General features: G+C 44.5%; 3 protein-coding genes and 2 long non-coding RNA genes across 16 annotated transcripts in view; 1 reads left to right on the top strand and 4 right to left on the bottom strand.

Annotated features, from left to right (window-relative positions):
• The window catches only part of LOC139559973 (E3 ubiquitin-protein ligase RNF152-like), a 20647-nt gene extending 1414 nt beyond the window's left edge, over positions 1 to 19233 (bottom strand). The window contains exons 1-3 of one of the 5 annotated variants that reach the window (XM_071376476.1): positions 19029 to 19233; positions 8066 to 8423; positions 1900 to 3214 (exon numbers count right to left, since the gene is read on the bottom strand). In XM_071376476.1, the coding sequence (XP_071232577.1) occupies positions 2503 to 3030 (528 nt within the window). In that variant the 5' untranslated portion in view covers positions 3031 to 3214; positions 8066 to 8423; positions 19029 to 19233 and the 3' untranslated portion in view covers positions 1900 to 2502. Of the gene's footprint in view, positions 1 to 1899; positions 3215 to 8065; positions 8424 to 16972; positions 17266 to 19028 lie in introns of those variants that run through there. The other 4 variants (XM_071376474.1, XM_071376472.1, XM_071376475.1 and 1 more) reach the window with 4 other exon arrangements.
• A 304-nt stretch (positions 19234 to 19537) lies between these two features.
• Positions 19538 to 20710, bottom strand: LOC139559974 (uncharacterized). Its single transcript, XR_011671855.1, has 3 exons — positions 20603 to 20710; positions 20305 to 20449; positions 19538 to 20186 (listed from the first exon to the last, which is right to left on the bottom strand). It is a non-coding gene; the product is annotated as an uncharacterized lncRNA (long non-coding RNA).
• Positions 20711 to 46184: 25474 nt separating this feature from the next.
• LOC139560349 (uncharacterized) lies at positions 46185 to 51311 on the bottom strand. Of its 4 annotated transcripts, none has more exons than XM_071377034.1 (5): positions 51213 to 51311; positions 48288 to 50662; positions 48048 to 48152; positions 47110 to 47220; positions 46185 to 46311 (listed from the first exon to the last, which is right to left on the bottom strand). In XM_071377034.1, the coding sequence occupies exons 2-5, from the start codon at positions 50125 to 50127 to the stop codon at positions 46283 to 46285; spliced, it is 2085 nt and encodes a 694-aa protein (XP_071233135.1). In that variant the 5' UTR covers positions 50128 to 50662; positions 51213 to 51311; the 3' UTR covers positions 46185 to 46282. The 4 variants fall into 4 exon arrangements, with proteins under 4 accessions (XP_071233135.1, XP_071233132.1, XP_071233134.1 ...); XM_071377031.1 differs by having other exon boundaries at positions 47110 to 47216; XM_071377033.1 differs by having other exon boundaries at positions 47110 to 47216; positions 48288 to 50657.
• An 836-nt stretch (positions 51312 to 52147) lies between these two features.
• LOC139559852 (uncharacterized) lies at positions 52148 to 54545 on the bottom strand. 2 transcript variants are annotated; one of them, XR_011671834.1, is made up of 3 exons: positions 54394 to 54545; positions 54029 to 54087; positions 52148 to 53668 (listed from the first exon to the last, which is right to left on the bottom strand). It is a non-coding gene; the product is annotated as an uncharacterized lncRNA (long non-coding RNA). The 2 variants fall into 2 exon arrangements; XR_011671835.1 differs by having other exon boundaries at positions 54326 to 54402.
• A 1009-nt stretch (positions 54546 to 55554) lies between these two features.
• On the top strand, positions 55555 to 69384 carry LOC139559847 (E3 ubiquitin-protein ligase RNF31-like). 4 transcript variants are annotated; one of them, XM_071376226.1, is made up of 23 exons: positions 55558 to 55853; positions 56210 to 56411; positions 56612 to 56758; positions 57511 to 57666; positions 57764 to 57820; positions 57995 to 58163; positions 58508 to 58667; positions 58817 to 58959; positions 59265 to 59437; positions 59596 to 59829; positions 60111 to 60458; positions 60699 to 60884; positions 61193 to 61399; positions 61580 to 61753; positions 61968 to 62066; positions 62435 to 62524; positions 62682 to 62796; positions 63204 to 63316; positions 63568 to 63678; positions 67986 to 68034; positions 68136 to 68232; positions 68365 to 68530; positions 68623 to 69384. In XM_071376226.1, the coding sequence occupies exons 2-23, from the start codon at positions 56211 to 56213 to the stop codon at positions 68671 to 68673; spliced, it is 3246 nt and encodes a 1081-aa protein (XP_071232327.1). In that variant the 5' UTR covers positions 55558 to 55853; position 56210; the 3' UTR covers positions 68674 to 69384. The 4 variants fall into 4 exon arrangements, 3 of the variants coding, with proteins under 3 accessions (XP_071232327.1, XP_071232326.1, XP_071232325.1); XM_071376225.1 differs by having other exon boundaries at positions 56612 to 56779; positions 58820 to 58959; XM_071376224.1 differs by having other exon boundaries at positions 56612 to 56779.
• The last annotated feature ends 1207 nt before the right edge of the window (positions 69385 to 70591 follow it).

Here is a 70591-nt window from a genome sequence, read left to right as displayed (position 1 = left end):
ACTGTGTGATCACGCTCTCTGTAGCCGATGTGAGTAATACCTGTTTTAAAGGTCAACATTCACAAGGCCGCAGGCCCTGATGGATTACCAGCAGGTGTACTCCGAGCATGCACTGACCAACTGGCAAGTGTCTTCACTGACATTTTCAACCTGTCCCTGACCGAGTCTGTAATACCAACATGTTTCAAGCAGACCACCATAGTCCCTGTGCCCAAGAACATCAAGTTAACCTGCCTAAATGACTACCGACCCGTAGCACTCACATCTGTAGCCATGAAATGCTTTGAAAGCTTGGTCATGGCTCACATCAACACCATTATCACAGAAACCCTAGACCCACTCCAATTTGTATACCACCCCAACAGATCCACATATGATGCAATCTCTATTGCACTCCACACTGCCCTTTCCACCTGGACAAAAGGAACACCTACTGTTTGTGATAATGCTGTTCATTGACTACAGCTCAGCGTTCAACACCATAGTGCCCTCAAAGGTCATCACTAAGCTAAGGACCCTGGGACTAAACAACTTCCTCTGTAACAGAATCCTGGAGTTCCTGATGTTATTTATACAATTTTAACCCTGATGTCCTTACACAGCTCTCTGGTCTTGGCCATTGTGGAGAGGTTGGAGTCTGTTTGAGTGTGTGGACAGGTGTCTTTTATACAGGTAACCAGTTCAAACAGGTGCAGTTAATACAGGTAATGAGTGGAGAACAGGAGGGCTTCTTAAAGAAAAACTAACAGGTCTGTGAGAGCCGGAATTCTTACTGGTTGGTAGGTGATCAAATACTTATGTCATGCAATAAAATGCAAATTAAATCATACAATGTGATTTTCTGGATTTTTGTTTTAGATTCCGTCTCGCACAGTTGAAGTGTACCTATGATAAAAATTACAGACCTCTACATGCTTTGTAAGTAGGAAAACCTGAAAAATCGGCAGTGTATCAAATACTTGTTCTCCCTACTGTATTACCTCAACTAACCTGTGCCCCCGCACATTGACTCTGTACCGGTAGCCCCTGCATATAGCCTCGCTACTGTTATTTTATTGTTGCTCTTTCATATATATATTTTTTACTTCAGTTTATTTTAGTAAATACTTTAACACGTATTTTTCTTAAATACTGCATTGTTGGTTAAGGGCTTGTAAGTAAGCATTTCACTGTAAGGCAACCTGTTGTATTCGGCACATGTGACAAATAAAATGATTCGATTTTTGATATGGACGTCATATTGTACAATTTGTCTCCCCTTTTCAAGGGATCCAGCTTTTGTCAAATTATCGTAATATTTGACCTATCATGGCAGATTAGCAGAATTTACACAGCAGGTTAAGAGAATTAGGTTAAGGTTCAGAAAAAGTTAAGTTGTATTTTAGCTAAACCTTCTACATTAATTTCACAAAAGCTGGGTCCCTTTTAGCCAGGACCCCTTTTCGGCCTAGATTACATGGTTGCTTTCAAGACGAGGTCATTTTTATTGATCTGTTATCAGTGTCAGTAGAGTATTATTTTTTTAAATTCTGCTAATGACTCCACTCCTATAAAGTGTAGTATAATTGCATTAAATGTTTGTCAAAAGCCACATTTTTCAGTGCAAAGGAAATATAGCCTATGTCACTACGTGCTTATTAATAGCATAAATCATCACTATCCAATCTACTCATCACATTAGGAATAGTAGGCTTACATTAGTCGGCAAATGCAATACTAGAGGCATGTTTTAAAGGGGCATTATTAATGGTAAAAAATAATTTTGCTTCCCCAAAACTTGACACTCAAGCGCCACATGCTAATGACTAGACTACAAGCTATCCAGCTTAGCTAATTTCGGCTAACACATGGTTAGCAAAACAGTGAAACTAAACTTGAAATCGATCAGACTTGACTTACCAGTGATGAAATGATTAGAGCAAACCCTGTATTGACAGCTGTCTGGATTCAGGTCTTGATGGGCAAAAAGGTTTTTGCTTTTCTGACAGTTCTTCCAGCTTAAAAATATTAATTTAGAGCCTTGATTGTGTGGGACCTAAAGATTAAAATGTCACATAGCATCATCTGTAGGTGAAAAGGAAGACTTGAACAAATACAAATCACAGACCTCTAAAAATGGGTCCGTTTTATGTTTTTCATATGAATTAACACAAGTAAGCCTTTCGCTACACATATAACATCTGCTCAATGTGTATGTGACAATAACATCTGATTTGTGCTTTTCTGGGTGAATCACAACAGAGAAGCATAATGGTGATTGGTTTAATTTTTTAACTGTCTATTGCACAAAGACATGAGAAATAATTTGAAAAAATTAAAATAAAAATCTTCAATATATCTGAACACATTCGAAATACAAAGTATGACAACCATTTCCTTACTCAGTATGGCAGTACTATTCCTGGTTAAGAAATAGCCTGAATGCTGGCATTGTGACAATGTCCTGTCATTTTGGGGAGTGAGAGAAAGATCCCAAATAGCTTATTATTATCATCAAGTCTTTCAGCCACAGGATATCATGGTGAACTGTTCTGAGTTGCAGGTCATGCTGTGCAGTATAATGTACACAAGTAAGAGTAGGACAAATCCCACAATAACCACTAAGCAGAACCTGGTCCCAAATGCGCTCTTACAACTACCTTCCTCCCCTTCCCTCATCCCATGTTCCTCCTCCATCCCTGTAGCCCTCTCATGGTGTTCTACTGGAAGGTAGGCGTTACACGGCAGCCGTATGAAGACAGGTGTGTATGGGACAGAGATGATGGCCATAGTGTCTGGGTCATCTAGGAGTTGGGAGACAGAGACCCCTGGGGGCAGAGTGGTGACACAGCGACACCAGGGGCAGCGCAGCTCACTCTGGCTCATCCTCATCTGGGTCAAGCACACTGAGCAGCAGGTGTGCTGGCAGTCCAGGAGCTTGGGCCTACGCCACGAACTGTAATAGTTGAAACAGATCTGACATTCTAACATGGAGTCTTGTTGTAAGATCTGACAATCTAGAATGGACTCTTGTTGTGAGAGAGATTCCATTATGATGAGTTTGGTCTGTTATGTCAAACCACAAACAGTCTGTGGTTCCCGCGGTATGAATATGCAGATTATGGAACCATAGATAGATTTACAGATGTTTCTGCTCTTGACGTCTCTCCTCCTCTCTTCTTTACAGATGTTGTGTCACAGTACTTAGTTTAATCCATGTCTGGCTCCATCAACCCTATTAGAGAGAAGACATTCGTCAAGTCAGTGTGTGATTCCGTAATCCTCATTAAATAACTCATACTGAAAAAGCAAAAACACTACTTGGTCATGTCCTGCCCACTGAGCTCTCTGTGTGTGTGTGTGTCCGCTTCAAGACCCTGTGACTATAAGAATAAAGCACAATAAGCCTATTTTGTCATTAACCAAAACAGGAAAATAACCTTAGCAAATGAGCAAACCTGTTTCTGATCTGGACTGGCAAGAATGTTGATCACTCAGCAGCCTAAGGCAAAGTTCCTGCATGACATTGCTGCACATTTCTTAAAGCAGCATTTTGTAACTTTTTTCTGCTCCAGTAAGTCACTAGTGGTCATCCAATGTGAAGCAAAAGTAATAATATTGAGCCTCTAGCCTGCCTGACAACAATTTTCCCTGTCGAGTCAGATTATCCCAACATATTCTGTGCTGTGGATAATGAGTGACGTGTTTCCGTAGTTTAGGGATATTCTAACTGGTAGGGGTATGATACCTAGCTAGCAGAGCCCATGTCCACACTTGGTGAGCAGAGATAGCTAGCTTACAGACATGGCAGATGCGAGGGGCCAACGACCTAACCCAGCAGCAGCTACTACTCCATTTACGCCAAAGACACAGAGAACTTTGGAGAGCAGACAGGCGAAAACGGAAAGCAATAAAGCACAGGCCAAGACGAGAGTAAACCTCGGATCTGCATTCACACTTTCTCTCTAACTGAATGCTCGGCTATGAAAAGCAAACTGACATTTACTCCTATGGTGCTGACCTGTTGCACCCTCTACAACCACTGTGATTATTATTATTAGACCCTCCTGGTCATCTATGAACGTTTGAACATCTTGGCCATGTACTGTTATATTCTCCACCCGGCACAGCCAGAAGAGAACTGGCCACCCCTCAGAGCGTGGTTCCTCTCTAGGTTTCTTCCTAGGTTCCTGCCTTTCTAGGGAGTTTTTCCTAGCCACCGTGCTTTCTACATCGCTTGCTGTTTGGGGTTTTAGGCTGGGTTTCTGTATAGCACTTTGTGACATCGGCTGAAGTAAAAACGGCTTTATAAATACATTTGATTGAAGGCATTCAAAAACGACCGAGTTTGCATATTTTCTGCTGAAAAGGTACGATATTGCTAACTAGATATAATATATTTCTAGATATAAAATTAAATGTCGGTTTTGATATTTAGATGTAAATATTCATGTGAGGGCTCTATTTTGGATTACTTGTTTTTATTGTTGTTTTCAAGACACGCATCCAATAGTTCGTATTAGCTAGCTTGATGTTGTTAGCTGACTGACATTGGTTTGTTTAATTTGATTATAAAATGTGGCTTCACAAGATAGTCGTTACTAGCCAACTTGTGTATAACGTTACTTGACCTTGTGTTATATTTCTGAAGTATGTGATCTGAAAGTCATGTTGATATTGGTTAGCTCTAGCTAGCTAGCTACTTTTCTTCACACTAGTCAACTGGCACGGAAATGCCTAGCCATGATTATAAAGCCCAGTTCAGATATGTAAATTGAGACACGACGCAAGTTTGTTTAATCTGAGCAGTCTAGTTTTAGGACGTGTGATTTCTTTGGTTGGAGTTTCCAAGATTCAAATCTTTAGCCGAAGTCTTGCGACGAGACGGATCCATTTAGCCAATCAAAGAACAGTGCACTAACATTCTGTGTTCAGTCAAGCAGCTAGCCAAGCAGAGCGCTAGCTAGCTTTTTTGCTGCACATATCTAGTCTAGCTTGCTGATATTTACAATAGTATCCAGCTGCAGCCCCGCAGCAGCCTGTGACTAAAACCAGTTTGACGCTAAAACCAATTCTATCACCATCTACTGGCAGTGGTTAATCCCTACCACATACATGTGAACTCCTCTTATTTCCTAGATTACATTCCTTGCTCCCTTTCCTTCTTTCTTTTCCTCCTTCCACTTCATCTCCTCCTTTACTAGCTTAATTTCCTATCTCCTTACCTTTCCTATTTTTCCTTTCTTAGCCTCTTCTCCATCCCATAAATCCCTTTACATCATCTCCTTTCCACCTTCCTGGCGCCTAACCAAAATAATGGTCAACGGGGCATTTTTATGCATGACCATTAGCATGATGGGATGTTAATTGCTTAATTAACTCTAGAACCATACCTGTGTGGAAGCACCTGCTTTCAATATACTTTTTATCCCTTTATTTTGGCAGTTACCTGTATGTGGTAGTGATTAACCACAGCCAGTAGAGAGGAAAGGAAGTTAGGAAAGGAGGAAAGGAGGAAAGGGAGTGAGGAAAGGAATCTAGGAAAGAAAACGATTTCACATGTATGTGGTAGGGATTAACCAAAGCCAGTAGATGGCGATAGTATTGGTTTTAATGACAGGCTAGTTTTAGTCGCAGGCTGCTGTGGGGCTGCATCTCAATATTTATCTAATGCATGTATTTCATGACACTCCTTTGCTACAAACTGTCTCAACTGCAAGTCTTGTCTTCAGTTTTGCCAATTTAGCGACAAGAGAAGGGATTGTGCGGCGGGAGAGGGGGCGAAAATGCTACATTGTGCCACAAAAATAGTTGGCAACACTGCTCGTCGTCTTCCTGTCGCCTTTCATCCTTACCTAGCTCCCTTTACCAACTTATTTTCCTCCATTCCTAGGATTAACCACGGCCAGTAGAGGAAAGGAAGAAGGAAAGGATAAGTTCACATGTAACAGGTAAAATAAAACAATTAATGAAACACCAACAAAGTGTCTTAAAAGGGCGTTGGGCCAACACGAGCCGCCATAACAGCTCCAATGCGCCTTGGCATAGAGTAGAATCTATTGGAGGGATCCAACACCAACCTTCCACAAGAAATTCCATAATTTGGTGTTTTGTTGATGGTGGTGGCACTGCTCCAGCATCTCCCATAAGTAGTCAATTGGGTTGAAATCTGATGACTGAGACACATACCCTTTAAATCCCCTATGCTCCTTTGAGAACCCTCGTTTAATAGTCACATGTACAGGATTGCAGGTGTGATTGCAAGGTACAGTAAAAATCGTAGTATTCGAGCTCCAACATTCAGGACTAACTGAAATAAAACAATGTCCATTGGGGAAGTAGCAGAAGGGGGAGCTGGTAGCTGACTAGTGGGGGCTATTCAGCAGCCTGATGGTCTGAGGATAAAAACTATTGGCCACTCTTTCAGTTTTTGCCATGATGCTCCTGTACTGCCTGCGTCTAAGTGATTGAAGCAGGGAGAACAGGGCATGGTTTGGGTGGCTGGGGTCCCTGATGATCTTCTTGACCGTTAGACCATTTCAGCTTCTCTGAGATGTGTACGCCAAGGAATTTGAAGTTATTGACCTTCTCCACAGTGGCCCTGTTGATGAGGATAGGGGCGTGTACAGCCTGGTTCCTCTTGTAGTTTACAATCAGCTCCTGAGATCTCTTCTTCTAGTCTTGGTAACCAAAATAATGGTCAACGGGGCATTTTTATGCATGACCATTAGCATGATGGGATGTTAATTGCTTAATTAACTCTAGAACCATACCTGTGTGGAAGCACCTGCTTTCAATATACTTTTTATCCCTTTATTTTGGCAGTTACCTGTATGTGGTAGTGATTAACCACAGCCAGTAGAGAGGAAAGGAAGTTAGGAAAGGAGGAAAGGGAGTGAGGAAAGGAATCTAGGAAAGAAAACGATTTCACATGTATGTGGTAGGGATTAACCAAAGCCAGTAGATGGCGATAGTATTGGTTTTAATGACAGGCTAGTTTTAGTCGCAGGCTGCTGTGGGGCTGCATCTCAATATTTATCTAATGCATGTATTTCATGACACTCCTTTGCTACAAACTGTCTCAACTGCAAGTCTTGTCTTCAGTTTTGCCAATTTAGCGACAAGAGAAGGGATTGTGCGGCGGGAGAGGGGGCGAAAATGCTACATTGTGCCACAAAAATAGTTGGCAACACTGCTCGTCGTCTTGAGCTGTTGTAGCCTACAACACATAATTCTAAAACTAACTATGGTAGTTTGATCTCGTCTGGTCTCATGCCGGCTGTTGAATCTGAACTGGGCTTCATTACTTGATGTTCAAGCTCTAGAAAATATATTTTCAGATATAATTTCAGTCATAAAATAAATAAATCTACATCAATGCCTGGCATGCCTGTATTTCCAGCCCCACCATTGTCGAGTATAGGAGCAGAATCAGATTGGTAAGCACAGACTTTAACGATGGATTTTTTACCTTGTCTGTTCCATAATTTTGTTTCACCTAGCTGGCCAAGAAGAGGAATAATTTACCGAATAACAAAGTAGACTTCTTATAATGATAGGCATCTATGTAGCTCAGCTGTTTAGGAAAATTAACTATCCAGGATTTACTTTGAGTATTGAGGACATACCATCCCAATTTTAGCCTAATGCACAGAGTATGTTATTCCCTATTTTAGCAAGCTCAAAAGGTATGCTACACATGTATTGAGTATAAAAGTAACATTCCATAATAACAATATTAGGTAGGTGCTTACATTTATCCTATTTCACACATGTACAAGTAGAAACAGTCATCAACATTTTAAAATGGTTAAAACAATTCTAATAAAAGCAACAATTGTACAATGGATGAAAATACTCCAAACTTTTAGAATTCTTAAAATCCATCAGATATTGACTGAATGATAGCACATAATGGTCGCCTCGCTTCACGTTCGCGATGGTTGCCTTGCTTCACATTCTTAGGAAACTACGCAGTATTTTGTTTTTTTAATGTATTTTTCTTACATTAATACCCCAGGAAATATTAAGTCTTATTACATACAGCCGGGAAGAACTATTGGATATAAGAGCAACGTCAACTCACCAACATTACGACCAGGAATACGACTTTTCCGAAGCGGTTCCTCGGTTTGGACCACCACCCAGGACAATGGATCGGCTCCCAGTAGGCGACCCAAAACAACGACGCCGCAGAAGGGGCAGACGGCGCGGTCTTCTGGTTAGGCTCCGTAGACGGGCTCGTCGCTCACGAGTATACTACTTGCCAATGTCCAGTCTCTTGACAACAAGGTAGACGAAATTCGAGCAAGGGTTACCTTCCAGAGAGACATCAGAGATTGTAACATTCTCTGCTTCATGGAAACATGGCTCACTCCGGATATGTTAGTCGGTAGAGCCACCCGGTTTCTTCATGCATCGCGCCGACAGAAACAAACATCTCTCTGGTAAGAAGAAGGGTGGGGGTGTATGCCTTATGATTAACGAGTTGTGGTGTGTTCATAACAACTTACAGGAACGCAAGTCCTTTTGTTCACCTGACCTAGAATTCCTTACAATCAAATGCTGACCGCATTATCTACCAAGGGAATCCTCTTCGATTAAAAATAACTTAATTGGACTCTATGTAAACTGGAAACCATATATCCTGAGGCTGCATTTATTGTAGCTGGGGATTTTAACAAAGCTATTCTGAAATCAAGGCTCCCTAAATTTTATCAGTATATCGAATGCACGACACGGGCTGGCAACATTCTGGATCATTGCTACTCTAACTTCCACGACGCATACAAAGCCCTGTAATAAAGTGTATCTCTAATTGAGAACCAATCTAGGCAGCCATAGACATACAAACACCTAGACAAGACACTGACCCATTAAACATACAAAACCCCTAGACAATCCAAAAACACATAAATTCCCCATGTCACACCCTGACCTAACTAAAATAATAAGGAAAACAAAGATAACTAAGGCCAGGGCGTGACAGTACCCCCCCCCCCAAAGGTGCGGACTCCGGCCGCAAAACCTGACACAGAAAGGGAGGGTCCGGGGTGGGCCTTCTCATGGCGGTGGCTCGGGTGCGGGACGTGGCCCCCACTCCACCATTGTCAATACCCGCTTTGGTGTCTCTGGTAGATCCTGGCTGACTGGCGGCTCTGGCTGCTCATGGCTGGCGGGCGGGCGACTCTGGCTGCTCATGGCTGGCGGGCGGGCGACTCTGGCTGCTCATGGCTGGCGGGCGGGCGACTCTGGCTGCTCATGGCTGGCGGGCGGGCGACTCTGGCTGCTCATGGCTGGCGGGCGGGCGACTCTGGCTGCTCATGGCTGGCGGGCGGGCGACTCTGGCTGCTCATGGCTGGCGGGCGGGCGACTCTGGCTGCTCATGGCTGGCGGGCGGGCGACTCTGGCTGCTCATGGCTGGCGGGCGGGCGACTCTGGCTGCTCATGGCTGGCGGGCGGGCGACTCTGGCTGCTCATGGCTGGCGGGCGGGCGACTCTGGCTGCTCATGGCTGGCGGGCGGGCGACTCTGGCTGCTCATGGCTGGCGGGCGGGCGACTCTGGCTGCTCATGGCTGGCGGGCGGGCGACTCTGGCTGCTCATGGCTGGCGGGCGGGCGACTCTGGCTGCTCATGGCTGGCGGGCGGGCGACTCTGGCTGCTCATGGCTGGCGGGCGGGCGACTCTGGCTGCTCATGGCTGGCGGGCGGGCGACTCTGGCTGCTCATGGCTGGCGGGCGGGCGACTCTGGCTGCTCATGGCTGGCGGGCGGGCGACTCTGGCTGCTCATGGCTGGCGGGCGGGCGACTCTGGCTGCTCATGGCTGGCGGGCGGGCGACTCTGGCTGCTCATGGCTGGCGGGCGGGCGACTCTGGCTGCTCATGGCTGGCGGGCGGGCGACTCTGGCTGCTCATGGCTGGCGGGCGGGCGACTCTGGCTGCTCATGGCTGGCGGGCGGGCGACTCTGGCTGCTCATGCCTGGCGGGCGGGCGACTCTGGCTGCTCATGCCTGGCGGGCGACTCTGGCTGCTCATGGCTGGCGGGCGACTCTGGCTGCTCATGGCTGGCGGGCGACTCTGGCTGCTCATGGCTGGCGGGCGACTCTGGCTGCTCATGGCTGGCGGGCGACTCTGGCTGCTCATGGCTGGCGGGCGACTCTGGCTGCTCATGGCTGGCGGGCGACTCTGGCTGCTCATGGCTGGCGGGCGACTCTGGCTGCTCATGGCTGGCGGGCGACTCTGGCTGCTCATGGCTGGCGGGCGACTCTGGCTGCTCATGGCTGGCGGGCGACTCTGGCTGCTCATGGCTGGCGGGCGACTCTGGCTGCTCATGGCTGGCGGGCGACTCTGGCTGCTCAGGACAGACGGATGGCTCAGATGGCGCTGGGCAGACGGATGGCTCAGATGGAGCTGGGCAGACGGATGGCTCAGATGGAGCTGGGCATACGGATGGCTCAGATGGAGCTGGGCATACGGATGGCTCAGATGGGGCTGGGCAGACGGGCAGTTCAGGCGCCGCTGGGCAGACGGCAGACTCTGGCCGGCTGAGGCGCACTGTAGGCCTGTAGGCCTACCTGAAGGCTAGTGCGGGGAGAAGGAACAGGGCATACTGGACCCTGGAGACGCACATTAGGCCTAGGGCGTGGTGCCGGAACTGGTGGTACCGGGCTGGGGACTCGCATCTCAGTGCTAGTGCGGGGAGAAGGAACAGGGCATACTGGACCCTGGAGACGCACATTAGGCCTAGTGCGTGGTGCCGGAACTGGTGGTACCGGGCTGGGGACACGCATCTCAGGGCTAGTGCGGGGAGCAGCAACAGGATGCACAGGACTCTGGAGACGCACAGGAGGCTTGGTGCGTGGTGCCGGAACTGGTGGTACCGGGCTGGAGACACGCACCATAGGGCGAGTGCGTGGAGGAGGAACAGGGCTCTGGAGACACACTGGAAGCCTGGTGCGTGGTGTAGGCACTGGTGGTACTGGGCTGGGGCGGGGAGGTGGCGCCGGAAATACCGGACCGTGCAGGCGTACTGGCTCCCTTGAGCACTGAGCCTGCCCAACCTTACCTGGTTGTATGCTCCCCGTCGCCCGACCAGTGCGGGGAGGTGGAATAACCCGCACCGGGCTATGTAGGCGAACCGGGGACACCATGCGTAAGGCTGGTGCCATGTAAGCCGGCCCGAGGAGACGCACTGGTGGCCAGATGCGTTGGGCCGGCTTCATGACATCCGGCTCAATACTCAATCTAGCCCGGCCGATACGAGGAGCTGGTATGTACCGCACCGGGCTATGCACACGTATAGGAGACACCATGCGCTCTACTGCGTAACACGGTGTCTGCCCGTACTCTCGCTCTCCACGGTAAGTACAGGGAGTATGTGCAGGTCTCCTACCTGACTTCGCCACACTCCCTTTTAGCCCCCCCCCCCCCCCCCCCCTCCCCCCAAGATTTTTTTGGGGCTGACTCACAGGCTTCCTACCGCGTCGTCGTGCTGCCTCCATTCGCCGGTATCCCTCCTCGCACTGCGCCAGAGAATCCCAGGCGGGCTCCGGCATTCGCCCTGGGTCGATCGCCCACCTGTCGATCTCCTCCCACGTAGTGTAGCCCAGATCCTGCTCCCATGTCCATGAATCCTTTGTGTATTGCTCCTGTTGCTGCTTGACACGCTGCTTGGTCCCGGTATGGTGGGTAATTCTGTCACGATCGTTATATGACAAATGAGTGGACCAAGGCGCAGCGTGAAAGAAAGCCATCTTCTTTTAATGAAGAAAAAAACAAAACTTACTAAACGAACAAAAACAAACGATTGTGAAGCTAAAACGAACTAAGTGCACACATGCAACATAGAACATAGACAATTACCCACAAAACCCAAATGCCTATGGCTGCCTTAAATATGGCTCTCAATCAGAGACAATAAACCACAGCTGCCTCTAATTGAGAACCAATCTAGGCAGCCATAGACATACAAACACCTAGACAAGACACTGACCCATTAAACATACAAAACCCCTAGACAATCCAAAAACACATAAATTCCCCATGTCACACACTGACCTAACTAAAATAATAAGGAAAACAAAGATAACTAAGGCCAGGGCGTGACAGTATCACTAGTCACTTTAAACAATGCCACTTTATATAATGTTTACATAGCCTACATTACTCATCTCATATGTATATACTGTACTCAATACCATCTACTGCATCTTGCCTATGCCCCTCGGCCATCGCTCATCCATATTCTTATTCATTCCTATACACCTGTGTGTATAAGGTAGTTGTTTTGAAATTGTTAGATTACTTTTTAGATATTAATGCACGGTCGGAACTAGAAGCATTTCGCTACACTCGCATTAACATCTGCTAACCATGTGTATGTGACCAATACAATTTGATTTTAAAACATTTTACTGCACAGGCAAATAATATATGAAAGACTTGTGGGAATTCAAAATATTTTGTGTTAAAATAAAGGGTGTATTTGCATATATTAACAAATGGGCGGAGAAGGTTTGCAACCACCAAAAACGTGCTGTCTAGGCCTACCTGCACTCACCTGCCCGGTCTACACTGCCTCATTAATTACTGTTGTTGTCACATTCTGTGTCAATAGCAGGATGGCCTTGGATTAAAAATTAACACGCTTGGCTTTAGATTACACACATCTATACATACTTTAAGTTTTTTGCGAAATCAGACAATGTCACTATAACTCATTTTTCGGAAGATGCTTTCATTTCAGCGCATATAATTTGTAAACATTTAAACGATTCCCTGATGAAAGACATTGACCCCATTTCAGCCATTACCGGGATGTGTTTGACAGAACATTAAACATTTACATGGTCGCAACATTAAAGGGAAAAAACGACAGGCACAAGCACATGTATGAAAGAGTCGCAAGCGTAAAATTTAAGCAAGGAACTAGAGATGGCTGAAAAATACAGATCTAAGGTGGGTGGGGCATGCACGTTGCTAGTACAAGTGTACATACAGTATATTATACGCATGTATGAATTGAAAATTCATTTTTTTTGCATAGCCCACTCTCCTGAGAGTGGGGTCACGGCCAGGGATCAGCCATTGACGACGACCCTATAGCAATTAAGGTTTTAAGTGCCTTGCTCAAGGGCTCCTTAACAGCTTCTACCCCAAGCCATAAGACTGCTGAACAATTAATCGAATGGCCACCCAGACTATTTACATTGACCCCTCCCCCCATTTGTTTTTAAACTGAAGCTACTCGCTGTTTATTATCAATGTAGTCCCTTTACCCCTACCTACATTTTTTATTTATTAAATATTTTCTTCACTATATTTTTTGAACTGCATTGTTGGTTAAGGGCTTGTAAGTAAGCCTTGTATTTGGCGCATGTGACAAATAAAATTAGATCAACAGATTTTTCACCTAGCCCGAACCAGCAACCTCTAAGTTACTGCTCTTAACCACTAGACTACCTGTCGCTCATTATATTGAATGACTGTAAACATTAATTCTTCATTCTGCCTAACAGCCTCCTTTTCCAATAAAAAATAAAATACTAACTCCTTTCATCCTAAACTGAATATTTACCCTGAAAATCTAAGACTGATGGTAATCAAACGAAATTCTGTCAAACGCTGCATATTACACAGGCATCCCAATTCTGATATTTATTCCACTAATTGGCTTTTTGACCAATCACATCAGCTCTTTTCAAGTCAGCTCTTTTTCAGAGCTGATCTGATTGGCTGACATTGAGAAAAAAAAATCTTAATTTTTACTTTACTTTTTTCCCCCTGCTCTGGCCTCCATTGATTTAGTCACCTTAATTCTGGCCATCCTACAACGGTAAACACCATAATAACTCAACTAATTATGATAGAGACATGAGTTTTGGATCATTGGCTTTCATAGAGGATTATCTACACAGTTAACATATTTTACCCATTGGTCAAAAGATGTGTGTTTGATTGGACACCCTATAAATTATGATGAACTTCACAGGGTGGTGAAAGTGCACGGTGATGAGCTTGATGCTCCTTTGCAATAAATATTGAGGGTTTTGGTGACATGTTGATCTTTACTTGTATCTGTGAGCTGTTGGCTAGAGCGCACATGCCAAGACCAGAGTAGGCACATTTGCTATTTAACCCATCAGTCTTTGTACCAAAACTATCGATAGTTGAAAATGCGATGGAAACGCATTGAACTTTAGATTTGTATTCAGGAAGATGACAACTTGTGTGCCCTATGTCATCATGCACTTTTTTTATGGCAACAAGTCAGTTTGGTGGAAACACTGGTGGGAAAATGCACATATTTTCTTCATGCGGAATTTTGAATAATCGCATGACAATATGTCGCAAAATGGATGACAACCTAGCTGCTGATAGTAATGAAATCCTATGGACAAAATACAAATATGATTCTCTTTCATCTACAGGAGACTGTGTCTACACATTGAAAACCGGAAAGGACTATCCCATAACTTCAGAGAGGAATCTCAATTGGGGCTTCCAAGGAGAATGACCTGAGATCAGATGAACCAAGACTCCCTGAAGAGCCACCACAAACATCGGCTCAGGAAGCAACCAGCTCTTCTCCCCTTTCTTTAAAAGGACAGCTCTTGCAATTTAGCCTGCAATGATAATTAGAACACCCTAGAAATAACCCCCTTGATAGACACCCTTCTTCGAAAATCAAAACAGAAAACATTCCATACTGATATCTTTGAGGCATAAAACATACTCATTCTGCTCCACGGACTCACGAAAAATAGGACCACTTCTTGTGACTCTGACCGTTGCCACATTATCCTCCAACGCTTCCCAGTTTTTCCTCAAGACGACAAAGGAGGAAACGAGAAGTAAATTACCTGAGCTTTCGCCATTGTCAGACTTCCCGGGAAGTGTGAATATATATATACATATATAAAATGAGTGATGCACCGAAATTACATTTTTGGCCGATACCGATACCCAATACTTTTGCTTGTCAAAAAATAAACTATTTAACGTGTCAAATAATCTCGTTGACCAATCAGGACCTGAATATGACTGCACGCCACAAACTTAATGAACGCCTCAAATTATTATGTAGTTATTCACATTGATTACACCATCACTCGTATTTCATGTCACAACGATTCATCGATACGTATGCTATGATGCTGGTAAAGTTGTCTCGCGCACCTACAGTGCTGGTCATAAAAAAAACAGTTAAACTAGCTCATGGATGTGTAGCAGTGTGATGTTGTTCCCCTAGATTATGCACCAAGTTGCACACAAGAATCAGTTCAAATAGGCCAGGTAGCAGCTCAGCTATCTTCTGGCGCCAGTACCCGTTGCAAGTCTTCCAATGTAATCTACTGAAGTCCCAAAAACGTTTCTGACGCAGTCAAAGTAATATCCAGTTTCTTTGACACCGGCAATGAGCACCACAGAAATCCACCTTTTTAAACACAGTGTACCTTTTGACTGGCAGCAAACATTTACTACAGGCTGTGGTGCATCCACTACCATATCTTCACGAGTGTCATTTGTTTTCTCAACTCTTTCTCCAACAGACTTTCTTCTTTTTCTCCATTCACCCAGCGAGTCAGACGCCAGGCACAAACCATACCAGGATTTCTCTTCAGGTATTCAACCTGAACATAAATCGTCACCCCTGAGATGACTCCTTCGATGAGCGCTCTGCGCCGAAGTTCAAAGCACGATACTTCTGTTGTCCGGATTCTTTTGAGGCCCACTGCAATCCTTCCTCTGTTCTTCAGAAATACAATTAATCAGAATAAGACCACACTCCTGGTCACTCTGACAGACTCCAATTTTCCCAGCGCATACTTCATCATTCAACACCTCAAACCAGTCTCCCACATATGCATTCTTACTCAACAAAACAGATCCCAACAAGAAACGATTAATTATCCAACATAAACATATACTCCACTCCAACTTTAGGCAATTTTCTTTTTGTTCCATTTTTGGACTATTGTCCATTCAGAACATTCATCTTCACCAACACCTGTACACACATTGTTACACATGCAACTTTTGATTCGAACTCGGCATACACTTTCGCCATCTCTCCCTGCCAAACGAGCGCTGTCGTTTCTGGAAAACGGTGTTCAAATAGGCAAAAATAATAATAATCTGCATTATTGCCACAGGGGTCTCCAAAAACACCTGTACACACATTGTTACACATGCAGTGCAGCTTCAACAAGGCAATCTTATGGGCTTAGTTCAGGTTGAAGTTAAACTGAAGAAGCAGTCGTGAGATCCAGAATGCATGTCTACCCCACCCCACCAAAAAAAGCACATGAAAATAGTTAGTACTGACATACCAACCAAACCAGTTCACCAGCTTCTCTAAATAAGACACATACGCATAGTACAATTATCGCTCTAGCAGCAGTAGGGATACCGTGCTGTAACCTGGTTACCACAGTTACTACAGTGGCCTATCCCAAGTGCTAAGGTTTGTGCAAAGAACATTAACTTTAATTAGCCAACTTAGCCTTCTAGGACAAAGTCCCTGGACTTTCCATACGCAAGATAATGCTTTGCCACTAACTTCAAAATGGTAAATATGAAGTCTAAATTGAAATTCATCTGAAAATGGCTCTGTGAATACCTGGATGGAGCTGTAATTTGACAGCAAAATATTACATGAAGCCACACATTAGGCTTTATAATAGTAAAGTTAAAAGGCATGTCTCTAATTTAAAGGTTATGTAAACACTGAATGCCATAAACAGTAGGCTTCTTTTTCCATTGATACAAGCAGTATCAATGTATTATCTGCAATTGCTGTATTGGATTTTGGCATTCGAGCATGTAGACATAATCGGCTTTGAACTTGAACTGAGGCGAGCATACACAACAGGCAACTTTTCAAGGTAGACAGCCTACTGAACAAGGTTCGGAATTGCACATGCAAACTGAAACTACACCGCAAACCCACATATCAGTCAGCAACTAAAGAACCGACATGCAGACCATCTTACCGTACCTTGTGATGCCAGTCCTACGGAACATCTGTTCCTTGTTTTGTTGCAGTGATTCTTGTAGTAGCCTGTTTGTTTTGACCAAGTTAAACACACACCCTCGATCTCCTGTTCAGTCAAAACAATGAGAGGATTCTATTATCTGGCCCGGGTTACCCCGGTGGGAGGAGTTTGCTAGTGGTGAAAAGTGATTGCATTAGTTTTGGAACCGGGCTGCCTTCCGGGGTGAGCCTCGGTGCTTTTGCCAGTTCACGTCAATGGGCAATAGACCGGTGCACCGCGGCTCAGGTTAATAGAACTCCCTCATTGTTCTGTCTGAAGTTAGCCGCGCCTACCTACCACATGGTGAGTAAACTACTTCACAACCTTATTTATCAGGATGAGTATTGGATACTTTTTAGATGACAATTTTTATGTAAATATTTAAATTCCTCACTTGGGACTACTAGACAAGGAATCTGCAGTGCCTTTTGCAACCGATAGTGAATAAATCTTGCTTCTGTGAAGTGTTGTGTCTATAGAATTCAGCTGTCATCAGTAGGAGTCCAAAATACCTCACTGATCATAATCCCCATTTCCATCCACATTTCAAATGTTTCATTTCAAATGCCTCCACCACACCACATTCTGCCAAGTAGCGTCCTTCTCCAAAGATGGGGGAAAAAAAGACTAACTCCCTTCACCTTAAACTGAATGTACCCTGGAAATCTAAGACTACCCACTGGGCACACACTGGTTGAATCAACGTTGTTTCTGAACCAATATGGAAAATACATTACATTGATTACATCTGTGCCGAGTGGGTAGCTAGGTTTGTTATCCTATTGGTGACAGATTTAAAGCGAATATTCTAAAATCCACATAAAAACAAATTGCACTTTTTCCCACCAGAGATGTGTTTCCATAAAATTGACTTGTTGCAGATAAAAGTATTTGCATGATCCCGTAGTGCACATAAAAAAATACTTTTGCGGTTAAATTCCCCATGTACCGAATAAAACATACAAGTTAAATGGGTTTCCATCGCATGTTCAACTCTACTGATGGTTTTGTCACAAAAAAATATTGTGTTATGAGCCAGTCTCTGGTCTTGGCACATGCGCTCTAGCCAACATCTCGCAGATAAATTGAGATTATTATGGACAAAATAGCGAGATTATTCTTATTTGTCAAACCGCAGCCAAGCATCGATATTTGTCGCCAGAATAAGACCCTCAATATTTATTGGAAAGGAGCATCAAGCTCATCACGTGCACTTTCACCACCCTGTGAAATTCATCATAATTGATTTCATCTGTAGCCTAATAAAGTGCATGCTTTCTTGAGTTGTAGTGGGAGGACCACACAACATCCCACTGAGCACACACTGGTTAAATCAGCGTTGTTTCCACGTCATTTCAATGACGTTACACTGAACCAATGTGTAGTAAATGTTGAATTGACACCCAGTGGAATATCATCACGTGACTCCAAATTTACTTCTATATGATGGTTATTATATTAATATTTGTGCATAAAAGTGTTTCCACCTGCATTTCTCGCATAGTGAATTAAACCGACACAAAAAGATCCCACCATGTCTAGGTATTTTCTTTTGTCGACATTTGGAAAGTTTACAGACACATTACCTGTTTCTCTTAGATCTGTCATTATATTTTTTTATCCGTCATGTACTTTACTCGCATAAAAAGGTTGGATCTTCAAAGGCAATTCTGTAATAGGCTGCATTTTACGCAGCCATAGTTGTCAAATGCTAAAAGCGTATACCAGAGTACGATTGGGATTTATAGAGTTTTCTGATTTGTTGTCTATCTAGGTCTACATCGGAGCTGGAGTCCTTCCTGATCTACATACACATGTATGCAGTTTGCTTTCCCTTCTTCAGTCTCTGGAGATTTGCTTTTCTTCCTCCACTCTCTGGAGAAAAATGTGTATGATGTAAAACCCCCAAATATCAATTAGTAGAACTCATTACAATATAATACATGTTATCGCTGTTATATTTTCAACAGATATCAACACTACAGTTCTATAACTGTATAGACAAAATACTCACCAAATATTCTCTTTCAGCTACATGAGACTGTGTCTACGCATTGAAAACTGCATAGGACTACACATCCATCCCAGAACAAGAGCACTGTTGAGAAGAACGGCTCTCACTTGGGACTTCCAAGGAGATTGATCCTGAGATAAGATGAACCAAGACTCCCGAAGTGCCACCACCAACAATGGCTGAGCTGCTACAACTTTGAGGAGAAGTTGCCACGCAACACAAGATGCAGCTAGCACACCTGAGCATTCCCTATTGTCAGACTTCCCGGGAAGTGTGAAAACCTACAGAGTACTCAGAAATGTTGTTGAAAGTGGTGGGCCTACAACCAAACATATAAATCATATGTAAATAAGGGAAGTTTGTGTGGGCAACAAACTTGTGTGAGAAACAATATTTGTGCATTCTTTATCTAGCATATAGGCATCATTATTTTAATTTTGGAAAGGTTTTCGAATTATTTACTAAGCTGTTATCTTTTTCTTGAAATCTATACTATTGACAGTTTTCACATCAAATTAGCAGACCTACAGTTGGGTATATATCCAGAAAAATGGATGAACTACTCTGGTGTAAATACAGTACAAAACAAGTCGGTCTGATTACACAGATAAGGTCAAATAAAGTTTTATTAGAGAGATAAACAAAAATACAAGGTAATTTCTGTAACCTTCTCCAAATAAAAAAAGCACAGTAAGGCACGTGTCAAACTCATTCCATGGAGGGCTGAGTGTGTGGGATTTCACTCCTCCCTTGTACTTGATTGATTAATTAAGGTCACCAATTAGTAAAGAACTTCCCTCAACTGGTTGTCTTAAATTAAAGGAAAAACCCAATACCTGCAGACATTAAACCCTCCATGGATTGTGTTTGACACATGAAGAATAAAGTACAGTGTAGTGGTGGAAAGTTCAACTGTTATGTAAACATACTTGGTAATAAATAAATGGAATAGTGCAGCGGTGAAATGGCCGCAGTTGTGTGTCGTAAGGTGTAGAAGTCTCGCTGCAATTCAGGCAGGTGCACCAGCGAGGTTGTCTGTGGTCTGGGATGTCTGGAGACCCTGGGATACCTCTCCGGTATTCAAAAATCAGGTAGACTGGAAGCGACCAGCTCAAGCACCTCTCCCCTTTCTTCCAAGGACAGTCGTTGTAATTTAGCCTGTAATTGTATAAAAAAAAGCAACATAACATTACAGAATGCAACCAAATGCTGTGTGATGTGATTTGAATGTTGTGAAACGGGTAAACAGTACCACAGGTGAAAGATTTTTACTAACCTTCATCTCGGTCAGCCTCTCCTTGCAGTCGGTCTTCCTGTCCAATCATTTCTGCAATCCTGCCTGTGCCCCTGGACAGTCAGTGGCTCTTCTAAACTGTAATCCTACAGAAAAAAACATGTACACAACCCAAGTTGATAATCACCTGAAAAGAAAAGTGGACATTAGCTCTGTGAATACCTGGATGGAGCTTTAATTTGAAAGCAAAATATTACATGAAGCCAAACATTACTACAATATAGCTTAATTCATGAAGTTAAAACTTTTTTAGAACTGAAAGACGATGGCCAGAGCTTACCCATGATGTTGCACAATGATTTAAGTCAATAAGTCATCGTTTTAGTCAAAGTGTACAAAACATTAGGAACACCTGATCCTTCCATGACAGATTGACCAGGTGAATCCAGGTGAATGCTATGATCCCTTATTGATGTCACCTATTAAATCCACTTCAATCAGTGTAGATGGGGAGGAGACAGGTTAAAGAAGGATTTTTAAGCCTCAAAATATTTGGGACATGGATTGTGTATGTGTGCCATTCAGAGGGTAAATGGGCAAGACAAAGTATTTAAGTGCCTTTGAACAGGGTATGGTAGTAGGTGCCAGACACACTGGTTTGAGTGCGTCAAGAACTGCAACGCTGCTGGGTTTTTATGCTCAACAGTTTACAGTGTGTATCAAGAATGGTCCACCACCCAAAGGACATCCAGCAACTTGACACAACTGTGGGAAGCATTGGAGTCAACATGGGTCAGCACCCCTGTGGAACGCTTTCGACACCTTGTAGAGTTCATGCCCCAACGTATTGATGCTGTTCTGAGGGCAAAAGGAGGTGCAACTCAATATTAGGATGGTGTTCCTAATGTTTTGTAAACTCAGTGTGTTTGGCTTGAAGAGCCAAATCTGAATGGCCCACTCCATGCAAATCTGTGTGAATGTCTTGTCTTTTTCTATGATAAGACATACAACTTCTTTTTAGTTTATGTTTCATTTCAGGGTTTTATTTCATTGTTACCACCCACCAGCATGGCTCTGTTTATTAATCAGAAACAGCTGCAAAGTTCTTCCTCTTCGCAACTGAGATGAGCCAAACAACCTTGTGTCCACTTGGCCGATTGAGTCATGGAGTAGATTGACATAGGGGAGAAAATCTTAGGGTTTTGCACCTCCACCTTTTTTTTACCAGAAAGTCATAATCCATTGGATAAAAAAAATATATATATTATAAATATTTTTTTATATATCTGACCATTTTATAAATGGAATAATTGCTTGATATGATAGTATTTTGCAAACCCGCTCCCCTCGACGCCCCAAAATGAATGTTTTTGACCACTATAGTTCTGCTTCACTACACGCTCCACTGCTTTGACTGGTGTGACGTTAGCTAAACAGCACAAGTATCTATCCAGATAATGAAGAGGCACCAGCAATAGAAAATGCAAGGAAATTATAGTAACATGTCATTTGTGGCGTGCATGATCATGACCTTACAACCCACAACTGCTGCCATTTCACTGCTACACTATTCAATTTATGTATTACCATGTACTGTATGTTCACATAAAAGTTTAACACATTCCACGACTACACTGTACTTTATTCTTCATTTGGATCCCAATTATGAAAAATATTCCATTTGGTAATACTGTATCTAAGAGTAGTTATTTTTTTTTTTTTTCTCAGTCTGGGTGATATCAGTTCAGTACTTTATCAGAATATTTCCCTTACACTGTGCTTTTGTTATTCGGAGGAGGTTACAGAGACTACCTTGTATTCTTGTTTTTCTCCATAATAAGACTTGATCTGACCTGATCAGTGTAATCGGACCGAGTTGTTTTGTACTGTTAAGTAAATAATTCTGAAACCATTCCAAAAGTAAAATAATGATGCCTATATGCTTGATAGAGAATGCACAAATATTGTTTCTCACACAAGTTTGTTGCCCACACAAACTTCCCTTATTTACATATGATTTATATGTTTGGTTGTAGGCCCACCTCTTTCAACAACATTTCTGAGTACTCTGTAGGTATTTAGACTTCCCGGGAAGTCTGACAACAGAGAAAGTGCAGGTCCTTCCCCATTCAAAGGTGTGCTAATTGCATCCTGTGTTGCGTGGCGACTCCTCATCAAAGTTGTAGCAGCTCAGCCAATGTTGGTGGTGGCACTTCAGGGAGTCTTGGGTCATCTGATCTAAAGATCATTCTCCTTGGTAGCCCCAGTTGAGAGCCCATTCTTCTCAACACTGCTCTTTAACGATCAAGGATGTATGCTATGTGACCAAAAGTATGTGGACACCTGCTCGTCGAACATGTCATTCCAAAATCATGGGCATTAATATGGAGTTGGCCCCCGCTTTGCTGCTATTACAGCCTCCACTCTTCTGGGAAGACTATCCACTAGATGTTGGAACAGTGCTGCGGGGACTTGCTTCCATTCAGCCATAAGAGTATTAGTGAGGTCGGCCACTGATGTTGGGCGATTAGGCATGGCTCGCAGTCAGCATTCCAATTCATCCCAAAGGTGTTCGATGGGGTTGAGGTCACGGCTCTGTGCAGGCCAGTCAAGTTCTTCCACACCGATCTCGACAAACCATTTCTGCATGGACCTCACTTTGTGCACCAGGGCATTGTCATGCTGGAACAGGAAAGGGCCTTCCCCAAACTGTTGCCACAAAGTTGGAAGCACAGAATCGTCTAAATTGTCATTGTATGCTGTAGCGTTAAGATTTCCCTTCACTGGAACAATGGGGCCTAGCCCAAACAATAAAAAACAGCCCAAGACCATTATTCCTCCTCCACCAAACTTTACATTTAGGACTATGCATTCGGGCAGGTAGTGTTCTCCTGGTATCTGCCAAACCCAGATTCGTCCATTGGACAGCCAGATGTTGAAGCGTGATTCATCACTCCACACAATGCGTTTCCACTGCTCAGGAGTCCAATGGCGGCGGGTTTTACACCACTCCAGCCGACTCTGACGTTGCTTCCAGAGGCAGTTTGGAACTCGGTGTATTGCAACCGAGGACAGATGATTTTTACGCGGTACATGCTTCAGCGGTCCTGTTCTGTGAGCTTGTGTGGCTTACCACTTCGCGGCTGAGCCGTTGCTGCTCATAGACGTTTCCACTTCGCAATAACAGCACTTACAGTTGACCGGGGCAGCTCTAGCAGGGCGGAAATTTGACAAACTGACTTGTTGGAAAGGTGGCAACCTATGACAGTGCCACATTGAAAGTCACTGAGCTCTTCAGTAAGGCCATTCTACTGCCAATGTTTGTCTATGGAGGTTGCATGGCTGTGTGCTCAATGTTATTCACCCGTCAGCAGTGGTGGTGGCTGAAATAGCCAAATCCACTCATTTGAAGGAGTCTCCACATTATTATATTGTAATGAGTTTTTGGTTTTACATCATACAAACCTTTTTCTCCAGAGACTGGAGGAGGGAAAGCAAATCTTTAAAGACTGAAGAAGGGAAAGCAAACTGCATACATGAGTATGTAGTTCTGGAAGGACTCCAGCTGAGATGAAGACCTAGATCACCACAGGTGGACTTACCACAGGTGGACTCCAATCAAGTTGTAGAAACATCTGAAGGACAATCAATGGAAACAGGATGCACCTGATCTCAATTTCGAGTCTCATAGCAAAGGTTCTGAATACTTATGTAAATAAGCTATTTATGTTTTAAATTCTTTATACATTTGAAAAAATGTGCATTATCGGGTATTGTGTGTAGACTGATGAGGATTTTTTATTTATTTAATAAATTTTAGAATAAGGCTGTAACGTAGCAAAATATGGAAAAAGTCAAGGGTTCTTGATACTTTCCGAATGCACTGTAGATGCCTAGCATTATAGGATGTCTACTTTGTTATTAGGTAAAACATTGTTCTTGGCTAGCTAGGGGAAACAATGATGGAACAGACAACATGAGCCACACCCACTTAAGTCTGTGCCTACCGCTCTTAGTCCGGTTTCCCAAAAGCATCTTCAAAGCTATGTTCATCGTTAGAACCTTCACAAGAGCATTTTAACATTTCCGAGGCGTTTTCCCAAACCGTCTTTATTAGCGCCAAAATCATCATAATTAAAAATAAAAAACAAGGATATGGGAGAGTGGGGTAAGCTGAGCCATTTTTTACATTCAGAATCACTACCTCAAGTGAGATCTAGTATTATTTCTAATAAAGATATCTTCATATATTTCAGAATGCTGTGTATCCCTGGAAATAATCAGAATTCATGAAAACGTAAAAATGCTGGTGTGCTGGTAGGTCAAAGTTGAATTCATGGAATGTGGCTGTGGTATATCTTAAATGTATGCCTACATTCAGCCTATATCTTGTGGCCAGTTGTCTGGAACAGGGATGTTGTTTCAATGTGCCAATTCGTAGGCAAGTTCTCTGCATTTGAGGCAACAAAGCCAATGATATGTTTAGCATGTTTAGCTCCCAAGTGGCGCAGCGGTCTAAGGCATTGCATCTCAGTGCTAGAAGTGTGACTACAGACCCTGGTTCAATTCCAGGCTGTATTACAACCGACCGTGATTGGGAGTCCCATAGGGCAGTGCACTATTGGCCCAGCATCGTCCGGGTTAGGGTTTGGCCGGAGTAGGCCACCATTGTAAATAAGAATAAATTATTAAGTGGCTTGCCTGGTTAAATAAAGGCAAAACAAAAAAAACAAGCTCTGACTGTCATCAGATAAGACCTTGTGTGTCTCTAGCATAGCATCTCTTTTGCACAGGTACATATTCATTTTCTTATTTGTTCATGTACAGTACCTCTTCACTGTCATTCAGTCAAAAAAAGAATATCTCTTGCTGCTCCTCAAATGGACTTCTTCCTTTCTCTCATTTCCTCTCTCAAGAACATCAAGGGGGGCTAGACCCCTGCTTGTTTTACATCTGTATACACTGGGCATGGTGATGTCTGCTCTGTAACTATAATAAATGCACTATCTTGAGTTCATATGCATGACACATTGCATAAACAGACAAAATATAATCATAATTTGCATGCGGTATGGTGGACATTGGCTCAACTACCCATGGCTATTGGCTGTCCACTACATAAAAAAGAAGTAAACCGAGATAACCTAATTATATGATAGCTAGATTAGGCTACATATTGACATCACTTCCATGTACAGTTGAAGTCGGAAGTTTGCATACACTTAGGTTGGAGTCATTAAAACTCGTTTTTCAACCACTCCACAAATTTCTTGTTAACAAACTATAGTTTTGGCAAGTCGGTTAGTACATCAACTTTGTGCATGACACAAGTACTTTTCCAAACAATTGTTTACAGACAGATTATTTCACTTATAATTCACTGTATCACAATTCCAGTGGGTCAGAAGTTTACATACACTAAGTTGACTGTGCCTTTAAACGGCTTGGAAAATTCCAGAAAATTATCTCATGGCTTTAGAAGCTTCTGATAGGCTAATTGACATCATTTGAGTCATTTGGATGTGCACCTGTGGATGTATTTCAAGGCCTACCTTCAAACTCAGCGCCTCTTTGCTTGACATCATGGGAAAATCAAAAGAAATCAGCCAAGACCTCAGAAAAAACATTGTAGATCTCCACAAGTCTGGTTCATCCTTGGGAGCAATTTCCAAACGCCTGAAGGTACCACGTTCATCTGTACAAACAATAGTACGCAAGTATAAACACCATGGGACCACACAACCGTCATACCGTTCAGGAAGGAGCCTCGTTCTGTCTCCTAGAGATGAATGTACTTTTGTGCGAAAACTGCAAATCAATCCCAGAACAACAGCAAAGGAACTTGTGAAGATGCTGGAGGAAACAGGTACAAAGTATCTATATCCACAGTAAAACGAGTCCTATATCGACATAACCTGAAAGGCCGCTCAGCAAGGAAGAAGCCACTGCTCCAAAACCGCCATAAAAAAAGCCAGACTACGGTTTGCAACTGCACATGGGGACAAAGATCGTACTTTTTGGAGAAATGTCCTCTGGTCTGATGAAACAAAAATAGAACTGTTTGGCCATAATGACCATCGTTATGTTTGGAGGAAAAAGGGGGAGGCTTGCAAGCCGAAGAACACCATCCCAACCATGAAGCACGGGGTGGCAGCATCATGTTGTGGGGGTGCTTTGCTTCAGGAGGGACTGGTGCACTTCACAAATAGATGGCATGAGGTATGAGGTAGGGAAATTATGTGGATATATTGAAGCAACATCTCAAGACAACAGTCAGGAAGTTAAAGCTTGGTCGCAAATGGGTCTTCCAAATGGACTATGACCCCAAGTATACTACCAAAGTTGTTGCAAAATGGCTTAAGGACAACAAAGTCAAGGTATTGGGGTGGCCATCACAAAGCCCTGACCTCAATCCTATAGAAAATTTGTGGGCAGAACTGAAAACGTGTGCGGAGACCTACAAACCTGACTCCGTTACACCAGCTCTATCAGGAATGGGCCAAAAATCACCCAACTTATACTACCAAATACTAATTGAGTGTATGTAAACTTCTGACCCACCAGGAATGTGATGAAAGAAATAAAAGTTCAAGTAAATCATTCTCTCTACTATTGTTCTGACATTTCACATTCTTAAAATAAAGTGGTGATCCTAACTGACCTAAGACAGAGCATTTTTACTGGGAATAAATGTCAGGAATTGTGAAAAACTGAGTTTAAATGTATTTGGCTAAGGTGTTTGTAAACTTCCGACTTCAACTGTATGCACAATCGATAGACCTACTGTATTAAGCCATTAGGTTACACCTGAGCCGCTCAATATTTGTATCTCGTGGATGAAAAAAAATACATTTAAGAGCTACAGCAAGCTCTTTAGCCTATATATTCTTGAATCAATCATACAGCTCCTGTAACGACATAGTTAAGTTACACATCTTCGTGTGACTTCTTTTATTTTTAAGATTCATCGTGAAAACACCCATATGCCTAAATTCCATTGCTATTGGGAAACCAGTTCCTGATTCTGCTCCAATACTTGACAATGGTGGGTCTGGAAACACAGACTTGTCAGGTGTTGATGTAGATTTTTTCCTTTCATGAATGAAAAATTATATTTCAAGTTAAGAAATATTTTCTAGAGCTTTGACATCAAGTAATGAAGCCCAGTTCAGATACAACAGCCGACATGAGATGAAACGACATCAAACTAGCTAGTTTTAGAATGTTGTGTTGTACAACCAGCCTGGTCTCATAGACTAGACGTAACATAGTAAAAGGAAACCTGGGACTATCGAAATTAGTATGATATGTTAGGTTTGGTATGGTTATATAAGAAAGAGGGTTACTTCAGGCAAAAACTAAATTGGATGGTTGGTCGAGGTGGAAAGGTGGGCATATAACGCGAACGTCTAGCAACCCAAAGGTTGCGTGTTTGAATCTCATCACGGACAACTTTAGCATTTTAGCTAATTAGTAACAACTACTTAGTATGTTAAGTAACCCTTCCCCTAACCTTAACCCCTTGCCTAGCTAACATTAGTCATCTAGCCAAAATTAGCAACAACAGATTGGAATTCGTTACATATATGTTTTGCAAATTCGTAACATATTGTGAAAAATGGAATTCAGAACATATTGTACGAATTGCAATTTGGAACATATCATACGGAATAGATGATGGACATCCACAAATGATTACATACCATACGAAAACTAACATAGACTAATTGGAGTGTCCCAGATGTAGTTTACTATGTTACATCAACAGCTGACTAAAGACGGGGGAATTCAGATCAAGAAGACGAGACGATATTTGCAGTTTCCACTGTGTAACTCTTTACAATGAGGTGATCAAACGTTGAAACAAAGTTGACAGTTGTTGCAGCAAGGTGTTGTAGCAAACGAGTGTCATGACATATATGCACCAGAAACAAGGTACCATTTGTGACTTGTCAGATAAATATTGAGATGCATCCAGCTGCAGCCCCACAGCAGCCTGTGACTAAAACTAGCCTGTCACTAAAACCAATACTATCGCCATCTACTGGCTGTGGTTAATCCTTATTACATACATGTGCACTCCTTTCATTTCCTAGATTATTTTCTTCCTTTCGCAATTTATTTTCCTTCTTGCTTTCCTTTCCTTTCTACTGGCCGTATTTAATCCCTACCACATACAGGTAACTGTGTGTGTGTGTGTGTGTCTCAGTCACCAGATCTCAACCCAATTGAACACTTGTGGGAGATTCTGGAGCAGTGCTCCACCACCATCAACAAAACACCAAATTATGGAATTTCTTGTGGAAGTATGGTGTCGCTTCCCTCCAATAGAGTTCCAGACAGTTGTAGAATCTATGCCAAGGTTCTGGCGGAAGCTGTTCTGGCGGCTCGTGGTGGCCCAGCACCATATTAAGACAACTTTTTTTCTCCTTTTCCACTACTCTTTTCCTTGCTCTTTTTCTTTTCCTACATTCCTCTGCCCTCATTCCTTTCCTAACTTCATTTCCTCTCTACTGGTGGTTAATCCCTACCATATACATGTGAACTCCTCCTTTTCTTTCATATATTCCTTTCCTCACTAACCTTTTTTGCCTGCTTTCATAGCTTCCTTTCCTCCTTATCTTTCTTTTCCTAGCTCATTTACTCCTATTCTAGCTTCAAGTTATTTTCTTTACTCCTTTCTTTCCTCGTTCCCTTTTTTTCTTCCTTGCTAGCTTCCTCTCCTTCCCTATCTCCCTTTCCTTATCCCAATTATTTTCCTAGCCCCCTTTCCTGCCTGAGATAATCCTGGGAAAGGCAGACAAGAAAGGGAGCTAGGGAAGGAGGAAATTAATCTAGGAAAGAAAAGGAGGAAATTAAAGGAAGAAGGGAAGGGAGCTAGGTAAGAAAGGAAAGGAAGCTAGGAAATTAGAAAAGGAAGGTAGGGAAGGAGGAGAGGAAAAGGAAGCTAGGAAAAGAGGAAAGGAAGCTAAGAAAGGAAAGCAAGCTAGGAAAGGAAAAAGGAGCTAGGAAAGGAAAGGGAGATAAGGAGAGAGGCGAGGACAGGGAAGTAGGGAAGGATAGGAGGAAATCAAGCTAGGAAAGAAGGAAAGGAAAGGGAGCAAGGAAAGGAATCTAGGAAAGGGGACCTAGGAAAAGGAGGAAAGGAACTATGAAAGGTAAGGAGATGAGGAAGGAGGAGAGGAAATATAAGTAGGGAAGGAAAGGAAGCTAGGAAATGAGGAAAGGAAGCTAGGAAAGGAGGGAAGGAAATGGAGGTAGGGAAGGAAAATCAGTTAGGAAAGGAGGAAATTAATTTAGTAAATTAGGAAAGGGAATGGAGCAAGGAAAGAGCAAGGAAAGGAAGAATTGAATCTAGGGGGAAAAAGGAGGAGTTCACATGTATGTGGTAGGGATTAACACTGGCTAGTATGTAGTAGTTTTATTGACAGGCTGGTCTTAGTCACAGGCTGCAGCTGGATACTATTGTTAATATCAGCAAGCTACGCTTGCTATGTGCAGCAAAATAACTAGCTAGCTCTCTGCTTGGCTAGCTAGCTAGCTGCTTGGCTGAACAAAGAACGTTAGCGCACTGTTTAAGTTTTAGTTTTAAGTTTTAATGTGCGATAACGTTCCGTGTATCAAATTAAAGGACTCATTACATGTTCGTATAACTTGAAGCATAATGTAACATTTTTATCAAAATGTTTCTGTCATTAAAAGGGGTATAATGTGTATTTGCTGTAACATTGAATGTACAGTGTGTCTTTTACCCAAAGCATGTTTTTAACCTACAGGCCACGTATTTCATCCTAGGGACAGTTTAACTGTTTTCTGTACAATAGGAACATGTTGTAGAAATCTCAGGTTTGTGTCAATAGGGATGTGCTGAATTCTCAGAATCTACGGGGTGGTCGTGACACCCTGTCCGACCTATCAGAGCCCGCCCTCTGTGAATATCCCTATAAATTACAGGACTTGCTAACAGACAGTGGATCAAGTTTCTTTGCGGCGAGGCCACTCGAAGTTGAACAGAATGATCCAATCTCATTGGAAGTCAAACTCAGACAGAAGCAATCATTCCAGAGTTGATCCTGCAGAACGTACTGTTTGCATTCGAGACTAACTGACGGAGTTCACAATCCATCCCGGCTGGAATCAGAGGGAGAATTTGCTGCACGGAAGAGCTCTCATAGACTTTACTTTCTTGAACTGAGTGAGTGAGTGAGACACACTTGGACAATGCTCTTTTTCCCAGCTCCATCCCAGCTTTATTCCATCCTAATGGAATCTAACTGGGCAGGCAACACCGTATACAAGTAATATTACCCTGTTACATTCTTAATTTCCTCTGAAAGGGGTGTTGTGTGTGTAAAGTACTGGAAGTCCTTGAGTATTGTAAGGTCTAACTTACAAATCATGAATTAATACTGTCTCGCTACTGTCCACATCAGATGCTAATTGGTAGCCTAGTTCATGTCTATTCCTGGTTGGTGAGTTCTATCATTTCACGGTTGTGAAAGCCTATGCATCCTTCTCACATTTTCTCTTTCAATGAATAAGAGCACAACATTCTCAAACGCCCTCAGAATGTGGTGGTGTATTTGCCTGAGTTGAGTACAGAAGTTCATTTATATTGACCCGTGGAGCCTCTCACCTGAATACCTGCGTTATATCCCTTTGTACCCTGTTTTATATTGAACCATGTTTTATATTGTATCTTTTAACTACCTAATTTTTTTACTTATTTAGTCTAGTAAATTAAACCTTGAATTCATTATTTGTGACACTGAAGTCATTTGCGAGTGACTCTTTGCTATGAGACTCGAAATTGAGCTCAGGTGCATCATGTTCCCATTTATCATCTTTGAGATGTTTCTTGATTGGAGTCCACCTGTGGTAAATTCAATTGATTAGACATGATTCTGAAAGGCCCACACCTGTCTATATAAGGTCCCACAGTTGACAGTGCATGTCAGAGCAAAAACTAAGCCATGAGGTGAAAGGAATTGTCTGTAGAGCTCCGAGACAGGATTGTGTCGAGGCACAGATATGGGGAAGGGCAACCAAAAGATCTGCAGCATTGGAGGTCCTCAAGAACACAGTACCCTCCATCATTAAATGGAAGAAGTTCGGAACCACCTAGACTCTTCCTAGAGCTGACCGCCTGGCCAAACTGAGCAATCAGGGGAGAAGCGCCTTGTTCAGGGAGGTGACCAAGAACCCGATGATCACTCTGACAGAGCTCCAGAGGTTCCTCTGTGGAAATGGGAGAATCTTCCAGAAGGACAACCATCTCTGCAGCACTCCACCAATCACACCTTTATGGTAGAGTGGCCAGACAGAAGCCATTCCTCAGTAAAATGCACATGACAGCTCGCTTGGAGTTAGCCAAAAGGCACATAAAGGACTCTCAGACAATCAGAAACAAGATTCTCTGGTCTGTTGAAACCAAGATTGAACTCTTTGTCCTGAATGCCAAGCATCACGTCTGGAAGAAACATGTCACCATCCCTATGGTGACACATGGTGGTGGTGGCAGCATCATTCTGTGGGATGTTTTTCAGCCGGCAGGGACTGGGAGACTAGTCAGGATCTAGGGAAATATTAATGGAGAGATCCTAAACAACAGCATTCTTGTGTTCTCTTTTGGACTCTCTCTGCATTTGGCAATCATCTCTCTGCTGCCACCGGGCACTCCTCTGATTTCAAAACTCGGTCAACCTCTTCCGTGACAATGACATCGTTTCTTCCCTACCACTGTCATCAGAAGACTCTACAATGTCTGGTTCAATTAAAATGTTTTTACCTAAATCAGGGATTTCCTCATTGTCTGATTCATTTTCAGAATCAGTCAGCATGGTACATCTTTGTCAATAGCACTATTAACTTCAGGGCAGCAATGTTGAGAGCAGTAGAAAACCTTTTTCAGTTCTTCAAGATCTCTTTCAAAAAAATATCCACACATACTGAACAGCTCATTTTATAGACAGAAGCAGGCTACATGGCAAACCAATCCGTACTCATCTCTCAGACACCTAGAAGTGTAATTGATAGGCCAGGTAGCCAGGCCAGGTAGCCAGCCCAAAGCTATGTGAAGCGCTGACTGAGTCAGAGGTGTGATTCATCTTAGGACAGGGGAGGCTGCACAACAATGTAATATATTCAACAGCTGGGGATTAATGATTAGGCTACAAGCACACTTCCAGTAAAGCTGATTCCTTGAAACATAGTGGGAGTTAGGATACAGTTCCTAAATGTTATTGCTACATTTAAATCACCTCTGTGAATGCTTTTCAAAAGACCTCGATCAAGACTCACATTTCTGACAATGATAAAACCATCAATTGAATTGATTAAATTGGCACATGCTGCAAGGACAACCTGTATGTGCTGTGAGGTGAGGTGCAGCAGGGCAGGGCTAGTCATACCTCTCTCCGCATGTCAGACCAAGAACATCCTCCAGATATGAGCCAGAGTCAAACAACTGCTTGTTCCTATGGATCGGACTACCTCCCAGCACCTCAGACTATTTACTTCACTGCCCAGTGATTGCCTAGCACTCAAAGCTGGAGCGCTTTAAGGTAGCAGCTCCTCATTAGTCCCAGAAACACTCTGGACGGATGACGGGAATAATGAAGAAAGAAGTGTGCTGAAGAGTACTGACTGAAGAGACCCTACAAAAACAATGAATGCCACGCACCAGCATCACCATGGACAGTTTCACCTACGGAACCACAGCTCTGGAGGTCTGTTTCTCAGCCATCAGCAGCCCCATGCTGCTTTCCGCATCTGTTGTAGACCCACTTAGAAACTAAAAGAATACGAACATAAAGTAAATGCCAGTAGAATAGAATAAATATTTTATCAGTTGTGATGTGTGTGTAGCATGAATGTATATGTGTGTGCATGTGTGCTAAGGTGCGTAGAATCAGAGCAGGTGGTCAGTCCAGTTCAAGTGTTCAGCAGTCTGATGGCTTGTAGATAGAAACTGTCTCTGAGCCTGTTGGTATCAGACCTCGTGCTCCAATACCGTCTGCCCGATGGTAAGGGAGAGAACAGCTGGGGTGTGTGGGGTCCTTGATGATGCTGCATGATTCCTAAGGCACCGTTTCGAGTAGTTGTGCTGGATGTGTGGGAGCACGGTCCTAGTGATGTACTGGGTCATCTTCACCACCCACTGGAGGGCCTGGTGGTCATGGACGGAGCAATTCCTGTACCAGGCAATGATACAACCAGTCTAGACACTCTCTATGGTGCTGCAGTAGTATTTAGACCCAGGGCTGCATGCTGAATTTTTTCAGCTGCCTTAGGAAGTAAAGATGCTGTTGGGTCCTCTTGACAATAATGGTGGTGGTGTTGGTCCATGACATCGTATTCTAGATTGGGATTGATGAGTTTATTGATTTGTTACCTAGGTCAGGGATGGGCATACACTGTACCCAGTTATATGTATGGGATACAATGGTATATATCTTCCAGAGAAATGCTTACAATCATACCCTGGATCTAGTTTTGTCCCATGGAATAGATATTGTGGATCTAAATGTTTTTCCTCATAATCATGCACAATCAGACTACCATCTTATTACATTTGCAATCGCCACAAATAATTTTCTCAGACCCCAACCAAGGATTATCAAAAGCCGTGCTATAAATTTCCAGACAACCCAAAGATTCCAAGATATCCTTCGAGACTCCCTCCACAAACGCAAGGACGTCAGAGTACAAAATCAGTTAACCACCTGAGGATCTTAACTTAGCCTTGTGTAATACTGTAGACAGTCACACCGCTAAAACATTTGTCATAAGAAACTAGCTCCATGGTATACATAAAATGGCTGAGCCCTGAAGCAAACTTTCAGAAGAATGGAACTGAAATGGCTCTCCACAGCTTGGAAAGGCGGTACCGTGCAATATCGAAAAGGCCTCACTGCTGCTCGATCAGCCTACTTTTCCAACCTGATTGAGGAGAATAAAAACAATCCAAAATGTATTTTTGATACCGTCGCAGAGCTAATTAAAAAGCAGCCTTCCCCAAGTGAGTATGGCCTTCACTTCAGCAGTGATGTATTTATGAACTTATTTGACAAAAAGATAATGATCATTATAAAGCAAATTATGGAAGGGGGGGGTTGGAGTTCCTTACTAATTAGTGACCTTAATTCATCAATCAAGTACAAGGGTGCCGCTTTTGACACCATCGATCACCACATTATATTGCAGAGATTGGAAACACTAATTGGTCTACATGGACAAGTTCTCGCTTGGTTTAGATCTTATGTGTCAGAAAAATATCAATTAATCACTGTGGATGGTTTGTCCTCTGACAAATCAATGGTAAGTTTGTGTTCCTCAAGGTTCTGTTTTAGGACCATTATTGTTTTCACTATATATGCTACCCATTGGAGATTCGGAAACACAATGTCAACTGTCACTGCTATGCAGACGACACAGCTGTACATTTTGATGAAACATGGTGAAGCCCCAAAATTGCCTACCCTGGAAGCCTGTGTTTGACAAAATAAAATAAAATGTTATTTGTCACATGGTTAGCAGATGTTATTGCGAGTGTTTTGAAATGCCTGTGCTTCTAGTTCCGACAGTGCAGCAATATCAACAAGTAATCTAACAATTCCACAACAACTACCTAGTACACACAAATCTAAGTAAAGGGATGGATTAAGAATATGTACATATAAATATATGGATGAACAATGACCGAGCAGCATAGGCAAGCTGCAATAGATAAAATACAATAGGTATAAAATACAGTATATACATATGGGATGAGTAATGCAAGATATGTAAACATCATTAAAGTGGCATTAATAAAGTGACTAGTGATCCATTTGTTAGAGTGGCCAATGATTTCAAGTCTATGTAGGCAGCAGCCTCTCTGTGTTAGTGATGGCTATTTAACAGTCTGATGGCCTTGAGATTGAAGCTGTTTTTCAATCTCTCGGTCCCAGCTTGATGCACCTGTACTGACCTTGCCTTCTGGATGGTAACGGGGTGAACAGGCAGTGGCTCGGGTGGTCGTTGTTCTTGATTATCTTTTTGGCCTTCCTGTGACATCGGGTACTGTAGTTGTCCTGGAGGGCAGGTCGTTTGCCCCATGCGTTGTGCAGACCTCACCACCCTCTGGCGAGCCCTGCGGTTGTGGGCGGTGCAGTTGACATACCAGGCGGTGATACTGCCCGACAGGATGCTCTCAATTGTGCATCTGTAAAAGTTTGTCAGGGTTTTAGGTGACAAGTACAATTTCTTCAGCCTCCTGAGGTTGAAGAGGCGCTGTCTGTGTAGGTGGACCATTTCAGTTTGTCTGTGATGTGTACACCGAGGAACTTAAAACTTTCCACCTTCTCCACTGCTGTCCCTTCGATGTGGATATGGTGGTGCTCCCTGTGCTGTTTCCTGAAGTCCACAAGCATCTCCTTTGTTTTGTTGACGTGAGAGGTTGTTTTCCTGACACCACACAACGAGTGCCCTCACCTCCTCCCTATAGGCTGTCTCGTCGTTGTTGGTGATCAAGCCTACTAATCGTGTCGTCTGCAAACTTGATGATCGAGTTGGAGGCGTGCATGGCCACGCAGTCATGGGTGAACAGGGAGTACAGAAGGAGGCTGAGCACGCACCCTTGTGGGTCCCCAGTGTTGAGAATCAGCAAAGTGGAGATGTTGTTTCCTACCTTCACCACCTTTTAAAAAAAAAATTATTTAACCTTTATTTAACCAGGTAGGCAAATTGAGAACACGTTCTCATTTACAATTGCGACCTGGCCAAGATAAAGCAAAGCAGTTCGACACATACAACAACACATAGTTACACATGGAGTAAAACAAACATAGTCAATGATACAGTGAAGAAAAAAAAAATAAGTCTATATACAATGTGAGCAAGTGAGGTGAGATAAGGGAGGTGAAGGCAAACAAATATATGTATAAATAAATAAAAATATAAAAAGGCCATGGTGGCGAAGTAAATACAACACAGCAAGTAAAATAAAAAATAAAAACACTGGAATGGTTGGTTTGCAGTGGAAGAAAGCGCAAAGTAGAGACAGAAATAATGGGGTGCAAAGGAGCAAAATAAATAAATAAATACAGTAGGTAAAGAGGTAGTTGTTTGGGCTAAATTATAGATGGGCTATGTACAGGTGCAGTAATCTATGAGCTGCTCTGACAGCTGGTGCTTAAAGCTAGTGAGGGAGATAAGTGTTTCCAGTTTCAGAGATTTTTGTAGTTCGTTCCAGTCATTGGCAGCAGAGAACTGGAAGGAGAGGCGGCCAAAGGAAGAATTGGTTTTGGGGGTGACCAGAGAGATAAACCTGCTGGAGCGCGTGCTACAGGTAGGTGTTGCTATGGTGACCAGCGAGCTGAGATAAGGGGGGACTTTACCTAGCAGGGTCTTGTAGATGACCTGGAACCAGTGGGTTTGGCGACGAGTATGAAGCGAGGGCCAGCCAACGAGAGTGTACAGGTCGCAGTGGTGGGTAGTATATGGGGCTTTGGTGACAAAACGGATGGCACTGTGATAGACTGCATCCAATTTATTGAGTAGGGTTTTGGAGGCTATTTTGTAAATGACATCACCGAAGTCGAGGATTGGTAGGATGGTCAGTTTTACAAGGGTATGTTTGGCAGCATGAGTGAAGGATGCTTTGTTGCGGAATAGGAAGCCAATTCTAGATTTAACTTTGGATTGGAGATGTTTGATGTGAGTCTGGAAGGAGAGTTTACAGTCTAACCAGACACCTAGGTATTTGTAGTTGTCCACATATTCTAAGTCAGAGCCGTCCAGAGTAGTGATGTTGGACAGGCGGGCAGGTGCAGGCAGCGATCGGTTGAAGAGCATGCATTTAGTTTTACTTGTATTTAAGAGCAATTGGAGGCCACGGAAGGAGAGTTGTATGGCATTGAAGCTCGCCTGGAGGGTTGTTAACACAGTGTCAAAAGAAGGGCCAGAAGTATACAGAATAGTGTCGTCTGCGTAGAGGTGGATCAGAGAATCACCAGCAGCAAGAGCGACATCATTGATGTATACAGAGAAGAGAGTCGGTCCAAGAATTGAACCCTGTGGCACCCCCATGGAGACTGCCAGAGGCCCGGACAACAGACCCTCCGATTTGACACACTGAACTCGATCAGAGAAGTAGTTGGTGAACCAGGCGAGGCAATCATTAGAGAAACCAAGGCTGTCGAGTCTGCCGATGAGGATGTGGTGATTGACAGAGTCAAAAGCCTTGGCCAGGTCAATGAATACGGCTGCACAGTATTGTTTCCTATCGATGGCGGTTAAGATATCGTTTATGACCTTGAGCGTGGCTGAGGTGCACCCATGACCAGCTCTGAAACCAGATTGCATAGCGGAGAAGGTATGGTGGGATTCGAAATGGTCGGTAATCTGTTTGTTGACTTGGCTTTCGAAGACCTTAGAAAGGCAGGGTAGGATAGATATAGGTCTGTAGCTGTTAGGGTCAAGAGTGTCCCCCCCTTTGAAGAGGGGGATAACCGCAGCTGCTTTCCAATCTTTGGGAATCTCAGACGACACGAAAGAGAGGTTGAAAAGGCTAGTAATAGGGGTGGCAACAATTTCAGCAGATAGTTTTAGAAAGAAAGGGTCCAGATTATCTAGCCCGGCTGATTTGTAAGGGTCCAGATTTTGCAGCTCTTTTAGAACATCAGCTGACTGTATTTGGGAGAAAGAGAAATGGGGAAGGCTTGGGCGAGTAGCAGAGGGGAGGGCAGTGCTGTTGTCCGGGGTAGGGGTAGCCAGGTGGAAAGCATGGCCAGCCGTAGAAAAATGCTTATTGAAATTCTCAATTATAGTGGATTTGTCGGTGGTGACAGTGTTTCCTATCTTCAGAGCAGTTGGAAGCTGGGAGGAGGTGTTCTTATTCTCCATGGACTTTACAGTGTCCCAGAACTTTTTTGAATTTGTGTTGCAGGAAGCAAATTTCTGCTTGAAAAAGCTAGCCTTGGCTTTTCTAACTGCCTGTGTATACTGGTTTCTAGCTTCCCTGAAAAGTTGCATATCACGGGGGCTGTTCGATGCTAATGCAGAACGCCATAGGATGTTTTTCTGTTGGTTAAGGGCAGTCAGGTCAGGAGAGAACCAAGGGCTATATCTGTTCCTGGTTCTAAATTTCTTGAATGGGGCATGCTTATTCAAGATGGTGAGGAAGGCATTTAAAAAAAATGTCCAGGCATCCTCTACTGACGGGATGAGATCAATATCCTTCCAGGATACCTCGGCCAGGTCGATTAGAAAGGCCTGCTCGCTGAAGTGTTTCAGGGAGCGTTTGACAGTGATGAGTGGAGGTCGTTTGACCGCTGACCCATTACGGATGCAGGCAATGAGGCAGTGATCGCTGAGATCTTGGTTGAAAACAGCAGAGGTGTATTTGGAGGGCAAGTTTGTTAGGATGATATCTATGAGGGTACCCGTGTTTACGGAATTGGGGTGGTACCTGGTAGGTTCATTGATAATTTGTGTGAGATTGAGGGCATCAAGCTTAGATTGTAGGGTGGCTGGGGTGTTAAGCATGTTAAAATTTAGGTCGCCTAGCAGCACGAGCTCTGAAGATAGATGGGGGGCAATCAGTTCACATATAGTGTCCAGAGCACAGCTGGGGGCAGAGGGTGGTCTATAGCAGGCGGCAACGGTGAGAGACTTGTTTTTAGAGAGGTGGATTTTTAAAAGTAGAAGTTCAAATTGTTTGGGAACAGACCTGGATAGTAAAACAGAACTCTGCAGGCAATCTTTGCAATAGATTGCAACACCGCCCCCTTTGGCCGTTCTATCTTGTCTGAAAATCTTGTAGTTGGGGATGAAAATGTCAGAATTTTTGGTGGTCTTTCTAAGCCAGGATTCAGACACGGCTAAAACATCCGGGTTGGCAGAGTGTGCTAAAGCAGTGAACAAAACAAACTTAGGGAGGAGGCTTCTAATGTTAACATGCATGAAGCCAAGGCTATTACGGTTACAGAAGTCATCAAAAGAGAGCGCCTGGGGAATAGGAGTGGAGCTAGGTACTGCAGGGCCTGGATTCACCTCTACATCACCAGAGGAACAGAGGAGGAGTAGGATAAGGGTACGGCTAAAAGCTATGAGAATTGGTCGTCTAGAACTTCTAGAGCAGAGAGTAAAAGGAAGTTTCTGGGGGCGATAAAATAGCTTAAAGGAATAATGTACAGACAAAGGTATGGTAGGATGTGAATACAGTGGAGGTAAACCTAGGTATTGAGTGATGATGAGAGAGATATTGTCTCTAGAAACATCATTGAAACCAGGTGATGTCATCGCATATGTGGGTGGTGGAACTGTGAGGTTGGATATGGTATAGTGAGCAGGGCTAGAGGCTCTACAGTGAAATAAGCCAATAAACACTAACCAGAACAGCAATGGACAAGGCATATTTACATTAAGGAGAGGCATGCTTAATCGAGTGATCAATAAGGGTCCAGTGAGTAGAGGTTGGTTGGGGTCACGGCGATCCAGACAGCTGGCCGGGTAGATGGCTATCGGTAGCAAAATAGCATAGTATGGAAGTCTATTTGTAGATACCTCGTGCGTTTCCGTCGGTAGGTTAGTGGGGTTCCGTGTGGTAGAGGGGATCAATCCAAATTGGCAAAATAGATATAGTGACCCAAGAAAAATAATTAAAAAAAATATATAATAATAATAATCATAATAATTGTCCGATATACTTATTCAGATAGCAGCCGATAAGACAGCTAACGGTTAGCGGGCCCCAGATGAGCGTTCAGGTAACGTCGGGACGGAGGTGCCAGTTGGATAACTCCCTCGGGCAGATAACGTCGGCAGTCAGTCGTGAAGGCCCGGTGGTGCTCCGTATCTGCAGCAACAACAAAACAAAAAAACAAAAAAAACGGGTCCGGATAGGTGACTGTAGCCCAGGAATGGCTGATGGAACTCCTCAGCTGGCTAGCTCCGGAATGATTTGAGTTTGCTCCGGGATCGACGTAAGCCAATAGTCACACGGTTTGCAGCTAGCTAGCTGCAAATGTCCAGAGCCTGCGGCTGAAATCCGGGGAAACTGAGAGAAAAAAAGTCCCGGAATGCTCCGGTCCGAGTCGCGTTGCACAAAAGTGCCGGTAGATTATCGAGCTAAAGGAATAGCTAATGACCACAAAACGTGGGCAGCTGAAACACCAACGCTAGCCAGCAGACCGGCTAATTTCTGGGCAGCTACAGATTAGCTTCTGGCTAGCTATCGGATAGCTTCTGGTTAGCTTTCTGGCTAGCTTCTGAATTAGCCCCTGGCTAGCTTCCACGGTGGATTTTCAGATTTGAGGTAAATAATACTTTTTTGTAATTGGTGAAGCGGGTTGCAGGAAAACTTTTGCAGGAAAGCTTTTGTAGTTGAGTTCTTGGATAATAAAATATATAAAAGATATGCGAAGAAAGGTGTAAATATATATATATACAGGACACGACAATACGAAACAGAAATGACGTCTGAACTGCTAAGCCATCTTGGAGCAATCGAGGGGGGCTACCTGAGGGCGACCCGTCAGGAAGTCCAGGACCCAATCGCAGCGGGGTTGAGACCCAGGGCCTCAAGCTTAATGATGAGCTTGGCGGGTACTGTGGTTTTGAATGCTGAGCTGTAGTCAATGAACAGCATTCTTACATACAGTTGAAGTCGGAAGTTTACATATACCTTAGCCAAATACATTTAAACTCAGTTTTTCACAATTCCTGACATTTAATCCCAGTAAAAATTCCCTGTCTTAGGTCAGTTAGGATCACCACTTTATTTTACGACTGTGAAATGTCAGAATAATAGTAGAGAGAATTATTTATTTCAGCTTTTATTTCTTTCATCACTTTCCCAGTGGGTCAGAAGTTTACACACACTCAATTAGTATTTGGTAGCTTTGCCTTTAAATTGTTTAACTTGGGCCAAACGTTTTGGGTAGCCTTCCACAAGCTTCCCACAATAAGTTGGGTGAAGTTTGGCCCATTCCTCCTGACAGTGTTGGTGTAACTGAGTCAGGTTTGTAGGCTTCCTTGCTTGCACACGCCTTTTCAGTTCTGCCCACAAATGTTCTATAGGATTGAGGTCAGGGGTTTGTGGTGGCCACTCCAATACCTTCACTTTGTTGTTCTTAAGCCATTTTGCAACAACTTTGGAAGTATGCTTGGGGTCATAGTCCATTTGGAAGACCATTTTGCGACCAAGCTTTAACTTCTAGACTGATGCCTTGATATTTTGCTTCAATATATCCACATAATTTTCCTCCCTCATGATGCCATCTATTTTGTGAAGTGCACAAGTCCCTCCTGCAGCAAAGCACCCACACAACATGATGCTGCCACCCCCGTGCTTCACGGTTGGGATGGTGTTCTTCGGCTTCCAAGCCTCCCCCTTTTTCGTCCAAACATAACGATGGTCATTATGGCCAAGCAGATCTATTTTTGTTTCATCAGACCAGAGGACATTTCTCAAAAAAGTATGATCTTTGTCCCCATGTGCAGTTGCAAACTGTAGTCTGGCTTTTTTTAATGGCGGTTTTGGAGCAGTGGCTTCTTCCTTGCTGAATGGCCTTTCAGGTTAAGTCAATATAGGACTTGTTTTACTGTGGATATTGGTACCTGTTTCCTCCAGCATCTTCACAAGGTCCTTTGCTGTTGTCCAGGGATTGATTTGCACTTTTCGCACCAAAGTACGTTCATCTCTAGGAAACAGAACACGTCTACTTCCTGAGCGGTATGACAGCTGCGTGGTCCCATGGTGTTTATACGTGCGTACTGTTGTTTGTAGAGATGAACATGGTACCTTCAGGCGTTTGGAAATTTCTCCCAAGGATGAACCAGACTTGTGGAGGTCTACAATTTTTTTTCTGAGGTCTTGGCTGATTTCTTTTGATTTTCTCATGATATCAAGCAAAGAGGCACTGAGTTTGAAGGTAGGCCTTGAAATACATCCACAGGTACACCTCCAATTGACTCAAATTATGTCAATTAGTCTAGCAGAAGCTACTAAAGCCAGGACATCATTTTCTGGAATTTTCCAAGCTGTTTAAATGCAGTGTCAACTTAGTGTATGTAAACTTCTGACCCACTGGAATTGTGATATAATTCACTGTAAGTTAAATAATCTGTCTGTAAACAATTGTTGGAAAAATTACTTGTGTCATATACAAAGTAGATGTCTTAACCGACTTGACAAAACTATAGTTTGTTAACAAGAAATTTGTGGAGTGGTTGAAAAACTAGTTTTAATGGCTCCAACCTAAGTGTATGTAAACTTCCGACTTCAACTGTTGGTATTCCTCTTGTCCAGATGGGATAGAGCAGTCTGCAGTGTAATGGCGATTGCATCGTCTGTGGACCCATTGGGGCAGTATGCAAACTTCAGTGGGTCTAGGGTGACAGGTAAGGTGGAGGTGATATGATCATTGACTAGTCTCTCAAAGCACGTCATGATGACAGAAGTGAGTGCTACGGGGTGATAGTCATTCCGTTCAGCTACCTTTGACTTCTTGGGAACAGGAACAATAGTGGCCATCTTGAAGCATGTGGGGACAGCAGACTGGGATAGGGAGAGATTGAATATGTCCGTAAACACATCAGCCAGCTGCTCTGCGCATGCTCTGAGGACACGGCTAGGGATGCCGTCTGGGCAGGCAGCCTTGCGAGGGTTAATACGTTTAAATGTCTTACTCCTGTCAGCCATGGAGAAGGAGAGCCCACAGTACTTGGTTGCGGGCCGTGTCGGTTGCACTGTATTATCGTCAAAGCAGGCAAAGAAGGTGTTTAGTTTGTCTGGAAGCAAGACGTCGGTGTCCGTGACGTGGCTAATTTTCTTTTTGTAGTCTGTGATTGTCTGTAGACCCTGCCACATACGTCTCGTATCTGAGCCGGTGAATTGTGACTACACTTTGTCCGTATACTGACATTTCACTTGTTTGATTGCCTTGCGGAGGGAATAGCTACATTGTTTCTATTCAGCCTTCCCGGTCATCTTTCCATGGTTAAATGCAATGGTTCGCGCTTTCAGTTTTGTGTGAATGCCGCCATCTATCCAAAGTTTCTGATTAGGGTAGGTTTTAATAGTCACAGTGGTTACAACATCTCCTATGCACTTCCTTAACTCACTCACCGAATCAGCGTATAAATCTATATTATTCTCTGAGGCGACCCAGAACATGTCCAAGTCCGCTTGATCAACACAATCTTGAAGTGTGGATTCCGATTGGTCAGACCAGCGTTGAATGGTCCTTGTCACGGGTACATCTTGTTAGAGTTTCTGCCTATTGGAGGGGAGAAGCAAAATGGAGTCGTGGTCAGATTTGCCGAAAGGAGGGTGGGGGAAGGCCATGTATGTATTCCGGAAGTTAGAGTAGCAACGATCCAGTGTTTTGCCAGCCCGGGTACTACAATCAATATGCTGATAGAATTTAGGTAGCCTTGTTCTCAAATGTTCTTTCTTAAAATCCCCAGCTACAATAAATGTAGCCTCAGGATATATGGTTTCCAGTTTGCATAGAATCCAGTGAAGTTCCTTGAGGGCAGTCGTGGTATCGGTTTGAGGGGGGATATACACGGCTGTGACAATAACCGACGAGAATTCTCTTGGGAGATAACAAAGTCTGCATTTGATTGTGAGGAATTCTAGGTCAGGTGAACAAAATGACTTGAGTTCCTGTATGTTGTTACAATTACACCATGAGTCGTTCATCATGAAACATACAGCCCCGCCCTTCTTCCCGCAGGGATGTTTATTTCTGTCGGAGCGACGCACAAAGAATCCCGGTGGTTGTACCGACTCTGACAGTATGTCTCCAGACAACCATGTTTCCATGAAACAAAGTATGTTACAATACCTAAAGTCTCTCTGGAAAGCAACCATTGCCATAATGTTGTTTACCTTGTTATCTAGAGACTTGACATTAGCGAGAATGCCTTGGATAGTTCAAACAAAGGATCCGCTTCGGGAAAGTCGTATACCTGGTCATAAGTTGATGTCACTCTGATATCCAATAGTTCTTCCCGGCTGTATGTAATAACAAAAAATATTTTCTGGGCTAACAATGTAAGAAATAATTGTAAAAAATGAAATACTGCGTAGTTTCCTAAGGACTAGAAGCGAGGCGACCCTCTCTGTCAGCCTTGTAGCTCTATGAAGACCGGAGGTATCAGCTGGACTGGGGACAGGGAGGGTCGCCTCGCTTCATAAGGAAGTGGATGACGGCATTTATTTTACTTTTAAACTTGGACAAAACAGAGATGCTAGTTCTAGGTCCGGTGCTAGCCACTGGCTTCCTGTTAAGGCTAGGGCTGATTAAGGTTTTACTGCTAACCTACAAAGAATTACATGGACTTGCTCCTACACATCCCTCCGATTTGGTCCTGCAAAACATACCTACAAGTACACTACAGTCACAAGATGCAGGTCTCCTTGTTGTTCCTAGAATTTCTAAGCAAACAGATGGAGGCAGGGCTTTACCTACATTTTTATGGAATAGTCTGCCAAACCATGTGAGAGACGCAGACTGGAGTGACGAACCACCCTTGTCTCTGCCTAGATGGGTCCCCTCTCTCCACTGGGATTTTGTTCCTATTACAGGGGCTGAGTAACTGGCTTGCTAGTGCTTTCCCATGCTGTCCCTAGGAGGGGTGCGTCACATCTTGCAAGGATTTTTTCGCTATACTCAACTTGAGTGGGTTGAGTCACTGTCGTGATCTTCCTGTTCGGTTTTGCGCCCCCCCCCCCTCGGGCTCGTGCGGTGGGGGGAGATCGTCGTTGGCTATACTCTGTCTTCTCACAGTCTGTCCTCCTGGGTGTAATTATCTTGTCTTATCTGGTGTCCTGTGTGATCTTAAGTATTCTTCCTATAATTCTCCTGTCTCTCGTTCTCTCCCCTCCTGGAGGACCTGCATCACAGACAGAAGCCATATCACCAGGTTGTAAACCGGAGGTAATGAGCCCACACATGTACATGTTTTGTAGGTGGTTCCAAATTAACCTCGCAAGACACGTATAGTCAGATCGAAATGTGCGTAATTTTATCTGTTGACTTGACTTAAATCATTGTGCAACATTATGGGTAAGCTCCGGGCATACCGTAGTCTTTCAGCTGAAAAAAAAAAAGTTAGGTTTAGGCATAAGTTTAGCAGTATGATTGGGGTTAGGTTTAGTTGAGGCAGGCAACAAGGCAGGCAGAAGAGGCGCATTATCAAAGAAAGAAACCAAGTGGAGAGTCAAATAACAGGTTCAACGAGGTGCTGGTGCAACCAAATTAAGTTGAGAGGTGTGGTTGATGACTCTGTAGGCTGTAGCTAGGAGACCACTGACTGTCGCAGCGAGCATGAAGGGGGACAGGGTTGTATTCACTACACAGAGGCAAACAGGATGAAATTGTGGGAGATACTAGGTTAACTTGTCCAACAAGAAACGGCAGCTTCCTTTTCCGTTTCAAAACATTTGTTTGTATGACGTGAACTAATTAAGATATCTGGTAAACAGATTGAAAAGTACTGGGATCGAATGCTGTCTCATTTTCCAGCAGCGCTGATTCTTGTGGTAGCCTGCTTGTTTTGCTCAAGTTAAACATAGACCCTCGATCTCCTGTGTGCAGTCAAAACATTGTCCCGTCTGAAGTTAGCCACGCTTACCAACCACATGGTGGGTAGGCAACGTCACGGCCCTATCAGTAGGAGTGTTGGGTAGACTACTTTTTTGATAACCTTTATGGGAATATTTAAATTCATCCTTCACTTGGGACTCCTTGACAATGAATCTGCTGTGCCTTTTGCAATCGATAGTGAATAAATCTTGCTTTTGTGAAGTCTTTATAGAGTTCAGCAGTCATGACGAGTCCAGATCCCCTTACTGATCATAAGCCCCATTTCATGAACAGTTTCTACTTTTAATTTCAAATTCCTCCACCACTTCAAAATTCAAGGAGTTAATTTGAGAAAAAAAAACACGTTTATTTTAGATAGGCCTATAAAATAGGGTTATTAAAAATGTCTTCATTGTCATTTGTTGACAGTCTCTGGTCGGTCAGTACTTTGGGTTTCTTCCATTTGCTCCTGTAGAGAAAACACAGCGTTAATAAATAACAATTAAAAATAACTTCAGCATAGGGCTTCATCTTGGAATGTTAATTGAAGCTAAACCGGCCTCTGTAGGTTAAAAGCTGAGGGATGGGGCTGAAGAAATGTAACAACTTCAGTTCATACAGAGCTATTGACACAAGCACTGACAATCCATGATATCAATATTAGTTTTAACCATGTTTTGAGACTATACAGTGTTTGTTTCCATTTACTTTTACAAACATTGGAGTAAAACAAACATATTTTTGGTTCTGAACGAGGTACAATCAATAGATACATGTAATTCATTTGTATGTCCAAAAATGATTTTGGCAATTAACAATTTAAAAAGGGGCAATCTACAGTTGCTACATACATTTTTGGACTTAAAAATGAATTATATGTACCTATTGATTCTGGAAAAATATAATTTATACATGCCTCATGTGGACTGTCGTACCCCATCAGAAGCAAAACTATAAGCTTGTTTTACTCCAATGTTTGTCAAAGTAAATGGAAACAATGCGTAATCTCAAAACATGATTAAAACTAATGATATCAGATTGTCAGTCCTTGCATCCATAGTTCGGTCTATGAATTTGAGTGGTTACATTTCTCCAGCCTCATACCTCAGCTTTTTACCAAAACGGGGGCAGGGAAAACACTGTTATTGTTTCAACTGCTGATTGACAATTTAACCTTACTTTCTGGAACAGACAGAATGGCGTGACTGGCCATTCATAGAACGCATCCATATCAGTCTAAACCTTAAATCAAGGTTGTTATCCTTGCCTCTTGTTTTACCAGATCTGCCATAATACCCAGTCCAGGGGTCTTCGTCACCATTCCTCTGGGTGTTCTGCTGTCCAAAAGGCTTGTTTGATGGGTTAGTCTGTGCTCTGTCTGGTGAAGAAACCAGTAACACCATCAGGTATTCAGCATTGAAAACACTAACAATACTGTGGAAAATAGTCAGTAGAATGACTAACATTATACAGAACAAAAATATAAAAATGCAACATGCAACAATTGCAATGATTTTACTGAGTTACGGTTCATATAAGTAAATCCGTAAATTGAAATAAATTGATTAGACCCAAATCTTTGGATTTCACAAGACTGGGTAGGGGCACAGCCATGGGTGGGCATAGGCCCACCCACTGGTGAGCCAGGCCCAGCCAATCAGAATGGGTTTCCCCCAAAAAAATGATATGTCCGGGTGGCTGGTCTCAGACAATCCTGCAGGTGAAGAAGCCGAATGTGGATGTCCTGGGTTGGCGTGGGTCTGCGGTTGTGAGGCCGGTCGGAAGTACTGCCAAATTCTCGAAAACAACATTGGAGACTGCTTATGGTAGAGAAATGAACATTCAATTCTCTGGCAACAGCTCTGGTGGACATTTCTGCAGTCAGCATGCAAATTGCATCTGTGCCATTGTGTTGTGTGATAAAACTGCACATTTTAAAGTGGCCTTTTGTCCCCAGTGCAAGGTGCACCTGTGTAATGGTCATGCTGTTTAATGAACTTCTTGATTTGCCACACCTGTCAGGCGGATGGATCATCTTGGCAAAAGAGAAATGCTCACTAAAAGGGACGTAAACAAATTTGTGCACAAATTGAGAGAAAAGCTTTTTTGTTGTATGGAACATTTCTGGGATCTTTTATTTCAGGACCTGAAACATGGGACCAACACTTTACATGTTACGTTTGTATTTTTGTTCAGTATACATACCCTGTGGTCTATTTTGCCATCGTCCCCATTTCTTTGAGTTGTTCAGCCCATATCCATTATCACAAGTTACATGATCAGGCATGGCCTTGTTTGCTCTCCTGGAATCTGCAGGAGAAAGGTACTATAAAGTGTAATTTTACAGCATCGTTTCAGTGTGCATTTGTGTAAGAATATATCAAAGCAGACAGTAACTTAGACCAAGTTTAGGAATTATCAAAAAGTATGGTATGCCCTCTTTACCCATCTGTCTTCTCTGATTCTGTGGAATGAAACGCTGCTGCGCCTGAGGCTTGATGAGATCGGCGGCCATCTTGGCCACATTTCCCTTATTCAGTCTGCCTGTGGGGCGCTTCCTGAAACTCACTCCGTTTGGCTTCGACGCCTCACAGTAGCAGTTCCTCTCCTGTAGCTTTGAACACATCAGACCACACGTCTTAAAGTGTCCGTTTGATGAGGGAGCCGTTGGCATCCTAACATCCGCAATCTGCTCGCAGTCCTGTCGACTGGGTACAATAGGCCCAGTCTGTTTGGCAGGTTCCATCACCTCTGCCTCCATTTCCTGGTTGCAGCGACCCGTACAACTGCAGCCAGGCGCTTTGTCTCCTGCTAGGCATTTGGAGGAATATGTTTCAGGGTCATCTGGAGCGCAGGGAGGACTCAGGACCCTGGGCTCTGTAACTTCCAGAGCCTTCTGATTTGGGCTACGTTGAGCCTTGGGTTTCACTGACCCTTGAGTGCTATTCAATGATCCTTCAACACTTGGGATCATTGCACTTTGGCTTGTAGGAGAACCATACACATTGGCTTTTCCCACAAGCTCCATGTGTAGGTTGTGGCTAAGTTTGAGCTGCCTTTTAATACTGGGAAGAGCTTCAGCGTTCAGCCTCTTTGATGGGATGAATTTATCCATTGGCGTGCTGAAAACTTGCTTATGCTCTGCAGTGCCTACTTGATGCTTTCTGTAGTACATTTTTCCCATGTCGGCAGGCAAACATGAAAAGGGAACATAAGGGGGAAGTGTGTCTACCGATGACAGGGACAACCTTTGAGTTCTCTCGGTTATAGCCAACAGCTGACTAGCTGTGTGGCCTCGACTGACATTCGCATCTGATTCTTTCGCAGTTGACGCTTCATGATCCAAAAGCCCATTCTGTATCAGCCACTCTGTGGAGGGGACATACGGCGCCAAAGACTGCACTGACCAAAAAGACGCATTAGCCTTTTGCTGTATTTGGCTATAATGGAAGGACTCTTGGCATGAAGAAGTATTCGCATCAGCCATTTTCTCAGCCTCTTTCACATTTTCTAAAGTCAGCGAAAACCTTAGACTTCTCCTCCTCTCTGTTATAACTATGACCTGACTGGCTGTGAGGTCTTGAATGATGTTGGGAGGATCTGCTTCTTTCTCAGTCACCACAATGCCGTTCTCCATAAGCAACTCTTTGGAGGGGACATACGGGGCCAAAGACTGCACTGACCATACGGACTCATTCAACTTTTTCGGTACCTGACTATAAAATGACATCTGGCTTTGATTAGGATGATCATCTGACACTTTTTCAGACAACTCTTGTGCCACATCTTCTGGCGCCATCAGTCCATTCTGTGTCATCCACTCTATAGAGATGCTACGTGAGTGGATGGTCTTTTTTCCTGCAGGTGTGTCTTTGCCAGTACCCTGGCTCCTCACCATCCCCTGGAATCCAGTTTTGGAGGCAATGGGGGAATTAGGTTCTTCTGTGCAGCTCTGTTTCTCTGCTTTGGAGCTTAGAGATGAGGGGGTGGTAGAGTTGGTGCCTCTTCCAAAGTCTGACCTAGCCAGTGGTCTAGCCAAGGGGGAACCATCCTTCACCACTTCAGGTGGTGGTTCAGTCTGCACTTCAGAGTTGACCATCTCTATGGGTGTGGCGTTGTGGTAAAATGTTCTGGACATCCTGCTGTTGTTCTGGTAGGCCATGGCAGCAGGAGGGAATTGGTATTGTCTGTATTCTGCAGGGTGCAGCTGGGAATGAGGAAGAACATAACCTGGAACCTCCATGTATGGGTGGGGAAGGAAAGGTGGCATAACCATTCCCGGCATACCGTAACCTAAATACAAAATTAGAAGGAATGAGTGTCATTGAATCTTTGAATTGTATTGAATAACATTAAATACATTTAAAAAAATGACAGCTGAAAAGCATAGGGTTCCTCAAATTATGGAGGTATACATTTTGAGCTGTACAATACATGTAGATCAGAACAAAAATGTGGTTTACTGATCATGAATATTACTTTGTACCGCCAGACTGGACATTATACAGCTTTTATACTACTGCGTAAGAAAAACATATTTAAACTTAGCCATCCCTGGGAATCCAGAGCAGGGGTTGTAGGGCATGGGCCACTGGTAGTGGTAGAGGGGGAGAGGAGGAGGGGGCTGCACATAGAAGTATGGTCGATACTGGTGCACATGAGGATGGGGCTGATGATCGGTCAGATGGGGCCCTGATCCTTCGGGTCCATGCACTGGGTGCCATGTGCCAGGGTTGGGCTGAGGAACTGGCTGGTGTGGCCCAATGTGCCCTGCTGCCACATGTGGTCCATTTTCAAATTGTGTTGCTGCCATACCTAAACTAAGGAAAGAAACAGATGGAAAGTAAAAGGAAATGCATTTAAAAAAAATCTATGAACAGTCCAACAATTAGTGATGTCACGGAGCGCTGAGGTATGTCGAAATCACTAAGCAGTTTACCTCAAAGCAGTGTGCCGATGCCTGTATCACTATCAGAAGCACATGATCAATGACATCTGAAGCTTTGTTTCATCAAACAACCCGATTGGTTCTGTATTGGTTTCGGTAGAAGACAAAAAGGCTACTCTTCGAATGCGCTATGGGGTGTGGGACAACTATAAAATGTGCCACTAGTGTACACTATGTTGATCAAAGCCTTGAGTAATGAACCTGCAGTATAATACAATTGGATGGAAAGCCTCAACACTTCAGCAAGCTTTGTTTGCTCATTAGTACCAACAAGGTGATTAAGTGAATTCAGGTCATTAAATAATTCCATTGAAAAATAAGTGCATCTTACAAATGGTGACACCACCAATTAACTATAATTACCCTGAATAAGAAAATAACTGAAATACAGAGCACACAAATGTAAGAAATGACCTGCTCACCACCAGAACACTAGATCAACTTGACTTGCCTCACAACAAACTGATTAAAAGTGTGAGCCAGACACACCTGGCCTTAAGTTGATGATTACCAAAGGTGTGGTTTCAGTTTGAAAAACAGTTCCTGGGATGTCTCGGAAACGACAGTTTTACTTCCATGCTGATTTGGTCATTTCAGTCATTCTGAAAAAACAAGCACACATCAAAAGTCAACCCTCACCCCATTTTATTAATCTCTTCCAGTGCTTGACTTGGACTAGAACAGGTGCCGGTACTGTTTATATTTAGGTGCAGGAGCTCCACAATACTTTAGAGCTAATAATCTATAAGAGGAACAGGGGCTCCAGTAGTAAAACATGTGATGTGCCGGTACTCAGCTCCTGTGAGCTCCTTAACCAAGTCAAGCACTGATCTCTTCTTAATCTAAATGCTACATATCTTTCCGACACTTAGAGTATTGCCTTTACAGTACGCCCCTCCAAACTCAATTAGGTCATGCATTTGAACAGTTCTTCCTAATCCACCAAATAATTTGATTAAAGCTATGAGTCATTCAATAACAAGCCTGATTTGTTATACTGTAGTTATGTTTCATTTGCTTTACAAAATAGTTTTGAGTTTACTGTCTCTATTCTCCAAAAATGAAGGTGAAACTTCAGGGGTGTGTACAAGTTACTGGAAGACATGCAACTTCATAATATGCAATTTCCCTCATAAAAGTCTTAATTTAATGTCAGAATAAAGAATGCATGTGATTATCTAGAAGTATTCGTACAACCTAGATTGCAAGGCTAATTATGCTGGGCCTAACACGTTTCAATTACTGATCCAATCTGTAGAACACTAACCACAGCTTTCATGAAACTACTGAAGCATCAATCTATTATCCATGTTGATGAATGCAGCCATGTACTCTTAATGTAAATGAAAAAAACAGGTTTTAAAAGTGCAAGGTTTTATTGACAACACTGTGCAGGCAAGTTTACACAGCGATGTTCAAAATATCTGCATAATAACAAAACGAGACATGTAAACTTCGACTGGCACTTGAAGCCAAACATCTCCTCTCACCAAGAAATTGCATTTCCACTGCTTTATAATTGTATTGCCTGGGCTTCACCCTCAGTGACCAATACACTGACACTGTAAGAGGAGTTGAAATGCTGTAGAGTAGACTGGGCCTATCCCTCCCAGGTCCAGTTTGGTCTGCTGGTCAACATGGGGTTAGTGTCACAGTATAGTCTGGTTAGGCTGCAGCCCAGGCTGTGATAAGGATCGATGCACAGCGTCCATCAAGGCTACAATCAAGCACTGGAAATGCAGGCATCTACTGTACAGCAAGTTGTTGAACAGCTGCCTTAGATATTATTTTTGTAACACTTATTCAAACATTACGAGTGTCTTAATTTATTACAATGTGCTTGGTGTGCAAGTGAATTTATATATTAGGTCAGGGTTTCCCCAAACTGCTCCTGCTCTTCATGACACATGACTTCATTGTGGTCCTCACAGCAGATTTTAAACAGGGTCCTTCAGCTCAGCAGAGTGGGATGGAATCAGAACCTTGTCACGGAGCCAGACAGTCAAGTGAGTGGTGGTCATGTGAAGCCCAATTCAGTTCAAGGCCCCACAGTCATGTTTTACATCCTCTGGCGGACCCTCTGTTCTCTGGCCTGTCCCTCTATCCAAGGTTCTTCAGTATTCAGGTGGAGCTTCTCAGAGTGGTATTGCTTGGCCAGCTCCTCCAGGCGGCTCTGGCTGGACTCTGCATTATAGCCCACCACTGTACTAGTGGAGTCATTGAATATGCTGCTGGGCAGAGGAGAGTCCCTCGGCCTCATCCTACCCTGTTGGGGCTGTCTCTGTGGCAGAGGCCTCGGCCCCAGCTCCTACTGGGTTCTTTGGCCACAGTCGTCCTAGGGGAAGACACGGTCGTCCCAGGGGAAGACACGGTCGACACGCTCGTCCCAGGGGAAGACACGTTCGTCCCAGGGGAAGACATGTTCGTCCCAGGGGAAGACACGGTCGACACGCTCGTCCCAGGGGAAGACACGTTCGTCCCAGGGGAAGACACGTTCGTCCCAGGGGAAGACACGTTCGTCCCAGGGGAAGACACGTTCGTCCCAGGGGAAGACACGTTCGTCCCAGGGGAAGACACGTTCGTCTGAGGATAGGGACTCCCTGTCTCCAGGTAGGTTCTCACTGGTTCTGAGCCTGTCCAGGCTGTCGATCAGCTTGTGAACTGTGTGGCTGGGATAAGTTTGAACCTCAGAACAAACATTCTCTCACCCAACACAGGCCTGCTGCTGGTAGTGGTGGCAGAACTGGACGTCATAGGTCGCAGAGGAGATGTGGGGGTTAAACATCCTACTGTAGTCGACAGGCTGTGTCGGCGCCTGTGGAGCCACATACCCCAGATACGGCATATGAAGCCATATATGGACGCCCATAAGGCATAGCTGGAAATTGAAAGAGAGTAAATATTAGAATTCTATTAGAAAATTACATGACACAAATGAATTGACAAAGATTTTTGAAGAAAGTAGCCATTGTACCTGATGGGAGAAGACCATATGGATTGATGTTCCATTGATACATATTATAAAATGGTTGAGTTGGTGGTTGAACATAGAAAAATGGCCTTGTGTGATTAATTATACGGTGTGGTTGCCCAACACCCCATTTAGTGTGAAGGATTATTCATACTTGAAACAAGTGAGAAAATACAGTAGTTGATTGACTTGACACTTCATCCATCACAAAGAATCAATGAGTAATTTTTCAATTTATCAAACTGAGATGGCTAATAAATAAATCACCTTCCATTGCTTTGTCAGGGGCAGAAAGACAGCACAGGATATTATACACCGCAATTCTACTGCAAAGAGGAAACTAAAAGTTAAAACGTCAGTTAGCCTACACACATCATTTTATTGTGGTCCCAAGTCAGTGTAGAAACTGGTAGTGAGCTGCAGAGGATAAGCCTTCCAATAAGGCAACAATCTGACTGCATCCATGAACAACAAGAAATATAGGTACAGTATATGCCATTACATTGGCGTTAAACACATGAAAATGAGGTGACTAAAAATGAATAAAGACATAACGTTACAAACCTAACCGTGAACGTGATGGTCAGGAAAAAGTGAGACCGTATATGAAACGAGAGCAAAACAAAACTCACCCATTACTCACCCTCCCCATCAGCTGTATCACCTACGGTGCGTGGGTCATTGCAACACGCGCATCCCACACCAATTAGGGTGTAACGAACTGTGAGCTGACAGTCAAATTAGGCAATTAGTCATTTTCACCACAAGGTGGCACCAAAACTACAAAAATGCGTGTACCGCATCAGCTTTACGACGTTTCTTCAAACCAAGCCATTTTGGCTCCCCTGATCTCTCTTTGAGAATAAGGTTATGGCCATAGAGATAGATAGATGAACTCATCTTTGTATCTGTGCCAATATAGCATCTGTGACAGCATGGGCAGCGCCATTGAGGTTATTTCTGTCGATGTGCCCTTTGAGCAAGGCACTTAATCTTAATTGCTCCTGTAAGTCGCTCTGGATAAGAGCGTCTGCTAAATGACTAAAATGTTTTAAAAAAATTATCTCCATTTTGACTGATCCCTCCTGATGACCTGGTCAGACATGACTCCAACAGGGTCACCAGAAGGGAACAGCCAATGAAGTTGGAAGTCCCACGAACCCAGTTGACAAAGGCCCCCAGTGTCCGGTCTGGAGCATGAAGTCACAAGCTCTGCTGGGTGGCTACTGCGTAGCAACGTAGCGGTACCAAAAGCCCTTGTCTACCCTAGAAAGCCTATGTAAATTACAATAGTCAGAAAGGCCCCCCAAAAAACATTGACAGCCGTTTTGGGCTCTAAAATGTGTTTATTATGATCAAGTTCGACCCCACAGTGAATTATTTTAAATTGTGCTACAAATCGAAATATATAGTAACCCTTCTGACTACTACATTTGTCATCACACAGGACCATGTGCTGACACAGACCAATCACAGGCCAGCAGGCTACAAGGAGGCTCCTGTTGACTCTCAGGCAGGGTCGACAATTATCCTTTGCTAGTTACGACCACTTTCACCATGATCCTTAGCGATTTTTGGGTGCCATTCAGCAATATGGCATGTTTCCAATTCAAATACTTCTGGCTTCATGTGCTATCGGGAGTTTTCCTTGGGGATACGTGGATGACATCAGTATTGTCACTATTTACTGTTTTTCGTTGTTGTCTATGAGTTGACACCATCCAAATGGTGGAAGCCCCCCATACGCTGCCCAGGCTGAGAATGGCCTTTCGGCCACTAGAGGTCTCTATCATTCTCTATGGTTATGACACACAATGGCGATGCATGGAGGTTCGTTTCTTTGCGCAAGGCAGAATACGGCATTTTTCTCATGCAGTTGTTTACATTTATAGCTAGTACTGCAGTTATACTTTTCGACCCTGTTACTGCTGGTTTTGGAATTGAAGTAAGACGTATTTTTGTTTTTTAGCGAACAAGCCTGTGTTGAGATGCGTGCGTAACATGGTGTTTTGAAAGCACCTGTTTTTTAATGAATTGATATCGCATCGTGATTCAATGGCTGTCAGTGTAGACAACTGAACGAAAGCACTGGGTAAGAGGATATGACAGTATTTATACATAGGTGCAGTTGTAGGCTTTAACCTTGCTATAATTGCTACAACAACGTTTAGTTTACTCATTGTGTTGTTGGAAATATTGAGTACTGCATAATAAGTAAATCAGTGTTTCTCTGGTGGCTATGTGTGTCCGTTGATATGACTGATCCTTGCGGTTTATCAGCAGGACACACTGTCAGGGCATACAGGTAACCTCTTATGAATGGATGTCAGTAAGGCAGGAATCTTGCCACTGCTCATCAATGCTGAATGTGGTGTGTCAGTGCCCACAATGATTTGCTATCTGATCTGTGTGATTATTATTATTATGATGATGATATCTCTTTTCCAGGATGGCCAGTATACTTTCAAACCAGCTAGAGGAGGTACGATGCCATGCGGAAGCCTGTCTACATTCCACTGGCTCAGTGCTGGAGATCCGGGCAGGAATATTAGCTATGGCCAACATACCCTTACCACCGTCAGCCAAATACCACTACATTGCTGCTGAGACCATGATCATTGAGAACAGCATCGGTAACAACAGGAAAGAGGTTAGTTAGTTTACTGTTTCGAGCACACACTCAAACTATGTCCATATCAAATTTCACCTTCACTTAGCCTACATCTTGGAATACAGAACTCCTTTTCCCTCTCTCTCTTTAATTGTGCTGAATATTTTTTTTCAGTGTCAATTCTTTTGTCAACCTCTTTCTGTATCAAACCTTCTTATCTTTGTCGTCTCTCCTGCCAGACCATAGGTTCCCTGCAGAGACTGTCCACAGCACTGAACATTCTGGAGAAGTATGGCTGTAACCTCACCAGCTCCAGTAGGCCCAAGTACTGGCGCACTGTCAAGCACAACAACCCTGTCTTCAGAGCAACAGTAGATGCCATTCAGGTGAGGATGTCTTCAATACAGGTAGGTTAGATTCTGGGTAATGATATGTTGTCTACTCCCTTATCACTATAAACTTATTGGCATTATGTTGATATAGGCCTAGTTCAATACAGTGTTTCCCCGAGGATTTCTTTCAGCAGCAGTGGCAAAGTTAGTCTGTAGAGGCTGGGGGGGGGGGCATAGGTCGCGGTCTCTGACCTAACATTTTAGTGGCAGTCCTCTTGACCGCAGAAACAAAATGTTGTTCTTTTAAAGCTAATTTCCGGCAATTCTACACATTTTACCATAGGGCAGAGAGAGAAAAAAATGCAGTTTTAAAGATAATTTACTAGATAAGTCTTATGGTATCTGAGTGACTCAAACATTGTAAATAAAATCAATGGAGGCCCCATGCCTTGACATTTTTGGAATTTTAGATTCTCACAGAACGTTTATTTTTTATTTTGGTGATTGTTAGTTCTCAAAGATGATCTTATTTTAAAAAATATATAGCTCCATTATCTTTTCTACGTACTTTATATTTGGTTTTAGTCATTTAAATTTACACTGAAAACATTTTACCATCCTATATATATTGGAGTAGCAGCAACGATTTGCTGCTAAATTAATATTGGGAAACACTGATTGAGTCTATAGCTTACTATCGTTTTGATCAAGTTAATTGTTCACACACCATTAACTCTACTAAATTTTATGTCAACATTTTTGCATGAAACCCTCTATCTCCTTTCCTCTCCTCGGTTCTACCCCAGGGAGGAAGGGCAGTGCTCTGTCTCTATGGTTACTCCAACCAGCAGCCAGACGGCCTGAGTTTCCCTGATGTGGTCGTGGAGCCTGACATTGAGAAGGTCGCAGCGGTCACCTTGGAGGTCATGAGTCTACGCATGGAACTGGACATGCTCATCAAGGTCTGGACCAATGGCATCGTCTCAAAGACGGTTATTCTGAAATATTTCAGAGGTTCATGAAATCAGTTGTACCGAGTCGTTGTTGTTGTTTTCACAGGAAGCTCACCCCCACCCAGAGTTCTTTGAGAGAATGATCCCATCACTGAACCAAAAGGTATTTTTCCTTTTCCTTTCTCCCATAACCTGTCCTCTTCCTCTCTGCCTTCTACTTGTTTTTAGTTTGCCCTAATAGCCTCTCTCTGCTTCACACGGTTTTTATATTTGTGTGGTTTTGTGTCTGTTGGTGTCCACTGCCATCAGATGACTGAAATCTCCTTTATGATTCCAGGATGACTTTGGACCGATGTCTGATGCAGTAGCTATTCCCTCCAGCCTGAGAGAGAGCCAGCCCCTATACATGTCTCTGTCCTCCCTGTCTCAGTCTCCCACTAGTGCCTTTCTTCCAGTACGGACCGCTAACGCCTCAACCTCAACCTCCATCTCTACCAGACACACAGGTTAGAACTGTGGAAACGCATTTTTTTGTTGGGTACCAGAAGTCCTCACAAGGATGGTAAAACAAGGAACTTTTGGGGGGGGACATTTTGCCGGTCCCTACAAGGAAAAATACTATTTTAGGTTTAAGGGTTAGGGTTACAATTAGGGTTAGAATTTAAGTCAGGGTTAGGGGTTACGTTTAGGCTTATGGTTAAGGTTAGATTTAGGGTTAGGGAAATAGGATTTTGGATGGGAATCAATTATTTGGTCCCTACAAGGATAGCAATACAAAACTGTGTGTGTGTGTATATTTCTAACATCTGAAACGTACATTTCACCTTTTCTCGTTTCTTTTCCCCTGCAGCCAACTGCACTATCTGTGCTATATTCCCAGTGGCTGCCCATTGTAACTCTTGTGTCCAATGGCTGTGTACGGAATGTGACAGACTGTACCACTCCTCCGCAGAACGAGCCAATCACCACAGGACTGTCGTGACATCCTCTAAAATGCGAAAGACCCACAGGTAAAACATGACAAATAAGACGAAAGCAAAACTGCACAGTAAAGGAAGAAAATGGATACATTTTCATAGGTGGTGATTACTGCTGAAAATGCATCTGTCTCTGTGCTCTGTGTGTTTGGCACAATATTCACTTCCTCTGTCTCTCCCAGCAGCTCCCTCCCGTCATGGCACTGTACCCACTGCACCAGGGTCAACTCCATCCAGGACATACTGTGTGAGATGTGTGAGAGGCCACGCCTGGCCTCCTCTGGCCCTGCTAAGGATGAGTTCGCACAGCCTTTCACCATCACTGGTCAGTATACACACACACACACACACACACACACACACACACACACACACACACACACACACACACACACACACACACACACACACACACCCAACCAACAGTGTATGTGTTTTAATAGTGGTGGTTTGCCTTTTCTCCACTTCAATCAGTCTCACTCCTCTCTATTTCTGTGGTTACTTCATATGCTTGTTTTATTGTCTGAAAATGTAATGACACTCTTAAGATGTATATAAGCTGTTGATGAGTTCATATTCACTTCTTCCAGAGCCCTGTGTTGAGTGTGTTTTCACTATGTACGTCACCAGAGTGGCAGTGTAAAAGCTGTACGGTAGTGAACGCAGGCAGTAGTATCCTGTGTGAGGTGTGTGAGCGCCCCCGTCTGGCCACCAAGCCTCCTGCAACCCCCACACACCCCCTTCCTACTCCCAACCGGCCTGCTGCTCCAGTACTGGGCATGCCAGGAGACCCAGACAGCCAGGTAAACTACTGTTAGTGCAGGAGCAGCACATTTGAGTTGAAATGAACGTTTTGGATTCTGCCTTCATCAAACAGGTTGTTGTTCCTCTATTCCCGTGAGTCTCTAAGCTCATGTCAATTCTCTTCTTTACCCATCTTCTCTCTATTTCTCTGTTGCAGTGGGTGTGCCAATTCTGTACTTATGTCAATTACACTCCAGCGTCAGTGTGTGAGATGTGTGACCTTCCTCGTCCCGAGCCCGCCAAAATGCCAGTCAAACTCCACCCTCCATCCCAGGTCAAAAGGGTCCCTGTGCTGTCCGTCAAACCCAAAGACCCGCCCATGGAGGACCCTGATTTGAGGAGACAGAAACTGATGAGGGAGGAGGGGCTAAAGCTGATTGAGCTTATTAGAGTAAGTGAAGGCTTTCTGTAGAACTATAATATGGTGTGTAATCACATTATCCCACTAGTAATATTACAAGATATTAACAAATGTAAGATTTAGATTCAGAAAAGTCTTTATTGTATCATTGCTTGGCGATTTGGTTGCAGGAATATTAAAACTACAGATTTCAGAAAACAAATGTGTGAAAATAACCTCCTCTTACTAATTCATACAGTGTGATTGAGTAGCAGCAGCTGAGGCAATATGTATGACAGATTTGTCTTTATTTCTCTTTTTCTCTCTCTCAGGATGGAGAGAAAAAAGGAGTGAGTCCAGAGGAGGTGTACACAGGCATGCGCGTCTCCGGGGACGGCAACATCCTACCCTGTGATTGGCTCAAAGCGGAGCTACCTCACCTGCTCGACCAGATCTGTGCCATGGCCGCGTCGTCTCGAGCAGCAGACCTGAAAACAGGACTGAACCAGAATGGGCTCTCCAACGAGACTGGTACTGCAGAGGATACTGGTGTGGAGGAGGAGCAGCCCAGAGGGGGAGGAGTAACCCTGTCCAGGGCTGAGGCCAAGATGGCCTGGCTGTCTGCAGGGGGAGAAACTGAGAGAGCAGCCAGACAGTCTCTTAGAGACAGACACGCTAAGGTGAGAGACAGGGCAGTAGGTCTATTGCCCAGGTCTAAGAACAGGTCTAAGGTCAGTTGTACTGGCACTTTTCCCAGCTGAACTCTATTTACGTTTCCCAGACCTGTATTAAGCCTAGTCCTGGACTAGAACATACTTTCAATGGAGATTCTCCATTAGGAACTATTTTGAATCCTGAATTAGCCTTTTAACACTGAAAGAAGGGTTTGGTTTCTCATGTACCTGTCCTGTCATGTACAGGTGAAGGAGCTGTGTTCTCTGGGGTTCACCGACGAGGCGCGGTGTCAGGAGGTACTGAGGCAGAACGGGGGAGAGGTACGGGGGGCTCTGTCTCTGCTGCAGCGACCGCTCATGGAGCCTTTCCACCAGCGCATGTGGAGCGACCAGCCCGAGCCCACCATCGACATCAACCACCCCGACAAACAGGTAGGACACTGGGGCACTCAACTGCATTATGTGCTTTATTCGGCCCATACATTTAGCTGAACACAGAATAGCTATAGTGATGATAATGTGCTCACAACTACCACCATTAGAAAGGTCCACAGATCATACATGTTCTTCAATCATCTGACAGTTGCTTGATCTCTCATGTAAATGTATATTTTACAGTGAAAAGCATTATTTTGTAGTAAAGCATATCTCTCCTTTCATCATGCCTCTGCATCAGTTGGTCCACTCCACTGGTCTGATCTCTCTCTCCTCTTCCTCCTCCCTCTTCCCCCTGGGACCAGCGTGTGTGTCGGAGGCTGCTGGCGGTGTATGACCTGCCCAGCTGGGGCCGCTGTGAGCTGGCCCTGTCCCTGCTGCAGGAGCGCACCGCCCCTTACTCCCTGGACGATGTGGTACAGGCCGTACGCGAGTCACAAGACCGAGACTTCATCCGCCGGGTGCTGGCCAAAGAGTGCCCCATCTGCCTATCGGACTTTCCCCACAGCAAGGTACTCTCTCTCTCTCTCGTGTGTGTTTTGGGGGACTTGTGGGTGTTTGCGTGCATGTCAGCACTAGCTTGCCTTTGTTCAAAATGAAGTAGAAGGTTTTCTGTGTGTTTTTTGCAGTATCTAACCCCCCCACAACTCTCATACACCTTTCTCTCTCTTCAACGTCCCTTCCTGTTTCAGATGCAGTCTCTGACCTCCTGTCAGTGCTCGGTGTGCTGTGGCTGCTTCCAGCAGCACTTCACCATAGCAGTGAGAGACAAGCACATCAGAGACATGGTGTGTCCCGTCTGCTGGGAACCTGACATCAACGACCCTGAACACCTCAACAGCTACTTCTCCACCCTGGACATCCAGGTAGTACATCACACAGAGAACAACCTCACACAAAATCTCCCTCAGATTCTGCCTTTGAAGAGAGAAGAAACCGAGAGTGAAGCCCAATTTTCTGGATTTCAGAGGCTTCTTTCCCTTCAAAATGCAGGTGTCAGTGTGTTTTCAGGGTGTGTGAGGTACTGTCTATAATGATGGCTACACCTGTAATAATAATTTCCTGTGTGTGTGTGCGCAGCTGCGGGAGTGTCTGGAGCCAGAGGTATATGATCTGTTTCATAAGAAGCTGACTGAACAAGCTCTTATCAAGGACCCCAAGTTCCTCTGGTGTAGTCATGTGAGTTTAAAAATATGTTTTTGCTAATCCCCATTGAGGCTGTTAAAAAAAGAATGATGACATGCTACACCCATCTTCACGAGCTAAAAATGACCAGTACCTGCTCTTAAACGGGGCGGCAGGTAGCTTAGTGGGTAGAGCGTTGGACTAGTAATCAAAAGGTTGCAAGATCGAATCCCCGAGCTGACAAGGTAAAATATCAGCCGTTCTGCCCCTGAACAAGGCAGTTAACCCACTGTTCCTAGGCCGTTATTGAAAATAAGAATTTGTTCTTAATTGACTTGCCTAGTTATATAAAGGTAAAACAAAATAAAAAACTGTTGAAGTATTCCTCTTCCCTGTCTTCTGTTCATAACTTCTCCCCCCAGTGCTCCTATGGGTTCATCTATGATGGAGACCAACTGAAGGTCACCTGTTTCCAGTGCAGGAATAGCTTCTGTGCACAATGCAAGAAACCTGTAAGTGTGAAACATGAACTCTGTGTGGGAGGGAATCTGAATCAGAAAGTGCAATTAATTGGGGCTATGAGGAGATGATATTTGGCTTTAGAGTAAAGATGCTGGAGCCCCATCTCACTCCATTATCCCCTCGTCTCTCTCTCTGTGTGCCCTCTAGTGGGAGTCTCAGCACGGTGGTCTGTCATGTGAACAGTACCAGTCCTGGAAGAGAGAGAATGACCCAGAATACCAGAGGCAAGGCCTGGCCGGATACCTGCGTGACAACGGCATCAGTGAGACACACAGCACACACACCTTCTAAATGAAACAACACCTCCTCATTGCGAGCTACTGTAGTGTTTAACCAGAAAAGGCAGGTACTTGCAGAGGTGTGAATGGCCAGACACTTCACTAGGTGTTGGGCTGAGAGATCAAATTGGTCTTACTCACTTACTCATCTTCCAAACCAGCACATTTCATTAGCGTCATGAACAACACTCCCGTAGAGGTACTGTAGGCCTTCTGCTTGAACTAAGCCAGTTGATTAAGACCTTGTTTTAGCAAAGAGTTAGAGCCAGTTACAGAGCGTTTTAGGCCCCTCCACATCCTTCAATTAATGAATGAATTAATCAAACTATTTATCCTCTTCCTCTGATGCATTCTCATGTCTGTACTCTCCCTCCCTCGCTCTCCCCCTCAGCCTGTCCAAACTGCAGGTTCCAATATGCCCTGTCTAAAGGAGGCTGTATGCATTTCTGCTGCTCCCAGTGTAGGTACCAGTTCTGCAGCGGATGCAACAACCCCTTCCACACTGTAAGTTCCTTCTCAAATGACTTGGTGTCTTTGTGTTGTGTTCGTCGATCGTGCTAGTTCCTGGCAAGGGGTTTGAATGAGAGTTGACTTGAATGTCGCTTTAATTTGTTTTTCCTCCTCCAGTCTCTTTCACTCTGCACTCTTCGTCTCTCTCCCCACTCCCTCCTCTCTCTCCCTCCCTCCTCCCACACTCTTTCCTTCCCTCTCTCTCCCTACCCTATTCTGTCCCTTCCTCCCTCCCTCTTCTGTAGACATGTGCAGTGATCCAGTGCAGTGTGACAGGCCTGCATGCCCATCACCCTCGAGACTGTCTCTTCTACCTGAGGGACTGGGAGCCTGTCAGACTGCAAGCACTGCTGCAGGTAGGCACACACACCACACACACACCATCCACACAAACACGGATTCTCACACGCCATTACAATCACCGTAACCACGTTATAGCTATCTGGCTCACAATCGCAGTTATAACTAGAGCTGTCAAACGATTAAAATAATTAATTAAGTTAATGGCATTAGTTCATCGCGATTAATTAACATTTTTTTATTTGCTCAAATTTAGCCCTAAAAGATGTGTCCATTTCAAAAAAGCAGTGCATTGAGAAACGGGCATAATATTATTTGATTGTAATGGACAGAAACACAAAATGATCTACATCAGAAGCTTTTCATAGCATTTTCACCATAAACAACACAAGTCACTGTAACATACATCTGTAAATGCTCCCTACTCCCTCTTATCAGTGTTCTGGAAGTTCAACACTTGCTCACACACACACACACACACACACTCTTTCTCACACACACACACACACACACACACACACACACACACACACACACACACACACACACACACACACACACACACACACACACACACACACACAGCTTTAAGTACTGTTAAAGCTTCAGGCATTCTAAAGGACTTAACTATAGGAAAAAAGAACTGGCTCTATGGATACAAAGAGCTTTTAAACGTGTCGAACAATGTTATGAAAACACTGTAACCATCTTTATTGTTCAACAACTTTACACACATAGACCCCCTCTCTCTCTCTCTCTCCGTCCCTCCCACACCCTCTCTCTCTCTCCGTCCCTCCCACACCCTCTCTCTCTCTCTCTCCGTCCCTCCCACACCCTCTCTCTCTCTCTCTCTCTCTCTCTCTCTCTCCGTCCCTCCCACCCCCTCTCTCTCTCTCCGTCCCTCCCACCCCCTCTCTCTCTCTCTCCGTCCCTCCCACCCCCTCTCTCTCTCTCTCTCTCCGTCCCTCCCACACCCTCTCTCTCTCTCTCTCTCCGTCCCTCCCACACCCTCTCTCTCTCTCCGTCCCTCCCACACCCTCTCTCTCTCTCTCCGTCCCTCCCACACCCTCTCTCTCTCTCCGTCCCTCCCACACCCTCTCTCTCTCTCCGTCCCTCCCACACCCTCTCTCTCTCTCTCTCTCTCTCCGTCCCTCCCACCCCCTCTCTCTCTCTCCGTCCCTCCCACCCCCTCTCTCTCTCTCTCCGTCCCTCCCACCCCCTCTCTCTCTCTCTCCGTCCCTCCCACCCCCTCTCTCTCTCTCTCTCTCCGTCCCTCCCACACCCTCTCTCTCTCTCCGTCCCTCCCACACCCTCTCTCTCTCTCCGTCCCTCCCACACCCCCTCTCTCTCCATCCCTCCCACACCCTCTCTCTCTCTCTCTCCGTCCCTCCCACACCCTCTCTCTCTCCGTCCCTCCCACACCCTCTCTCTCCGTCCCTCCCACAACCTCTCTCTCTCTCTCTCTCCGTCCCTCCCACACCCTCTCTCTCCGTCCCTCCCACACCCTCTCTCTCTCTCTCTCCGTCCCTCCCACACCCTCTCTCTCCGTTCCTCCCACACCCTCTCTCCGTCCCTCCCACACCCTCTCTCTCTCTCTCTCCGTCCCTCCCACACCCTCTCTCTCCGTTCCTCCCACACCCTCTCTCCGTCCCTCCCACACCCTCTCTCTCTCTCTCCCCGTCCCTCCCACACCCTCTCTCTCTCTCTCTCCCCGTCCCTCCCACACCCTCTCTCTCTCTCTCTCCCTCCGTCCCTCCCACACCCTCTCTCTCTCTCTCTCCCTCCGTCCCTCCCACACCCTCTCTCTCTCTCCGTCCCTCCCACACCCTCTCTCTCTCTCTCTCTGTCCCTCCCACACCCTCTCTCTCTCTCTCTCTCACTCTCTCTCTCTCCGTCCCTCCCACACCCCCCCCTCTCTCTCTCCCCGTCCCTCCCACACACTCTCTCTCTCTCCGTCCCTCCTACACCCTCTCTCTCTCTCTCCGTCCCTCCTACACCCTCTCTCTCTCTCTCCGTCCCTCCCACACCCTCCCTCTCTCTCTCCGTCCCTCCCACACTCTCTCTCTCTCTCGCCGTCCCTCCCACACTCTCTCTCCGTCCCTCCCACACCCTCTCTCTCTCTTTCTCTCTGTCCCTCCCACACCCCCCCTCTCTCTCTCTCTCTCTCTCTCCATCCCTCCCACACCCTCTCTCTCTCTCTCTCTCTCTCCGTCCCTCCCACACCCTCTCTCTCTCTCTGTCCCTCCCACACCCCCCCCTCTCTCTCTCCCCGTCCCTCCCACACACTCTCTCTCTCTCCGTCCCTCCTACACCCTCTCTCTCTCTCTCCGCCCCTCCTACACCCTCTCTCTCTCTCTCCGTCCCTCCCACACCCTCCCTCTCTCTCTCCGTCCCTCCCACACTCTCTCTCTCTCTCGCCGTCCCTCCCACACTCTCTCTCCGTCCCTCCCACACCCTCTCTCTCTCTTTCTCTCTGTCCCTCCCACACCCCCCCTCTCTCTCTCTCTCTCTCTCTCCATCCCTCCCACACCCTCTCTCTCTCTCTCTCTCTCTCCGTCCCTCCCACCCCCTCTCTCTCTCTCCGTCCCTCCCACCCCCTCTCTCTCTCTCTCCGTCCCTCCCACCCCCTCTCTCTCTCTCTCCGTCCCTCCCACCCCCTCTCTCTCTCTCTCTCTCCGTCCCTCCCACACCCTCTCTCTCTCTCCGTCCCTCCCACACCCTCTCTCTCTCTCCGTCCCTCCCACACCCCCTCTCTCTCCATCCCTCCCACACCCTCTCTCTCTCTCTCTCCGTCCCTCCCACACCCTCTCTCTCTCCGTCCCTCCCACACCCTCTCTCTCCGTCCCTCCCACAACCTCTCTCTCTCTCTCTCTCCGTCCCTCCCACACCCTCTCTCTCCGTCCCTCCCACACCCTCTCTCTCTCTCTCTCCGTCCCTCCCACACCCTCTCTCTCCGTTCCTCCCACACCCTCTCTCCGTCCCTCCCACACCCTCTCTCTCTCTCTCTCCGTCCCTCCCACACCCTCTCTCTCCGTTCCTCCCACACCCTCTCTCCGTCCCTCCCACACCCTCTCTCTCTCTCTCCCCGTCCCTCCCACACCCTCTCTCTCTCTCTCTCCCCATCCCTCCCACACCCTCTCTCTCTCTCTCCCTCCGTCCCTCCCACACCCTCTCTCTCTCTCCCTCCCTCCCACACCCTCTCTCTCTCTCTCTCTGTCCCTCCCACACCCTCTCTCTCTCTCTCTCTCACTCTCTCTCTCTCCGTCCCTCCCACACCCCCCCCTCTCTCTCTCCCCGTCCCTCCCACACACTCTCTCTCTCTCCGTCCCTCCTACACCCTCTCTCTCTCTCTCCGTCCCTCCTACACCCTCTCTCTCTCTCTCCGTCCCTCCCACACCCTCCCTCTCTCTCTCCGTCCCTCCCACACTCTCTCTCTCTCTCGCCGTCCCTCCCACACTCTCTCTCCGTCCCTCCCACACCCTCTCTCTCTCTTTCTCTCTGTCCCTCCCACACCCCCCCTCTCTCTCTCTCTCTCTCTCTCCCTCCCTCCCACACCCTCTCTCTCTCTCTCTCTCTCTCCGTCCCTCCCACACCCTCTCTCTCTCTCTGTCCCTCCCACACCCTCTCTCTCTCTCTCTCTCTCTCCGTCCCTCCCACACCCTCTCTCTCTCTCTGTCCCTCCCACACCCTCTCTCTCTCTCTCCGTCCCTCCCACACCCTCTCTCTCTCTCTCTATCCCTCCCACACCCTCTCTCTCTCTGTTACGCCCGCTCTCGTACACATCCTTTCTCTCACACACACAATCATACACACCCCATTCTTGTATATGCAGCCTACCTTTGAAGCCTCTCTTTGAGTAGCATATTCCTTTTCAGTTGTTCCTCTGCCATCCAAATTTGTGCATAAACTTGACCACTGACTAGGCATCAGGTTGCTAGCTAGCTGATTAGCTAGCTAAACAATGTTGTTTCTTATCAAACCATAAAATAGCGGATTGCAAGTTGTTTAAAACAGCCCATGACGTGCGCATGAATCCAAAGAAAAAATGTAAAGCATAGCTCTGGTAATATTGGGCATAACTTTTACATGATTTTGGCTAGAGGCACACGGTCTTGAGTGATGTAAAGGTACAAGCATTAACTGTAGATGTGTTCCATATTGTGTTCTGTGCTTAAAAGGGTCCGTGCGGTGAAGAAATGGAGATGCTATTAACAGTTTAAATTATTTTAATGTGATAAACATGTCATGCATTAACACATTCTTAACACGGTAACTCTGACAGCCCTAGTTATAATGGATTTTATTCTATGAATATCTGGAGATGGATTGTATTACCAGTTCATTATTTGATTGTTATTTGCAGAACAAGTGTGTTGAGTTCAACACTGACACCCCTCCAGGAACTCAAGCCGGTAAGATTCTATCTGTTCTTCAGTTTTTACCATAAAAAAATTGAAAAAATTGAAATATGTACCACTTATTCTCTCTCGCTCTCTCACCTCCCCTCTCTCAGGGATGTGTGGCGTGATTGAGCAGAAGGATGAGGGTGGACAGCAGACGGACTCGGCCTGTGGGGCTCAAACTCAGCCTGGCCATGCAGGACTCTGCGAGTATGTCACTGCCAACCACCATATAGTGTTTTTCAAGGACCCAAAGGCGCTTTAGATAACAACAGAGTGTTCCCATGAAAAACATGAAAACGTGCCTCTGTAACTAACTGGTTTTTGCCTAATCAATTCCAGGAAACACTACAGAGAGTACTTGGTGAGTCTCATCAACGGCCATTCCATCGACCCGGCTCCTCTTTTCAATGCCAACGAGCTGGTTTTGGCCTGTCGGAGATACCAAGTGGATGATGCCCGGAGGGAGATGGAGGACGACGTAACGTTCTATCCTCGAATGCTGGAGGTTTGCTTTGATGATCCTTGTGGAGGGGTGTTGGGTTTTTTCCAAATATTTAGTCACTTGGTTGAATCATTTCTCATCTAATTTTATTTCAGAAACTTATTGATGAAGTACCACTTGGAGACAAGGTTCCTCGGAAGAAATGAAAACGACTCGTTTGTTTGTTTGCTTTTAACAATCAAAAGTTTTTAGTATTGAGTGTTGGGATTTTGACTCAAATCACCATCAAATGTGTTTGCGTCATTGTGACTGTTACACCAAACAGCAGAAAGCTATGCGTATATCCCCATGATTGAGCTGCAGTTATTTATGAATCTATATTTGGGGTAAATGCTCAGAGGCACATTATTTTAAAACAGAGGTGTGTGTGCACGTGCGTGTAATATTTCAAGACATCTTTAAATAACCTGTGATAATTGAATGGCATCACTTCATTGCACGCAGTCTGTAGGTGCATGCTCTTAACTGTATCATTTGTGAAGAAAAATACTTGAAACAGTTCAGACACAGTCTGCAATCAAAAGTTCAATCAAACTCTTATGGTTCTCAGTCATGCTCTTTATCCCAAATGTTCCTTGTATGCTTGCTGTAAGGGAGGTAGTTGTGTCCTCAGAGTAACTGCAAGGTTGACAGTTAGTGGACATGTTTCGGGGGTTAGATCTGAGGAGCCCCTGCTGGCCCTGAAGCTTATTGAGCCAGTGAACTCAAGCTTGATGAGGAGGAAGGATTCTGCTTCAAGACAGGACATTTCAAAACTGGAGATTTTTTCCCCCTCCAAGTATCATTGAGGACTACAGAATCATTACAGTAAATGAATCATACACCATCGTTAACAATAAACTTCAGATTTGACTCGATATTCATTGTTTTCCCTTAATTGCTTTTGCCTTCAGTGTCAGTGAATTATGACTGAATACCTCTTTGTGTAAATTGACTGACTAATTTGGGACTGATTTATAAAGGATTTGACCCACTGTGTGTTGCAGCCCCAAGCTGTATGGTTACCAGCTACCGTTATTACCTGGTCAGACTGACAAACACAGAGCAAGAACCTTACTATTTCAAAACATCTGAGCATGAGTAAGCCTAGTTGTTGACCTCTCAAATATGAAGAATCATACTTTTATTGCTGTTTTCTCTCCTATACTAAGTCAGATGTGTCAGCCACTGACATGGCTGCTAATGTCTTGTGACAGATAAACTCTCTTGTGTTTGTCTGTCTCTTAGATGTTTGGAAGCATCCCTTTTCTGAGATAGATATTGGTGCAGCAGCAGGGTCAGAGATTAGTGGGGGGGGAGAGCACGCAGGGTTATGGGTACTGCTGTGATGTGTCCCTGCGCTACAGGGCAGGATTTGGAACAGAACAGGGCACACTACCAAGAGACAGACATCATATTTGTACCCCCTGCTGAGGCTAACCATAAAAGGAACAAAATAGGACAGTCAGTACACAGCAATATATTTTCTGACATAACTCGCACTCTCAGGCCATGGTTTTTACGTTAACCTAACCCAGAATTGTTGTCATAACACAATATTTTGAGCTCTAGTCAAGCTAGACACATTTTGTTGTATACGCTCAGGAATTGACCTCTGGTGTAGTGTGACTGAAGTTGGCATCTCGTTTGGAAATACTGGGGAAAGCGAGACTTTAACATGCACAACACCTGTTTGACCTTCATTATCTTGCACAACACCTGTTTGACCTTCATTATCTTGCACAACCTGATAGCAGCCCTGCAAAGAAAATGTATCTGTGGAATGATTATCAGCCAGCTGTGTCAAAGTAAATTGGCTCCATCAGATAAATTCAAATGAGAACATTCAGTGTGTCAAGGAGCAAAAACTGAAAGATGACAAGTGAACTTCAGAGCTGCCAACTTTCCCGCATTGGCCGTGAGATACATTTGACCCTTCTCACGCGCCACACCTCTTATCTCACACATTGAAAAGTACTACTTTTATTTTTCTGATTAGTCCATTGTATAGTCAGTGCATTAACTTTTCAACTGGGCCTGCAATTTAACATCACAAGCGGAACCTCATTGTCCTGTCGCATTAGT

Source organism: Salvelinus alpinus, chromosome 30 (assembly GCF_045679555.1).
Source record: "Salvelinus alpinus chromosome 30, SLU_Salpinus.1, whole genome shotgun sequence".
Taxonomy (NCBI): Eukaryota; Metazoa; Chordata; class Actinopteri; order Salmoniformes; family Salmonidae; genus Salvelinus; species Salvelinus alpinus.
This window is presented reverse-complemented; position numbering and strand designations above follow the sequence as displayed.

Bases quoted from the DNA above. Each gene is read 5' to 3' on its own strand.
- LOC139559847 (XM_071376224.1), top strand. From the start codon at position 56,211: ATGGCCAGTATACTTTCAAACCAGCTAGAGGAGGTACGATGCCATGCG. The intron at 57,821-57,994 runs GTATTTTTCCTT...TTATGATTCCAG, and splicing joins TCCCATCACTGAACCAAAAG to GATGACTTTGGACCGATGTC. The intron at 58,668-58,816 runs GTAAAACATGAC...TGTCTCTCCCAG, and splicing joins AAAATGCGAAAGACCCACAG to CAGCTCCCTCCCGTCATGGC.
- LOC139560349 (XM_071377031.1), bottom strand. From the start codon at position 50,127: ATGCCGGGAATGGTTATGCCACCTTTCCTTCCCCACCCATACATGGAG. The intron at 48,153-48,287 runs GTAAAGAGGGCA...TTTCTCCTGCAG, and splicing joins GAATCAGAGAAGACAGATGG to ATTCCAGGAGAGCAAACAAG. The intron at 47,217-48,047 runs GTATGTATACTG...TTCACCAGACAG, and splicing joins ATGGCAAAATAGACCACAGG to AGCACAGACTAACCCATCAA.